Genomic DNA, 72,089 nt, shown 5'->3' on the forward strand with positions numbered 1-72,089 from the left:
CAGTTTCAGGTTAAGAACGGACCTCCGGAACAAATTACGTACGTAACCCGAGGTACCACTTTATTAATATTTTTAGTAATGAACAAGCACACTAATGCCTTGGAACTGAATTTTTGTTCCTCTCTACAGAAACTGGAATTAGCGTTTCTGACTTTTGTAAAATGTAGAAGAGGCAAAACAAGACACAAGGTTTCCCATCTTACAGGGAGACATGACTGAGAAATGAATGCCACACTAGGACCTTGGAAATATGAATTCACAGATACTAGCTAGCTGACCAGTCAAATACCTGCTGCAATCCACTGTGTAAATTTCAATTCAGAAGCATCATACCACTGTTGTTGGCATCTGTCTCGGGAGACAATGAAGTGTGCCTCCAGGGGTGAAATCAAACCACTGGAGAATCACAGCACCTGCTGCAGCTGCAGAGACCAGTAGCTCATAACTGCTGCCTCTCACATTGGTTTTGCTGCATTAGCAGCACCCTAGTGACCTCTCCAGAGCACAAGCCTGGATTGTGTGCATGGAAGTCCTGGGATGCCCAGACAACAATAACTCCCTCTTGGCCTCACTGTTGTGGTCCAAAGGATAGCAGAGCAATACATTTGGCACCAGCTTGGTTGCAAGAGTCGCCAGAAGGAGGCTTACAAAACACCATCCAACTGTCATAGCAGGGCCGTCTGTAGCATATGCACCACTGGGGTGCAAAGACCCCTGACCATTAGGTCCAGTCATGACCGACTCTGGGGTTGCGGCACTCATCTCACTCTATAGGCTGAGGGAGCCGGTGTTTGTCCGCAGACAGCTTCCAGGTCATGTGGCCAGCATGACCAAGCCGCTTCTGGTGAACCAGAACAGCACACGGAAACGCCGTTTACCTTCCCGCCAGAGCGGTCCCTATTTATCTACTTGCACTTTGACGTGCTTTCGAACTGCTAGGTTGGCAGGAGCAGGGACCGAGCAACGGGAGCTCACCCTGTCACAGGGATTCGAACCGCCGACCTTCTGATCGGCAAGTCCTAGGCTCTGTGGTTTAACCCAGAGTGCCACCCGTGTCTTGTTAATTTTGGTAGTACCTAGGTATATATGTATTTTGTTTTTCTAGCTTGATCAAAATTATTTCTTATTTCATAACAGGTAGATAGTTAAGAGCTTAAGTGGCTTCAGGGGCGGGCACCTGGCGCCCCCCCCCTGAATTCTGCGCCTGGGTGCCCCGCACCCCTTGCATCCCTGGGTAAAGACGGCCCTGTGTCATAGGGACTCCACTTTGGATATGTGTAGGGTTTACTTCTCTTCTCATGAAAGTGTCCCACAAGGTACTGTCATTTCCTCCACTCTAAGTATAAGGCTATTATTACCACTGTCTAAATTTGGGTGGTCACGCGCAAATAGAGCACATGGATACAATCAAACCCACACAGCCCCAGGATTGCATTAAAGTGACTGGTGGTGGAACACTCTGGTGGTTCAGAGAAGACTTGTCTGCAAACTGTTTGCATCTTCTCCAGTCTTTCCAGGGAGGTATTTCAGGGAGGAAAAGATTGTTTTATTGAGTTTAGTTGCTGTATTTATACATGCAATAAATTATCTTGTGTCATACACAAGACCTCCCCTTGTTACATGTTGGCCCTTGTCCCATAAAACTGTTTACTCCGTAATTTTGTCTAATGGTTTCCATAAAAATGGTTTATAACACACACAAAATCAATAAGTGCAAGAGTAATTTGTGTTCAACAATAAACCATTCTGAGAGCTAATGGATTCAATTGTCTCCTATGTACAAACAATCATATTTCTTCAGATTCTCCCACTCCCCCTGAACTGACTCCTGTATAAATTGCTTGGTAAGCTATAATTTCCACATTTTATATCTTTGACTGTGTGCTGCAAAAGTGTAGAAATTACTGACATTTAGCCATAGTATTTTGAGTTGCATTAATGAGTTACAGTGATACAAGGGTGATTTGAGGCAAAGGGATAATAAAACCAGTGCTACATTCAGACAGCACTGAATCTGGGAAATAAATATAGTCAGGTAACATACCTGATCCACTCTCCAAGAGTGGGGGCCGGGTAAGCCCCGCCCCACATAATTGACCACATAACATGACATGGCGCGTACGCGCGCACACACTGAATGGGATTTCCCCTCAACTTTGGGGGGCTCGGCCCCCTCAAATATTTTATTGGGGAGGTGAAGGAATCTCGGCCCCTAGGAGTTGGCTCCTGGTGTGTGTGTGTGTGTGTGTGCGCGCGCGCGCGTGCGTGTGTTTTTTAATTTCCCCATAACAGTGAATAGGGTAAGCACTAAATCTTTTCCTGAAGCAAGATTTGTCCCCAAACCAAACTGGGCAACCTCTGAAGCACTTTGAATTGAATCAAGATGTCCCCCCAAAGCACTGGCATCCAAACCAAATCTTGTGATCAGTGCACACGCCTAATATCCACCACATATCCTAGAATTAGCTTCTGAAATACTTCAGCGGATGAATGAATACAAGATCCATTCTGTTAAGCTGGCAGCTGAACCATTTTTATATATCAGACGCATATGCACTTTGATTACTTGCTCAATTTCATTCATGGAGGGGGGAAAGTGCTCTCTCTCATTGCTACTCTCTATAATCAAAATCTCAGTGGATGTCATAATTGATGAAAGGGTTCTCTCTGTCCAGCACTCAAGATGCATGTAACCAGGCTGGACTTATCCCAATAACAGAGATATCTCCCACTGAGGGACATGTGAGTTGTGTACCAGCTAATGGCATGAACAAAGATATTTCTACTGAAAGATTAATCATTTGTTTTAAAAGGCACGCGTCCTGCATAAGACAGAATTTAATTTAATTGGAACTCCTAAAGTACTCATAGTACAAATGCAGTAATTCCATTCCCATGCTTCACATGAGTTTCTGGTTTTCCCTTTCTATGGTTATTGTTTGATGTTAACAAAGTTGGAGAAAGGGAAATTACTTGTCACGGTAACTGCAGTCACATGTCCATTTCCTGAAGTGGCCTTGAATGAGGTCACTTGGAAGTTACCTAGAATGGAACCATTTCGGCAATGCAGACTGCAGATTGAGGGAGCAGCAATCAGGATCAGGTTTGCAGCAAGTCAGGAAAATGTTTAAAGCCCCTCCAGCTCCTGAGCCAGGGTCCTATTCTGGATTGGTACTTATAAACTGGCTGTTTGTGTCAGGCTTCAGGGAATCCTATCCCTCCCACGGTGGAATGCCAAGAAGCAGATAGACAAGAAGAGTTCTTACCAGTAGGTTATTCAATATTCACAGAGACACACACAAAGGACTGCGGTCTCTCTTAGATAATGGTGTTGCTCCAATTAAAGTCCTATCCCCTCAGTCCCTCCTATTCTACACCACCCCTGTGTCAGCTAATCTGAGCTTTCTGCCTCTGAGCTCTCTGTTCTACTACCCTCAATGCCCGTCTGGCCCTGGGAAAGGGGGGTCAGGGGTGCTTTCTAGAGAAACTGAGCTGCTTCTCTCCTGGTGCTTTCCCTGCCCTCCTGCTCCTCTCCCAATATTTCCCAGCTTTTCCCTACTGCAGCCTCTGAACTATGACCTTCTGCAAAACACTGTTCTAAATCTATACTTTCCTCTTCTTCTTGGGAAAAGTGTAGGAAGAGGGGGGGGTCCCCACCATTCCTCCTCAGTCCAGCCCCTAACACCTGTCAAAATCAGAAAACTCTTGCACTTAAGGCGAATGTTGCAAGACTAATGTGACATATACTTCGACTTGGATTTGTGCCCAAAGTCATTCAGAGAGTTCCATGACTGAACACAGAGCTTAACCTAAATCTACTAAATCTCCACTCCTTTCAGTTGCATAGTTAGATCTATGATGATGATGATTTTATTGAATTTATATACCGCCCTATACCTGGAGGTCTCAGGGCGGTTCACAGAAAAGATCAACCTAAAAACCACAATATATATATACAGTAATCAAAATAAAAATAACAACCCAATAACACCCTCCCCCAAAAAAGAGTCGCATTATAAAAGGGCATAGGATCTACTGCTACGATGTCCATCAAGAAGGCTGGGAAGAGAACAGGTCAGGGCTGAACCCTGACGAAGAATCATAGTATAGTGGAAATATCCTGCCACTCTGGAACAGCTGTTGCAATTGAGTGAATTTCCACAGGAAACTCAAGAGTACAGCAGACCCCTACAGAAAGTGGTGCTAGAAGTCACCACTGACCAAGCAATCAGTGGTAACTTCAAGGCCCACTTGGATGTGGTTTGATTTCCTTTTTAGCACAGCTTGCTACACTAGAAACATGGGTCACCTGGTGCCACAATGGTCTCAGGTGCATTGTTGATGCCTCCCGCCTGTCAAAAGGGAGCTGTATGCCAGAGGAAGAACTCTGAGGGAAGAGACTCTGTTTGCCACCAGGGGGTTATATGGTGTTGGCAGGGTGCTTCCAACAACCTGCCTTCTCTATTCTGCACCAGCTACAGTTTCTGGGTTCCTTAACCAAGGGAACCCCCCCCCCCCAGCATGTTGCAGTAATCCAGTCTTGAGGTTGCCAATGCAAAGATCACAATGGCAACATTATAATAAAGCAGTAATATCAAAGGCAGGCCTACCGGATAATCTTCAGACAAAACATTATCCACCTAAAAAGCCTTCTGGGATGAATAAATAAAAAAGGTCTTTGCTAAACTGGCAGAAGACAACCAGAGAAGGAGTCACTTCTAGCTTGGTTGGGAAAGGGTATCCATAATATGGGTTCAACCACTGAGAAAGCCCTAAAAGACTGTGCTTTACTGCTTACGGGATCAAGTGGGGGACAGGGGGAAAGGGGGCAAACTGTATTTTTCTTCCTGCTGTGAGAGATTGAAACAAGAGAGCAGCTACAGGTAGCAGTTGCTGTCAACCAGCCTAATCAGTACATTTCCATTCTTTGGCAAGCTGTGACTTGCATTTCTCCCTCTAGCAGCCAAAGCTTATTAAAAGGGGACTTGATTGCTGTGGAATCCAAGGAGCCAAAGGCAATGCAGGTAGCATTAACTGTTACTGGCTACAGAAAAATACCCAACTAGATCCAGCAATGAGTTTTAGAGAAGATGGAATGTCAGTTGTTTCATTATTTAAAGAATTCTGATCCAGTTCTTCAACCCACAAAGACTGGGGTTAGGGACTGCTTCTATCTTCAGGTGTATTATTTAAAAAAGCAGGACAGAAAAGGAAAATGGATTGGGAAGAAGGAAATAAACAAACTTAGGTCCAAGTTCTTAGTTACAAGTTTATATTTATTCATTTATTTAAAACCATTTCCATACAACATAAAATAGAAAAATATCTAAAAGCAGTGTAGAGCAAATTGAACCATTAACAGGTTATAAAAAAATGACCTGGGTGGAAAAGCCCAAGTAAAGGGGCATCAAAAGTTGCTCATCTCTCAACTATGCCTATGTAGTGGGTGTAGGGATTTTTTATTAAATGATAGTGCAGAGATATTGCTCAGAGTATGAAGCTTTTATTATACTTCAATGCAGAGATAAATTGAACAGATGTAAATGGATGTAAGACTTATTCTAAGTGCATAAAAATACTTTATGGTGGACTCGTGAGTGGATCTGGGTCATGATTTATCAGGACTGAATCAGGGGAGTCCATTTGTGAATTTCAGTTCTGCATATTCCTCCTCTATTGCTAGGTGAGAGTCATTTTGGGGACTTTCTGTGGGCAGCAGCCAGTGGGGATCCTGCTACTAGCATTTCCATCATTTGACGAGTAGAAGGGGGGTGGGGGGAGTTTCTCTGCTGTCACTCAGCAGGCAGGAGCTGATGGGAGTCTGGCAGAGGTAGGTAGGGACACACACACTTCCCAAACTGGTGCAAAGAGGGTTTGGGTTGTTCTGCCAAGCGAGCAAAATACTAATGAGTGTTGTGCATGGCAGAGCATGGCCTAGAAGGGGACTGCAGATGCTTCACTCCAATCAGAAGGGATGCATCCCATTTCACCATTTGAGGCAAAATGGGAAGCTGTCAAGTTCTGGAGTTCCTCTCTCCCTTCTGGTAGCTCAGTGATAAGAATTAATGAGCATTTGGTAGATTTATAGTCTTTTTATTGCAGCATTATGTTGCAAGCACAAACAGGCAGCCCTCCACAAGGATATCAGTTGCCTACTGTGACTCCTCCCCACTTCCACAGCAAGAAGCACACCAATGGGAAGTCTCCCTGTGTCTCCTTTGTTCTATGACATGCTCAGACCTCCGAGTTCGGGGGGAGGGAGGTGCTTCTCCCGCACTCTTGAGTGATGTATCGCCCAGCTGCTCCCTCCCTTCTGATTGCTTAGCTACTATTTTATAGCTGGGTAGCTCCTCTCTCAACTGAGCAGCTTATGTCTGCCTGTCTCTCTGCTTCTGGAAACATGGGAAGCAGGGCAGGGTGGGGGCGCAAATATTCCACTTCCTCTTCTGTTAGGAGCTGATCTCTCTGTGATTGCATTTCCCAGTCTTCTGATCCAGACCAGCCCCTGACTGAAGTGCTGCTGTGCCCTGCCACTTGTGCCTCTCCCACCACAACCTACCTGCTCCTGCAACCACCACACGCCCTGCCGCATCCACCACAGAATCTCATGTGATTTCAGGCCCCAAATTGGTGCTGCTGGCGGAGGCAGCAGGGCAGACAGGGCACTCAGCTGGGGGGGCACACATTTCTGCCGCCTGAAGCAGCAGCGTTTTCCTGTCTAATGACTGGGCCGTGATTCCAATGTTCTAATGGCATCTTGCCTGTCACAGAACCAGCTGCCTGGCAGGTAAAATGACACCAGAAGCATTATAAAAGAATGGTGAAATCCTCAGAAGAGAGGAGCCTTTAAAGGTCACTGTTCACTTTTCATTCATGTCTGACTGTTTAAGATTACTGAATTTCAATTTCAACTGAATACTAATATAGAATAATAATAATAATTATTATTATTTAGTGGTGATGCAGTTCACTAGAAAAATGAGTTCCGCATGATGTTATCTAATATTGCACAGTCTTTCACTTTGTCCAGACATTTGAAACGCTTTTAGAAATATTTGAGGCACATGCAATGTGCACAATCAGACTCTTTCAAAACGTATAATTGGTTAATGCTTGTGCTCACATGGAAAAGCAGTATTAACGTATTAACATCATACCCAAATATGACTGAATGTTCTGATAAGAGGACAAAGGGTGACTTTTTGCGAGGAATCTTTAGGTTTCTTGTTTGAAAAGAGACTAAAGAGCTGCACATGTAACAATGTCCCAACTTTGCACTGAAAAACAGCTCAATCAGAAAAGTAGTAGCAGAAGGGATGCTATAATGGGGGGGGGGGAGGTAGAATCATAGAAATGTGGTTGGAAGGGAATATTATGGTCATTTAATCCAACCCCCTGCAATGCAGGAATCTTTTGGCCAAAATGGGGCTCAAAACCATGACCTTGAGATTGAGAGTCTCATGCTCTACATGCTATGTAGTTTACTAAAAATGGACTCACAGCTGCTTCCTCTGCCTCTGAACACTTTCCAGTGATGTGTTTCTTGGTGTGTGTTTTTACATTAGGTAAAGGGTAAAGGGATCCCTGACCATTAGGTCCAGTGGTGATGGACTCTGGGGTTGTGGCGCTCATCTCACTTTATTGGCCGAGGGATCCGGCGTACAGCTTCCGGGTTCGAACCGCCGACCTTCTGATCGGCAAGCCCTAGGCTCTGTGGTTTAACCCACAGCACCACCTGCATCCCGTTTTTACATTAGGTACATATTAAAAAGTACATCAAATTATCCTCCTAAAACACAAAATGAGTCCTGGAAGCAAATTGGCACCTGGCACTTATAAAGCGCAATGCCTTGCAACAAGGCAATCTAGATATAACTAAGGCATGTGTCACCATGGGCCATGGCCGGCATCATCCAACAGATGTAGTTGGTGCACTAGTCTATAAGCTGGGCAAAGGTACACCTGGCTGCAGCCACCACCTGAGCATCCAGGTGTAAAACTGAGTCCATAAAACCTGTCAGACTGAGTTATTTCCCTCTCCTGGCTTCAGATTCTGTACCATATGAACACTTCTTTAACTTCATCTCTGAGGTTCTACATGTCCCGTGGTCCCATCGAGGCAGAAATTTGCAGCAGAAGTCCCCCAACAGGATGAGACAGACCCCCAAACAAAGGAAGGTTTGGCTTACCACATTTTAACATCTTACTATCTAAAGGGGGACATAAGACCATTTAAAGCACCATCTAAACTAAAGAGCCCCTCCCAAGGCCATTTGAAGTACCGGTAAGTCTAGGTTGCCCACTTATGGATCCCTAAACAAGAGGTACATAAAGGTAAAGGTAAAGGGACCCCTGACCCATAGGTCCAGTCGTGACCAACTCTGGGGTTGCGGCACTCATCTCGCTTTAGGAAGATGAGCGCCGGTGAGGGAGCTGGCGTACAGCTTCTGGATCATGTGGCCAGCATGACTAAGCTGCTTCTGGCAAACCAGAGCAGCACACGGAAATGCTGTTTACCTTCCCGCCGGAGTGGTACCTATTTATCTACTTGCACTTTGACGTACTTTTGAACTGCTAGGTTGGCAGGAGCAGGGACCGAGCAACAGGAGCTCACCCCATCGCAGGGATGCCAAAATTTGATTATACTGGCATATATGTAGAGATGCACATTAAAAAAATCATTGCCATCATTTAGATAGAATTACAATACTGTACATCTTGCCATTGTGGGAGAGCCTGTGATCAGGTGATCTGTGTGCCTTAAGGAAGAGGAGGGGATCCTGGATACAAACGACGAGGAAGGGAGAAGCAAGGCCTGTGTGGTTTGGACATGAATTGGCGCTGTGCCGCCTACCGGCTTGCGAATGCTGAATGAGGAAGGAGCTGAAGCATAAAGGGTTGCTGCTAATAGAAATAGTAGGGTTGGTGAGAGGGACGGATCCAGGAGGATTTGCAAAAAAGGCACATATGGAAGGTGTCTGTCTGGCTCAGGGACAGCCGTCTGGGATCCGGAGAGCTTTGAAGAGCCCCAATTGAAGAGTCCTGCGGCAGAGCTGCTGTGCGTTGCCCCCCCCCCAACGCGAAAAACCGACTGCGAGGCGCAGGCTTTGCAGGAGAGACGTTATGAGAAGCCCGGGTTCCCAAATTTGGTCCTGTTCCTGCCTCTTGGTTCCATTCCCAGTGCCCGCTACCCTCTAAAAAACCTTATTCAGAATCGCGGTTTGTACTAGGGAAGGACCACAACAAAATTCGAAACAGTAACAATTAATTGCCCATTTCTTCAAAATCCAATGTTTTAAACAAAGTGGATGAACTTGACCCCGTGGTAGCCAGCCGCTTTTCGAAGGCCGATAGTACACCTTCAGCGCCCCCTCTAGGTAATCCCAGCGTGCCCCTCCCGGCGGCACTACTGCCCACTTTGGGCACCACTGGCAGTCCGTTATATGGCAGTTCCATGCGTTCAGCGTGGAATTGTATACAATACTGTGGTGCCTCAGGTTACATACGCTTCAGGTTACAGACTCCGCTAACCCAGAAATATTACCTCGGGTTAAGAACTTTGTTTCAGGATGAGAACAGAAATTGTGCTCTGGCAGCATGGCGGCAGCGGGAGGCCCCATTAGCTAAAGTGGTGCTTCAGGTTAAGAACAGTTTCAGGTTAAGTACGGACCTCTGGAACGAATTAAGTACTTAACCCGAGGTGCCACTGTACAGTAGTTGAAAGGGCCCACCAGTGTCATCTAGTCCAACCCCCTGCGATGCAGGATTATTTATTTATTTATTTTGCCCAATGCTGGGCACAAACCCACGAGCCTGCGCGACGGAAAGAAACGGGGGTGGCTGGGCAGGTGATCCGTAGGTTAGAGCCTGCTATTGCACGCCCCTTTATCCCCACTTCAGCATGGATTCCTCCTTTGGCACGCGCTCGCTCCTCTTCCCGCAGAGACGCGGTTCGCTCCTCGGCCGGCAGGGGGCAGCCGGCAAAGCCCCTCCTTCGGCGCTGCGCCATTGAGCAGCCTAGGAGAAAAGGAAGTGCGCTGCGCCGCCTCGCGTCCTTCCCTTCCCCGGCCTCCCTCCCGTTTTGCTGGGGACGAGAATGAGAGAGAATGAGCCAGAGAGACACCCTGGTGCATCTGTTTGCTGGAGGGTAGGTGCGAGCGGGCGGGCGGGCGGGGGCTGCCGGGGGCGCGCGCGGGAGAGGGAGGAACGTGTGAACGCAGCGCCTCTGCCTTTGCAGTAGCACGAGAGAGATCCGCTCGGGGAGCAAGCGGGCCAGATCGGTTTGCTTACACAAGGCCTGCCGGGAAGGGAAAAGGCGACTGGCTGGGGGTGTTAAGGGAACTCCCGGAGGGAAGCGGGCCCGCCTGGGGAGAGACCCGAGGCAGCGTTCCGGAGAAAACCTTCCCTTCTGCTTCTCGGCTGGGCTGCGGCAGCCGCGGTGCAAATGGAGTAGGAGCAGCAACTGCTGCAGGGTGGGGTAGGCGCTGAGGCTTGCATTCCTGATCCCTCTGAAATCCGGCAGGGCTGATTTCCTGACAAAACAAGAGACGCTTTGCACAGGCACCCGGCCTGATCCAGCGCCAGAGAGGGGTGGGAAGGTAGCAAAGGAGCAGAATCTCTCGCCTTGTGTTGACTTTGGGCGGAGGAGCCTCTTCCTTCCGTATCTCTCTCTTCTCCCTCCCTCCCCCGCTTTCGCATCCTTAATTGGGAAGGCCGTGACGTCACCTTTTGGGGTTGTATTTTGCGCTTGGGGGGAAAGGGGAGGAGACAGTGGCTCTACACCGGTTGGTTTTGTGTGGGACTTAATTAAGCAACATTCTGCAATCCTGACCACAACTACTCAGAAGCAAGTTATGCTGAAGTTAGTGGGGTTCACCTCCAGACAAGCGGGATTAGGATTGTGCATACAGGTACCCTGAAGACGAAGGTGTCAATATTTGGACTATTTATGTAGGACCCCTTACTTCATGGTAGTACAGGAACAACCATTTAGGGGGAAAACTGAGCAAATTTTTCAGCGCATGCTGCTGAAAATGTCATAGAATCGTAGAGTGCGTGTGGAACCTCAGGCCTGGGGGCTGGGAGGCAAATGTGGCCCTCCTGGTCTCTATATGATTCTCCCCTCTGGATTCTCTGCAGCCCCCCCCCCCTTAAGCCACCCTGCTTCCTAACACTCATGTTTTTGCATTGTTTAAAACATGTCTTTTACCTCTGACAATGCTGCTTAGGTCACTGGATGGTAGATAAAGAGGAGTTCGAATGCATGTGTGTAGAAACTTGCCTACTGTATAAAGGGAGAATTTACATTCATTCTTTATTATTTGTGTACTGCCCTTCCTCCAAAGATCACAGGGCAGTTCACCACATAAATTCATCATTCATCAGGTTTTACATATGTGGCAAGGAATGTGGCCCTCAAGCTCAAAAATAATAATTACCTATTCCTGGGCTAGACCCAACTTTTATACCTATTCAGTTTAGTTTCTCTTCTATACTGTGGCCTGTTTATTTTGTGTTTCTAATTCTGCCAATTGATTCATGTAATGTGGTCATCTGCTACCCTCCCCCCCCCCAATTATCCTAAGGACACTTTTCTATATCCAGAGCCTCTGCTTTTCTATTCAGGAATAAAGCCCTCGTGATTCAACGGGGTTTGATGTTGTGTAAATGTGCATAGAGCTGGAATAATATAAGTTTTATGAACAAGGAAAGGCTTTTCTTCATGAGATGTTGCTCTTGAATAAGCCAGATTCCATTTATTTATTATTTATTTGTTTGTTTATTAAATTTGTATACTGTCCCTAATCTGTAGATCTCAGGGCAGTTCACAACATAAAAATACCAGATAGAAGCACAAATGTGTCTGACTTAAAAGAATTTCCATTCTCATAATTACTAGATTCATTTGGGTTCAGCTAATTGATAGGCCAAAAGGACACAAGAATGTGTTGTGTGTGGAGCTGAAGCCAAAGGAGGGGGAAGGCAATTGAAATGTTAATGTAATCTTATACATGTCTAAAATATACTGAATTCAGTGGGGCTGACTCCCAGGTAAGAATTGTAGCCTAGCAATGCAATCCCAACACCCATGTTGGTGGCTGAAGGAGGGGCGTAGAGGGGCCTATGTTATTTTTATGAAGCTTGTGAAATCCCACTCAACACTAATCACGCTTTTGGAGTGTTAACGGGGGAATCCTATTTCTCCAATACCAGGGGCCAAAAAACTTGCTTAAAGTACAATAAAAGATCCTGTTGCCCAGTAAGAATTACTAAATATTGCATGAAAAAAGCAAGTAGTTTGGAAAATGCCCTAAGAGCAGGGGTTGCATGGCTGCCGAACGCCATTGGGGCAGGAAGCTTAAAATGGTGGGGAAACTATAAATCTCTAAAAGGGAATGTAACCTTCCCCCACCACGCTCGCCTTTAGTATTTATCAAACACTTGCATGATCTGACAGAAGTAGGCAGAACAGTAAGCTGGAGAAGGATAGCATTTGCTTTTCCTCCAAGTCTTAAAAATCTGATCTTGGTTTTGAGGGAACCAATCTGCAACTTGGGGTTTGTTTATTAAATTCACACCTAGCCCTCCCTCCCTCCCGCGGTAGCCCAGGGCAGTAAAAAAAAAGTGACAAAATAAAAACGCATTAAAAGAAATTCCAATATAAATGCTGACTGGTGTTAAATAAGCAGCCCCACCCCGGGACAAAAAACCCAACAAAACAACCCTGTTTGCTTGCAGATCCTCCCCTAGGCAGATGGAATTGGCTTTGGGGTGAAACCTCTGGTTTAAGGAGCATAAATCCTGTAAAGCCTAGGAACGATTTGAACAAGGCTCACTTCCTTTCCCTTTCCCTCTGGCCCAAGAGGACAGACAGTCGAGTTGCAAAAGACCGGCGGCGTGCACAGCCCGTCCGTCCGTCCCCCTTTACCTGCAAGAGCCAAAGGTGGAGAGATAGCGCTCTAATCCGGGCAGATAACGTTTGTGAGCCTTTCCTTGCTGCGGAATCCGTGTGAACCGCACGTCTCAGCGCTCAGTATTGGGAGGGGGTAGCAGCTCCCGAAAAGTCCAACGGGCATTGCTTGCTCCCAAGTAAGCACGGGCATAGGATCTGGCCCGGATTTAGGTTTGATGAGCTACTGGGGCCCTTTATATGTCCAACTGTACTTTGACAGCAACAAATTGTCGCTGTTTTTTGTGCTGAATATATGATAATTTATGGACCTAATAGGGATATAAAGCCCTTTGCACATTACAAAATATGTATTTTATCAAAGTAATTGTTGAAATGAAATACAATTAAGAAGTATATGAATAGTGAAATACAATTAAATTTTGGGGGGCCCCCAAGAGAGTGGGGCCCTAAGCTACAGCTTGTTTTAGCACGCTGTCTCCCTCCACCAGAGCTTTTGCAAATGCATCGGGTTCCTCCCCCGCCTCCTTCCCTTCCATTGATGCGCTGGCTGCGCTGAGCGCCTCCGATCACGTGCGCAAAGCCTGATTAAAGCTTGGGCCGGCGACGTCACGCCGCCCGCGAGCCAATGGCGGCGTCTGTTTATATTGGGCCTCGTTTCGCGTTGGAAGAAGCGAGCGGGCCTGGCCGTTCGGTGCCTTGGAAGCTGCCTGTCGCTGCGTATCCCCGGCTGGGCGAGGAGGCGGAAGGAGGCGGCGGGGTGGCGAGTTCTCTGGGGCTGAGGCAGGAGGAACCGTTTGGGAGAGGGTCGTGTGGGGGCCCCTGAGCGCGGCAGGGCCGAGGCTGCTCCCTCCTGGGCTGCCTTCCTCTCCGAGGTCGATGGCAGCGCTCCTGGCCCCGCGTCCTCCTCTCTCCTCAGGCTGCCCAGGAGCGCCGGGCGGAGGCTGATCCTCTCGCCGCCGCCTTCCCCTCGAGTGTCTTCCTGGGACGAGCATGAGAAGATGAACCAGAAAGACACTTTCGTGCACCTGTTTGCTGGAGGGTAGGTGGGAATGGTCACTGGCCTTTTGCCCTTCTCCTCCTCCTCCTCCCCTTTTTCTCTCCCTCGTTCCCTTTCTATCGTTTCTTCACAACTCATACCTTCTCCCTCAGCATCCAAGTGCTGAGGGAAAACGAAACTTATTTGGTTGGGGTGACTGAGGAAATGTTAGTTCTTCTGCCCAGAATGGGCAGAACGGGATAGAGGAGACTCGTCTCGGGCGCCGGGAGACAGAACTGCTGTTTTACTGGGTTGATTTTGGCCTGCTTATTTAGATAATCTTCATGCATCACCAGTGGCGACAAAGTCAGCATTTCTAATAAATACAAGTGGGACCTGCAGGAAAATGTTGTCACGTATCTCCAGAATACAGACCTCTCTAGTGTTGGGAAGGGAGTGTTTTGGGTCAGATTACAATCTCCCTTCTCCAAAATACCTCCAATAATTTAAGGCTTTAACCATTTTCTTCTAAATTCTTTTGTCTCCCTGCTCAAGTGATTTTGACATTATGTAAGATGTGGCAACTCACCCATCGTTGTGAGGCTGCGTTTAGGATTTTAAATTTGAAAATGTGTTCATGTCCCTAGGAAGTTTTCTGGGTATGTAGAAACTGCTGGGGTGTGTTTTTTTTTTTGGGGGGGGGGTTGTTTCCAGAGTGATAGGTGTTCAGCCAAATTTGCTGTGTTGGAGGGAACTGTAATCCTAGCAGAGCAGTGACATAAAAGTAGTAGCTTTTATTTTGATAAGGGAAAGGGAGGGATCAAGCATACTTCACATTGCCTGACACAGTGTTCTTCTTTCTAGATTGGCTTCATGGCATCTTGGAATAAATTTACTGTAATACTGTTGTCTTCTACATAACTAGTAAATAGGCCAGTCATACATACCTGGAATAAACCCATTCAACTCAAGGTGGCATACTTCTGAGTAGGCATACATAGGATTATACTGTTAGGCAGCAATCCTGTGTATACATACATATCCTGGATATATATAGGAATAAGCCTCATTGAATACGTCTGCACCTTTTTTAAAGGATCCTTTCTTTTTAAGGATTAGTTTGTATCTTGCTGACATTATTTTTCAAATAAATAAAGGCTTAGTGTTTTATTGTGTACTAAAAAAGCAGATATTTAAGTTGCTTTAAAGATAGGCCTTCTTGTATCCATAAGTAACTTTAGGGGTAGAGTTCAGGAGCTAACCTACAAAAGAATCTACTGTGACTGAATCTTGAAGGCAATGGGATGAATATGTATGGTTTTATGTCAATGTGGTAGGACTTGTTAGTTGTAAATAGAAACACTAGCCTTAACTCTCTGGAAAACTGCTTTGTGTTGGGTGAATGACACTGTGCTGTGTGGTCTCAGTTTTTCCAGGCAGATCTGAGTAGCAGGAGACCAATGTTATCTCATCTACTTTCTTGGGAAACACATTTATTGTCCCTGTCCTTTTTCTGATAAGAGAAAATAGTATCTTAGCCTTCCTTTTCTGAATGGTCACAGGTTTTACTATTCATCTCTTTTATTGTGCTGCTTTTGAACAGACCAACTACAAATATTTCTTCCTATTCTGTCTCCTCCACAAATGCACATTTTTCTACACCCCTTTTGTTTTGTGTGTGGATGAAAACCAGTGTTGTATAACTAGATAATGGGTTCAGAGACACATGACACTTACTTGAAGCTAGTAATTTTCCACTTTTTTTGGAAGGTGGCTGAGCTAGAATCTGTTTTCTGATTCAAGGTCCCATGGAATTGGCCAAAGTTCATATTGTGTAGAAGATACGGTAGAGACCTTGAGATTCTTGTTCTAGGAGTAGTAGCTGAATCCCCAAACCCTGGATCGGCAGAGCTGCAAAATATGCATGTAGTCCAATGCATAGCAGAGTGAAAGTAACTCAGGGTCATCCGTCTCAACTATTTTTGTTACCTAGCTGCTGGGGAATGCTCTCTGGCATCATTTCTCGAGTGGCATGCTTCTCTCTCCCATTTTATCTTGACTACCGAATACACATAGCAGCTGTATTTCACTTGTATTGATCATTACGCTTGACTATACAGTATATATTTGAGATAGACAAAGGAGTTGATAATACCAAAACAGCAGCACCAAAGGGAAACATTGTTTTTTTCAAATCATATTGGCTTGTAAATATGTTAATTGGATAGTTTCTAACTTTGCTTGGGTGGTGCTGGTCTTTTGAAGCTTGTTTCAGGGAATTATTGGAGAAAGCTCCATTTTGCAGCGTATTCTCAGAAAACCTTACTTATTGCAAATATTTTTCTGACAACTTGTTCCCAATCTTTCTTGCAGTCACTTTCTCTCCTTTCTGCTATCCCAAGCTTTCTTGTCAAGGGAAAGGAGAAGAAGAAATGGCTGTAGGAAAGACTACCTTGTTCTTGTTCCCCCTTGCAACAACACCGACTCCCTTTCTTTTTCCTGGTGAGCCTGGGAAGCTTTCTTCCCTCACCCATTTTCTTTGCCCAAAACTTAACTTTCAGTAGCAGCAATGGCAGGGAATGTACAATAAAGGAAGGGTGGAATTTGAGCATCCATAGGTCCTAAATGACTTACAAATAGATCCCTCCCCTGGCAATAGATATCACTAAGTTAAAAGTGGTAGTTTACTAGGACTTATTTCTTCATTTGTAATATATTTATTACATTTATATTTTATTATTTATTTATTTCATAAACGCTTATTGATTGCAAAAAAACCCCTCAAAGTGGTATATCCTACCTTCCCTCTAAGGAGCTCAAGGCTGCTTTCATGGTTCCTTCTCCCCTCTTATGATTTCACAACAACCCTGTGACACAGGTTAGATTGAGAGCTTAGGTCACCAGTTGAATCTAGGTCCTTGCAGTCCTAGTCAGACACTCTTGAGCGCTACACCACACTGCCTGGTAGCATGCATGCTCTCACTGGATCATCACCTTGTTGTGGTGAGTGGGCTTGCACGTTCCTATGACCCTTGTGAGTGAAGCCATTGGGAGTCTCGTACTCTCAGCAGGGTCACCCAAGGTGGTAAGGTCAAAGGGGAGGAGCTGGACAAGGAATGATCCAAGAAGTCCTCAACTGCAGAACAGGCGGAAGATAACAAGTGGTATGTTACAACGGCTGTGAAGGTGGGTGAAGACTGCAACAGATAAGAATCTACTAGTCGTCATGATACTCATGCATAGAGCCTTACTGCGAAGACTCTGCATTGGTCATCATGCACTGATCTACATACATAAAACAAATTCATGCACAGGTGTCTTCCAAAAACCCATCCCAAACCCAAACAAGTCCCATGGCGATCGGCAAATGGTAATGGGGGCAGGACCATGAAATTTGAAAGCCTTTAGTCATGAACCACATGACACATATCCACATGGGCAGTGGATATAGATTCAGTTGCTCTGATTCAAGGAATGTGGCAGTTGAGTAGCTCGGCAGCTGTATCCCATGATTGAGCAGTCCTATTTAGGATCTACCCTGCTCACCCTGAATAGGGGGAGGGGCTAGAAAACATATCCTAAACATAGTCTGCCTCCCTTTTCCCCCGACCGCATCCAGTGAGGTCACCACCCTGTGGTCGTAAAAGACAGTTGAACTTTGGAACATGGAATATACGAACTTTGTTGGATAACACAGATAATGAACGTCTTGAACGCAGGACTGCCATCATTGCAAGAGAATTGTGACTTTTTAACATCGATATTGCAGCACTTCAAGAAACTCGAAGAGCAGGTGAGGGACAACTGAAGGAAGAAAAAGGAGGCTACAACTTCTGGAAAGGTCTACCTGAGCAAGAACTTTGAATACATGAAGTAGGCTTTGCTATCAAAAACGTTCTTTTGAAACTCTTGTCAGAAGTCCCTACTGGCATTAATGAACAACTTTCAACCCTCCGAATAAAACTTGCCAAAAACCAACAGGCTACTATTATAAGCGCTTATGCACAAACACTGGATGCCGATAAAGACATTAAAGAATTTTTTTACTCTTAGCTGGATACCATCCTATCAGAGGCGCCTGAGGTATCCTCTGGAGTGATTTTAATGCAAGAGTTGGGTGAGATTTTGATCTGTGGCCTGGGACTATTGGGAAAGAAGGAATTGGCAACAACAACCAGAATGGAGGCTTACTTTTGACTATGTGCACAATCTTGATATTACCGAAACACTCTTTCGACAAAAAATAAATTGAAAACATATGGAGGCACCCTCAATCGAAGCACTGGCACCTCTTAGACTATGTAATTGTCTGAGCTGAAGATCACCGTGATGTGCTCCTTCCCAGAGCTATGATGAGTGCTAATGATTGCTGGACAGATCACCGATTAATACATTCCATGATGGCTATCAAGATTATACCTCAACGCAGGCTTCAAGGAAGGAAACCACGGCGCAAAATGAACACTCAAGCTCTGCAAGATCCTATTAAGCGGGATTGCTTCCAAATGACTCTTAAGGACAGTCTGCTTTTGGAGTTCCCTGACGACATCAAGGAACACTGGATCAAGCTAAAAACAACCATTATTGCAGCCTGTGAAAAAACTATTGGGTACCAAACCAAGAAACACCAGGACTGGTTTGATGAGAATGATAGTAAGATTGAATGTGTTATTGACAAGAAAAGGAAGGCCTTTCAGTTCTTGCAAAGAGAGAGAAATGGTGCTGCTAAGAAAAAAACCTATGCCAACACTAAGACTGAAGTTCAAAGAAGAACCAGAGAACTAAAGAACACACGGTGGATAAAAAAGTTAGAGAGATCCAGCACTTAGCTGACACTCGTGATGTACAGAGTTTCTTTAAAGCCACAAAGACCATCTATGGGCCAATAAATCATGGCATATGCCCCCTATGCTCAACAGATGGTACCACACTTCTAAAAGGTAAAGAAGCTACAGTATTGCACTGCGCTGGAAAGAACATTACCAGCATCTCCTCTCACAAATTCCACAAATAAAAATAGGAAATGAGCTTGCAGTATCTCTAATGGGAGAGTTGTGTACAGCTGTTAACCATATGAAAAACAACAAAGCCAGTGGACCTGATGGGGTACCTGCCGAAGTCTTCAAAGTGGGCGGAATTGAACTTACACAATAACTTCACAAGCTCATCAAAAAAAATCTGGGAGAAGAGATCCCAGCAGACTTTAGGGATGCCAAAATTATTAATCTCTTTTTAAAAGGTGATAGAATCCACTGCGTCAATACATCTCTTTATTAGCTGCGGCTGGCAAAATTATTGCAAGGATCTTAGCAAACCGTCTCCTAACAATATCTGAGGCTACCCTTTCTGAATCCCAAAATGTTTTTTTTACCTTCTAGGGGGACAGTGGATATGATTTTTACTGCTCAACAGCTTCAAGAAAAATGCAGAAAGCAAAACCAACCCCCAAATATGGCGTTTATTGACCTGACTAGGGCCTTTAACACTGTAAATTTTAATGTCCTGTGGACTGTCCTCCTGAAAATTAGCTGCCCAGATAAATTTGTGAACATCCTTCAGCTCCTCCATAATATGACAGCAACAATAGCAGGTAACAATGGCTCTCAAAGTGAACCATGTACAGTGGGACAAGTATTAAACAGGGTTGTGTTATCACCCCAACTCTATTTTCATTGCCATGATTCTGCACTTTGTTGAAGGGAAACACCCCACTGGAGCGTAATGCTGGTGGCCAACAAAAGTGGTTTAAAGACTCTCTCAAGGCAAATTTTAAAAATGTAGTATAAACACAGAGAATTGGGAAGCAATGGCTTGTGAGCGCTCCAATTGGAGAACAGCCTTTACCAAAGGTGTCATGGACTTTGAAGACACTCAAACTCAGGATGCAAGGGAGAAACATGCTAAGAGGAAGGCACGCTTGGCAAATCCACACCGTGATCAACTCCCGCCCAGAAACCTATGTCCTCACTGTGAAAGGATGTGTGGATCCAGAACTGGCCTCCACGGTCACTTACGAACTCACTGTTAAAACCGTGTTCATGAAAGACAAACTTACTCGGCTACAAGTGATCACTGAAGAAGAAAGAAGGCATGTGTGCTGCTTGAGCTGTGAGTTAAATGTGTATAGGATTATACAACAAAAGTAACATTAAGAAATAGTTTGTAGTGGTCACATTGCAAAACATTTCTCTTTTCAGCACGGTGGTATTACGCAAAGGTTGAACGTTGTGATGTTGCTGTGCTCTGTATATGTAACTTCTTCTCCTTCTCAGAATAGAACTATAAACCACTTTTTCAGGTGTGGGAAGTCAAATTGAAGGCATCTTAAGCCTTAGATTTAGACTTGAGGCATATTTTCCTAGAAGGGAAACTTATGATAGAGCAGATATAATCTAAGGCAGGCCTGAGGTATATTGGCTTCAGACTTCTGGAGAAATCAAATTGTGCCCATCCACCATCGGAATACGGCTCAGTTGGTGGAACAGATTCCTCTTCTTTGCTGCAGATGTTCCACCAATATCTGTTCTAGGGGGTTGAGGGACTCTCTTCAGTAGATTTGGGCTGCTTGGGGAACTGCAGTGGAGAAGGGACAAAAGGGAAAGTCCATCATGTGACATTAGAAGTCACCCTTCATTTAAAGCAGATAGATAAAAGTGTTTATAGGACTGGAAAGCTGTGTTGTGGGGGAAGGGGACCTTTATCTTCTAAATGCCTGTCTCTCTTTTTTTTAAACTATCTTGACAACTGTAGGCTTCTTCCTGCGTTGCTGTACAAATACGGTTTTTGCCTGGGCTTTCAGCAGCTTGTATGGCTAATCATTTACTTGTGGATTTCTGAAGCTTGATGGTTGCCTGGATGTAGTAAATTTCTTACAGCCCATTACTATGGTCTGTTGCAGGAGGTTGAAAGTGAGCTTGGATGCAAGCAGTTTCTGCCAATAATGTCCAGAGCCTGACACCTGGATTGTTTCATTATTGTAGCAATATAGTACGTGTTGTGGAAAGTCTTCCTTGAGTTGGATGTGAGCAAAGAGGGACTCCTATAAGAATATTGAGTTCTGTGTTCAATTCTTCATAAATGTCAACAGTGTCTCCCCTCCCCTCTGTATATGTGCAAGTCTGCAATTAAAAAACCCCCGTCAGTATTAAGACTCAAATCCTGATACCAAATTCCATCATTTATAGTTCCTTCCTAACAATGATACGATTATTCCAACCATGAATCTGTTTTTGACTTGGTTTTGTGGCTCTCATACCACAGCTATCCAATTAAAGAAATAATGCCTCTTAAGATAGTGCTTGCCACCTGCAGGTTTTAGAAATACGCATGTTCAAAATAAAGTTTTTACAGCTCTTCTTTAGGTCTGTCTGTTGACTTTGCTTTATAGGTAACTATTACCTTAACTGTCACAATAAGATTCTTGTTAGAGTTGGACTTTCCTTCCAGGGTCATTTGAGGTTGATGAAAAACCTGATATGGTTTCTGAAAATTAGAAATGCAGTTTTGCTTAATATTGGTGTTGGCTCAAATTATTTGAGTCATTGCTAACTTCTCAGAAAAACACAGTTTGTCTTGAAAATAGTACCAAAGCTTTGACTGTTCTTACTTTACTTATATTAGGATTTTTTAAAAAATGAATGTCATTTCGAACCTTACCTTTCCTGCCAAGTATCAGCAAACTTAGTCCTCATATGTTTCACCATCTGCGTCTCTAAATGATGCACTGGTGCCATGTCTTGGGCCATTGATGTAGATAGCATTTTTTTTTAATCAACAAATTCCTCTATGAGGAGGGTTTACTTTCATAGCTCCAACCAATAATGGAATCTCCATGTTCATAACACTATGAAGTTTCAGGGCAAACAGAGTGGTTATCTCTTCCTTGATGTTCATTGTGCTAGTTGTCTGGTGGCATCTCACTGATCGCTCGCAGAAATAGCTCTCATTTCATTAAAACTTTAGCCTGATCCAGGAAAGCAACTCACATTTTTATGTCCATGTAAACTAACCAATAGATGAATACTCCTCTCATAGATCCAGCAATAGCTTGGTAGGTTTTTGTTTCATTTATGAATCACTTCCAAAAGAGCATCCTGAATCGATTCAACACATAATAACACACCTTTAAAACAATTACATTTTTTTTTATAAAAAATGATTAATATAGTTTAAAGCAACAGCGCACACATAAAATCAATTTAGTTCCAAATGTTATATGTATTTTAAAAGGTTTGTTGAAAGAGGAACATCTATAGCACATTCTGGAAAAAACATACAGAAGGCTTCTGATATCCGGTGGGAGGGAGTTCCGAAGGGTAGTTGCCACCATACTAAAGTGCTTGGAGAGGAAGCAAGGCAGTGAGTGGTACTCAGTTGGCAGATAATGTATTGAAATATTACGTAGTTGTCAATGGGTGAAAGTGCAAATATTTTGCACCAGGTCCTATAGGTGTAATTTAGATGTGTTGACATCTTAAACTGTGCACAGTAGTGGACTGGCAACCAGAATATATATATTTTGGTACCAGCAAAATGTCTGTATTTGGCCTGAAATGCCTACACTCAGCCTTGTTGCTGCATTCTGTGGTTGTTGCAGCTTCCAAACAATCTGAAAGGGAAGCCCCGCTTTCAGAAGCTCATATATTTTAGAGCTGCTTTGAGTGTTACACAAAATATGGGAAGGAGAGCTAATATAAGAGTAGTTTGTATGCTTCAACTCTACAATTCCATGATTCTGTAATTCTTTGATTTCTTTTCACTTGATACACAAAATACATAAAATGGAGGCACAGGTTGATGACTACTCTCCCTTCATTTTTGTATACTCATTAATTTTTTAAATAAACTATCTGTCCCGCTCACAGTAATTAGCCCTGAACCTGGCTGATTATTGACAGGCTAAATAATGGAGACAATGTGTATGCATACACATAGATTGTAAAGCACTCTGTAAAAGAGCTGTAAAGCAGAGAATAGGATGAAGTGCATCCAATGACTCTTTTTATGCATAAATGCATAACTGATCTTTTAAGTTTCAGCTCTGCAAACTGACCTTGAAATGTGGGAGTTAAGCTTGTTTCCTGAGATACTCTTACTCATAATGAGTTCTGTTGCCTGTTTCAAAGGTTTTGTTAGATGCAAGAAAAGGTATAAAGAACTGGGAAAGGGAACTTACTATTTTGTTTTTTCTTCATTTGGTATTGCTCAGGTTCTTTAGCTGTTCAGCTAGCACAGTTCATATATTTATCTGTGCTGGTCACTGAGCTAAGTCAAACCCAAATAATATTATTAACACTTCATGTTGTAGAGATAATGCTCTGCTAATGCAGTTAAAATAGCTTACTGCTATGTGATAACAGAAAATAGGAGCTATTGAACATTTTAAACTGACTGCTTATTAAGAGTCCAACCTGTAATAAAAAGTATTTGTGGCTGTATATGTATAGATTTTGTTTGCAGTGCTGCTGGTACCTGTTTGTCTTAATGACCTTCCTGGTTGATGCAGACAAATCACTTGTTGCTTCCTTTGCTATATTTATGGTAACAAGCTTGGTAAATAAATAGTCCAGGTAGGAAAAAAGAATCTTTCAATACAGAGTCCCCCATGTTCTGTTAAGAGTAGAAACTTTAGTCCCATTTTAGGCACCTGGCTGTCTGACTAATTCGTACAGAAATAACATTTGTTTTCTTTAAGAGCTCTGTTGAACGCTTTCAGTTTTTGTGTGCAGATCTTATTTTGGGAAACTTCATTTTAGAAAAACATGTACCTGAAGTAAAAAATGCTGGGCAGTAAACATATGTATATATGTGTAAAATATGTTTAGTTCTTTGTACCAAATGATTCCAGTTCCTTGTAGCTCAGACAGAAAGCAGTTCATTCTGTGTTGTTGAAACTAGCAGCTTCAGTTCTTCTGATACGGTCCATTCATGAGGCTGTACCACTAGAGAACGGCATCAGAAGCTGTTGTTAAACCAGATTAACCTATTTGACTACCTAGTCCAATGTTTCCCACTTTGGCTACAGTGTTTTACATTGTTCTAGATTCTCACTTCTTTAAGTATGGAACAGCCACATTAGGATGTCACACTAAACTAGTGTAACATCAGCAAGCATAGTTAAATCTCTGGTTTGTGTCCCCCCTTCACTTCATCTTCCCTAGTTTGACTGTCAAGAGGAGTGACAGCTTCCAGATTCCTCCTTCCAATCACACTGGGGAGGAGGAAGCATGAGAGCCCAAGGCTTCCTTACGCTTGTTCATGCCTAAAGTGGCATTCAAGTGTGAAGTTTTATCTAAGTAAGCAGCCTATAATTTTGATCATTAGGAGGAAATTTAATGTAACAAAACAGAATTATAAATGGAGGGTAAAAATAGGTCCCAGGCAGGGTTCAAAGGCAATTCTGAAATATTATTCTGTATAGATCACACACGTAGTTGTTCATAAAAGCACCTCATAGTCAGAACTAGTAAAATAATATTAAAAGGCTGCATGACGTGGTATCATTTACTGTAATTGAGAGAATGTCTCTTCACCAGAGGGTAAATCACATGAATGAAGTTGAAAATGCACATTGTAATTCATTTCTATTTATAAACTTGGAAGCTTACTTGATTCTACTTTGGTGTTGGTGCAAAGACAAGATAGTTGAAAGGGTTGGTAAAGTGATACATCTAGGTCACTGGCATGAAACGTAATCTAGATGAGAGTTTATTGTTGTCTTTATGCCTCAATTAACTATGCTTGACTGTTCGCTTGTAGACCTAAAGACAGACCTAATGACAAAAGCCTAGTGCTCCTGTGCTGCTCACAAGCAAGTGTTATCTCTTTAAAAATGCAGAAATTTAATCTACTTGGTTTTCATGAGGAGGCAGATTCCAATTTGAAGGACACTTGAGCAGCAAAGAGCATTTGACTGATAGCATTCTGCAACCATTAGGGGACCACAGTTTTTGCCTAGGCTCAATATCCAAGCCAAAAATTGTGGTCACCAGGTTGTTTTCCCGCCTTCTCTACCAGCTTAATTTAGATTGCCTTTACCAAGGGAGCTAGTCCCCTTTTCTTTCATGAAAAAGGGGCAGGGAGCAGAGAAAGTATGGCAGCTTTGACCACTGCTTGGCAGAGGTGCCTGTAGTGACCTCACCAAGCTGTAGTCAAAGAGCAGGATCCTTGGCCACACATTTGCCAAATAACTTCTATTTTTTTAATGAAATTTTTATTGATTTTACAAAGTTTTAATACACATAAACAAACAAACACACAAACAAACATGTATAATTTCATATCTTTTTTCCCTTAAACCTTACTTCATCGACTTCCCCATACCTCCCCTTTCTGCATCCCAATTTCCAAAATTATTTCAGCAAATCCTAACCATTTGCCAAATAACTTCTAGACTTCCTCTGATACTTAAGCTGAGGGAAGCAGCAGGCACAGCTCTTGGGATGATTCCCATCCATCTTCACAGCTTCATGCTTGGGAGGGACAGTGGTTGCTTGCCAGCAAGCTATAGAGCATTCACCATGATGGAAGGTGGCAAGTGAAAAACCAAGATGCCTATAGTTTCAATTTGGTTGGCCCTTTCAGCACCAAAGGCCTCAAGGATTAGAGCTTTCTAAATTTTAAGAATAGCATTGAACATTCCTCAAATTAAGGGTGCACATTTTATTTTTGTAGCACAATATTTGAATATGTCCACTGTGCTTTGTTGGCTTTCTATTTTTGCTTATTTTCTGGCAGTTTTTCATGTGCTGCTGTGGTGTATTTGAACATATGCCAAGTTACAGTAGTTTGTTACTAGAATAACTAGTCCAAGAAACTAAACATTTACACAGCAGACAATTTTCTGCATTCATGTGTTGTAGCCTCCACCCCTCCTTCTCTGAGATGCTCTGGCACTCCCCACTCAGCCCTGTACCACTTTTTCATTCTTAATAAGATGTACAGCTATGAGCTGGGGTGTTTTTTTTGATGGGTATTTCACTCATCTTTCTTCCTGCTGCCACCACAGATAATATTTATCTAAAGACTTCACTTTTGAGAGAGCCAAGTAAGAGACATGCAGTGTAGTGACAGTTGTTAAAGAGAAATAATAAACAAAGGTTATATGATTATTTGAGGCATATGATTTTAATTGTTATCTTATTACAGTGACATCAATTGCTATTATAATGCTTTCCCTATAGTTCTTGACTAACAAACCATGCTTCCCATCCTCCACCAACTTTCACACCCTTTCTCAGCTCCACTCTGCACTCCACTGACTCTCAAGTGTCATACCCCCAACATTGAAAACCCCTTTCAAACGTTCATCCAAACATCACTCTTCACCAGCATTCAAAAGTCTCTCTCTACCCCTCCCTAACACTATCGTAATTCTGCTAATATAGCATAGTATTGCATGCAAAATCATATAGGAAAACACTGGAACATTGTATCATGCAATTTTAAACAACTGAACTAGAAAGTCTAATTGTATATCTTGGGTAACTTAAAAGAAGGTTGAGAGAATGCAATCGACTTCAACTTGAGTTAGATCTGATAATGAATATTAGAAGCCTTAGCTATTCAGCCATATTTACAAGATTAAGCGAATGATAGAAATTAAGTACTGAATGCTTATGAAAGGAGCTGTCAACAAAGAACTTTTTTAGAAAGAATGAGTTGCAATCTTTAGTTGTTTTAGTACAGAAGCAATACTGAAATCCATATTATCAAACAATTTGCTGAGGATTTCTTACAGGAAGTGCATGTCTCTGTTAAATGTCGTACATGCATGCACTGCCTACAAAGCATAACACAAGGGCAATACTACACCAAAGCTTTGCTACTTTTGGAAGGAAGTATTCCTCTGTCAAGAGTCTTGCCACAGTTCCTGGCTATCTTATACCATCTTGTAAAATTGCTTGATTGTAGACATTCTGCATTCCTTGATGACTTACTATTTTTTTCTTCTTCTTTGCAGATGTGGGGGCACCGTAGGTGCGATTCTGACATGTCCACTAGAAGTTGTAAAAACACGGCTGCAGTCTTCCTCTGTTACACTCTACATCTCTGAAGTTCAGCTGAATACTGTGAATGGTGCCAGTGTTAATCGTGTAACTAGAGTTTCCCCAGGGCCTCTCCATTGCTTAAAGTGAGTACCAACCCTCCTTGAGTTTTCCTGTTTTTAAGTCTGCTGAAAGGTGCCCTTTTGCTATACAGTGGTACCTCTGGTTACGTACTTAATTCGCTCCGAAGGTCTGTTCTTAACCTGAAACTGTTCTTAACCTGAAGCACCACTTTAACTAATGGGGCCTCCTGCTGCTGCCGCGCCCCTGGAGCACGATTTCTATTCTGATCCTGAAGCAAAGTTCTTAACCTGAGGTACTATTTCTGGGTTAGCGGAGTCTGTAACCTGAAGCGTATGTAACCCGAGCTATCACTGTATACCCTTATGCCCCTTGAAAAGAGAAAATGATATAAGGAAAACTTCAAATAAGACATGCTGGAGATGCACTTCATCTGCTGTAGGTAGTCTTCCCTGGCTTATCCTTACTCCTCTGACCTGCAATGTGAGGTTCTGCAGGATTTTGATATTACTGTAAAAAAGTGACTGTCTTGGGTTATATGGTAAACCAGAGGACTGTACACAGTATCTTATGTTGGTTAATTTATTTGCTTTATATCCCACCCTTCTTCCCAGAGGAAGGAGCCCAGAGCAGCAGACACAGCAGTCACAAAATATATTTTTTAAATACTAAAAACAATTTTAAAACATTCTAAAAAGCAGTTTAAAACATTCTCAACCAGTTATCTCAGGGTTGCCAAGAACAATGTCTTTCAGCCATAACATGCCTAGGTAAACAGGAATGTTTTTAAATTTCTCTTGAAAGCCAATAATGAGAGAGACAGACACATCTTACTAGGGTGGGGGGCGTGTCACAGATTCCTGTCAAGGATCATCACAAAACAAGCAATAAATGACTTTTCTTCTGTTATCTTTATGGCACCTTCTTTTGAAGTTGGTTGCTTCTGAGCTTGAGTTTTCAGGTTTTAGAAAGTAAGCTCCAGGTCACGGTTTGTGCACAACCGCCCATACTTAAGACAAGGTGCAATCCTATTTGCAGACAAGAATGTGCCCTGCCAGCTGAAACCCACCATTTTGATCCATCTTTAATGGGTACCAAAAACAAAAGTGCCTGATTACTGTGCTCTGATATACTTGACATGGAAAAAAGGGGTCTTGCCTTCTCCATTTCTTCTTGCACTGATATCTGATTGTTGACAGTAATTCATACTGGATACCCTGGAATCTCTGGATGTTAGTGTTAATTATTGATCTATATTTCATTCACACTTTTGAAGGTTAAATATTTGCGGAAATGGTTGTCTTCTGGCTTGAGCAAATTTAGATTTCTTGAAGGAAACTAAGTCCTTGAAATGGAAAATAATAATAATGGCCTGCTGCACAGTCCTTTGCATTTTGGCTTCCTGTCTTGAGATACAATTGGTCTCTAGAAAGAATTCTGTAACAATATTTCGGAATTATAATTCTATCTCTTCAGTGTGACAGCTGTCTGGCCATCAACCCAGTTTGGAACATAGCATGACTGCCTCCTTCCTACATACATTCTTGGGTGTTAAGACTACCTCTTGGTAGTTCCATCACCCTCAGAGGTTGAGGGAAGGAGTAATCCAAGAGAGGGCATTTTCTGTGACAGCCCCTAAATTGTGGAATTCCTTCCCCACAGGTGAGCATCTGGCACCGTTAATGTACACTCAGGTCCCACTTATCAAACACAATGCATTGTTGATTGTTGATTAGGCGAGCATTTGCATAACAAGCTATTCCATTGCAAAGCTAGTGTCATAGTGGTGGGGACTGTGCTGTGTCCCTCCCTCCTTGGCAGGGCAATTGGTTTATTCCACCCTTTCCTTGCTTGGTGCCCTCTCTATGTTTGGGGCTGTAACTTATCAGGCAGGTGTTGTCTAAAATGTCTGGAGGGCACCAGGGGAAAAGTCTGTAATAGGCTGCAAACTGTTTCTCACCGTAGTTTAAAGAAATCTGAAGTGGTCTGGCTATCAGACAGATGAAAGATTGCTGCTGATTTGAGTTAAGGTGTGACAATGAACAACCACTGCATGAAGAACCCAAGTGTTGCTATTTTTGAAATAATATGTTTATTAATTTTTGAGAATACAGCGTTGTGTTCTTGAATTTTCTTTGCAGCTTGCAGTTGTAGGATCTATAACATGGAATGATTTGGGCATCTTTCTATATGAACTGTGAACAGTTTATGTTTCTGTAGTGCTTATGTAAGTAGGATTACAAATTTAGATCTGAGTCCAAAGGACAAAACTGTTCTGATAGAAAAGCGCAGAGAAATCATTTGGCAGAAAACCCATAAAGAAGAAGTAGATTAAAATGTATTTTCATCAGTATTTCTCAGACAGTAAGAGACTTGTACAAATTTGTTTTACAGATTTGTTTTTAGCTAATAGTTGTGTTGAACTAGGAAGTCCTACTTTGGGCATTCTGTCTTTTCAGTCCCAGCCACCTCATCCCATCTACAGCATGGATAGGTAATAATGACCTGTCTTACAGTGTCATTGTTAGAAGAGGGATCCATTGTAAGAAAAGAGGGATCCATCCTCCTGTGCTGAGAATGGGCTGATGGGTTGTCTTCAATCATGCTGCCTTTTCTAAAGTTTTCTAAAAGCATAGGCAACTGTGGGGGTACTGAGATTTCATACTTCACTCACTTTAATTATTTGTGCTTATGGGACTGAGAAATGTTAAGGAGTGGCAACTAAAGTGCCTGGAAGGCTGCTGTATTCCTCATGGGTTTCTCCCCCCCCTAGTTGTAGAATCAGGATCTGCACCCTGTGGGATACTTAATGGTGGCATGCTTGACAATTCCAACCTGAATGAAAGTTTGTCTTTTAAGATTAAGAAATGGCTTTAAACATAACAATGAATTAACTACAATTCCTGCAGTATCTTTCATGTATTGCTTGCTGTGCTGTTTGTTGTTGGTGTTGTGCAGTGACATACTCCATAGTTAAGATTGCAAAATCATACCTTACATAATGAATCTTAGATGCATTGGTATTCAGGAATCCAGCTGTGCAACATACCTCAGACCTCTCAGCGGTGATTACAAATGGCACAGTGTAATTTACAAGCAAATCCTTTTTAAAACTACATGCTTCAAACGTGACTTCTGATCTTGCACTTGGATAGAAGAATGAGGCAGAACGAGATTTTTATTCTAGTGCAGCCTGCATAAATAAACTGAATCTTTAAATCACTGTGTTGAAATGAATGTAGATACTTGGATTAGTTCAAACAGTTCCAAGTGAATGTCTCTTGCAACATTGTTTGTAGATTGCTTAGTTTTTTATGTCATTAACCTGTATTTCTGTTTGAACAAGAAGTGCTTTAAAGAAAATTTGACATTATTGGACACTTTATCTGTATTGATAAGCATAATATGGTGCATATTGCAACATGCTGATTAGATAACAAGTTTGGCTTTGAACCTAAAGTTACCTGAATTCATCCTGAATTCCTAGTGCCCTTGGAGCACTAATTTTTAAGGGTTATAATTTAAATACCCAAATGTTAAGTGCCGTGTCTTGTTCCCTGATACGTGTATTGTCTAACTCTTCTCATCCACCTTTAAACAAATTCTGTGCTGACTTCTTAGGAAATGTGATTTCTCTTTAAAGGCACTTTTTGATGTGGCCAGTTTTTATTTTTTATTTAACAAAATTTATAGGCGACTTCCCGTTTACACAGAGGTTATGTTCTGAACCCTCGCATGCATCAGTGAAATTGCGTGAAATGAGGAGCTGCCTGTCAGCTCAACAAAGCTCTGCTGTTGCACACAGAAGATTCCCCACACATCATTTGAGTTGGTCAAGGAAGCCCTGCTGTCCCTCTGACTCACCAGGAGACTCTCCCTGGAGCCTAAAGAGGATGTCCACTTCAGACTGGGAAGGGTCTGCTTGCCAGCTGGCAAAGCAGTGGGGCTTTGCTGAGACTCATCAGGTCTCTTCCCCCACTTCTGGCTTTCTGGGGCTACATGTGAACTAAATGATGGTGGGTGGGTGGGTGGGTGTGCCTGTACTGCTTGATTTTTTTAAAATTTTTTAAAAAATCCTCCAAGTAGTTTGCAGTAATAATAATAGTTAAAAACAGGTATTAAAAATAATCAAAAAATAATCATAAGAAGCAGGAGCTTGTCCTGTTCTCTGTAAAAAGGTCATTCTTCAGGGCAACCAAGGGAGACTAATTCCAATGGCCAGGCATGAGCCCAGACTAGAACACGTCTAACTAATATGTGTCATCCAAGAACAGTTGCAGCTGCCCCAGCTCTCAGCAATTGCAAGTTTAAATTATTCTTGTATCCCACCTCTAGTTAGGAGCACAGGGCAGCCAGCAACACAAAATTAAACAATTGTGCAAGAATAAAATCGCCAGGACCATTCAATCATAAAAGCACATTAAAATCAGCAGTGACATTATGTGTTGTAGTTTTAGCCCTGGTTCCCTGCATGCGAGTAATTGTAGGGTAGACTCAAGAACAGTTAAGTCAGCATTCTCAAACTGTGGACCAGGGCCACCAGTGGGCCTCAAGACCACAGTATCCTGTGGTTGGACAGATACTAACAGCAGCTGCTCTCTGCATGCACAGTGCATACACAGGAATGGTTGTTGCTTAAGGAGCGAGGCTGCAGCAATGCAGCGTGCAATGTAGGAAAAAAGAAGTGAATGGTGTGGCTGGGGGTGAGAGTGGAGGAAGAACTATGGAAGGCGGTAGTGGGGAGTACTTGCTCACCGTAGTTCAGAACTCTTTGTAGACAAGATCCCCAGTCAGACAGGGGTGGGATGATGTAATGCATGGAAGTTGTGCTGGGCTGGGATCCTGTCTACAAAGAGTCCTGCAATGAGCATGGGATTTGCTTAAAAAAAGGAAAATGTACAAAATTACAAAAGAGCCCCCAACATTTGTTTAGTTTCTATGGTGTAGAAAAGTGCTGTGTATACATATGCCTGTTTGTATATGTTTAGTGCTTCAAAATAAAATTATTTGATTCGATATAGCTTCAGTATTCCTAAATATGTAAATTATTACATGTGTGCTTCTTTTGCAGAATGATTTTACAGAAGGAAGGCCCTCGCTCACTTTTCCGGGGATTGGGTCCTAATTTGGTAGGCGTGGCTCCATCCAGGTAAAATGAACAAATGTTATCATATCTTATTTAGGATTAGGTGATGTGTAGAGTTTTCCAGAGTAATTATGTTATCACACAAATAAATCTTCTAATACTTTTCCTTCTTTTGAAGCCACTGGGCAACATTTTTGTGGGGTCAGCGGATGATTTGACTCCAGATTTTGCTGGGGGAGGCAATTCCTGCCATTTCCTTGCTATGCCTATGCTGGTGGCTGAGTGACCTGAGTTCTGGGTCCATTGGAGGATCCATGGGGATTTGAATCCAAAGCCCCTAGTGCTTGTCACCTGAATCTCCCCATTTCAGGGCTTTCCACTTGCTATCACCAGTGATCGCTTTCCACCTGTTAGGCTGCAGCTGTGATCTCTGCCATGGTGAAGCCCATCACCACTCTTCTCCTCTGCTGGTGGAGGCCAGCAGAGCAGCACCTAGCTGGCATCCTACCCCCGACTTCTCCCCAGCAGTCAGCAATACAGGGCTAGGATTACACTGTGAAACTGATGTGATTTCATTTGGAGGTCGACAACAAGTCCTAGAGGTTTTCTGTTTTTTATGCTGTACAAAATACTCAAGTGAAACAGAAGAATAGACTTAATGGAGATAATTTGTTGCTTTGTTTCTGTAGAAGACAATAAATGTATGGAATGAGCGATGGGGAAAAAATCATTAGATTGTAATGTCAAAAGTGCTGGAGGCATATGCCAAGAAACAGCTGTTCTGTGCATGAGTCACAGTGGCTGCACGCCCAGTTTTGGATGTGCACTAAGAGGCAGTGATCTGTTTCCTCTGAATTCACTCCAGTCACCTTTTGTACGAAATAAAGATTTGATTCTGGCAGGTCCAACTTTCAGCCCACTCTCACTCAGACATGATATTATTATTCTAGGTAGTTTTTTTGCTTTGTGTGCAACATACTGCTTTTTCAGTGCTGTATCATTTCCATTTTTGATATTGCTCTGCTTAAAGTTTCCATAATGCTAAATACTGTTTGCTTTTGTTCTGCTTTAAGCTGTTGCCACGTAGGCAAATAATTGTAGTTGTTTGGTAAGCAGAGGGAAGAAGGACCATTTGTATATCCTTAAAACAAAGTGTAGATTACAATAGTGGGCTAATACAGCAGTCCCAGGCATCTTGTGTAAAAAAAAATCATTATGGCTGGTTTTAATGGAATTGTGTCTACAAAATAACACTGTAAAAGCTTTTTTTTTGTCTTGTTCCTCATTCAGAAATCGCAGCTGTATCTGATTCCTTCACAGCCATTCTCTTTGCTTCTTAATATTAAAACCCTGACTTTAGGGTTGGAATTCAGCCAAAGTTAATTTCTGGCTGGTTAGTGCCTCATATAAATCACATTTATTGTGCAAAATAACAGACAATACAAACCACAGCAATATAAAAATGAAATAGGTTTCTGTCTTGATGATAGATCCTAGTATTGCAGCCTCCACTCCTTACTAAAAGTTTCTGCTGAAACAGCATTTTTCTTTTTACCTAGCCCTTTTCTATTTCATAAATATTTGGGCGTGCTGTTGTGCACAGTATTTTTTAATATTGTGGCCCATACATTTGTGTCTGTAATATGAGTGCAGCAGTAGAGCTGGAAGAGGCTTGAAGGCGAATGGTTCATTTTTCCTCACCCACCGGATGCTTTCCTTTTAAACTTGTCAATAAGAGATTATTCTGTAGACACCATCTTGCATTAATTTGCAAGGAAAGTGGGCAAAAGTAAGATGCATCACATAAGATGGGACTAGTATTCTAATAAGTTTAATGCAATAGTTTGGTGTATAGCTCCTTAAGCCATAGAAAGGTGCAGGCAGTCTTGTGTATTTTGTGTCTCAGAATTAGCCTCAGGAAATAACTTAACCTGTTTCTCTCTTTCTCCTAAAAATGTGGCTGTGGACTTTACCCAATTTTCATGCTAGGCTTGTCCATTTGCTAATGTATTCTCAGGCTTATGAATGAACATAGCACACTTTTTCCAGTCATCAACCATGGACAAATACTTTTTTGTTTCATTTAAACATCCACTAAGTAGCTTTAACAGCTTCTCTCTGTTTGAATAAGCTTGTTTCTTAACATGTATAGCATACACCATTGATTATGGATTCCATTTTGTTCATTACATCACGTAAAACAACCACTTTATCAGGTCCTTGTGAAAGGCCACATGTTTGAGGAGCTAATGATGTTAACTTAATGTTCTGTTTCATGAAGACTTAGAGGCTGTTCATATAGCAACCTCTGCTGATTGTATGTGGGGGGGGGGTTGGGTTTTTTTTGTTACAACATGCAAAATGTTACTACCATTCAAAAGTCAATGTACATCAGTTAAATTTTAGAGTATTACAGAAGTATTCCTTGGTGTGTGCTTAATTACTATTTGTACATTAAATATGTTTTAAGGGACTTCTTAGGTAATTAGAATAGCACCAATTTGAAACAAAGCTGTTAAAATAATATATATAATAAATATTGTAGAAAATTCTCTCCTGCCCCCTTGTGGCAAGATTATCTATGTTGCAAAAAGTTGATTATATGATTTTTTAAATTATTTTTTTTGCAACAAATATGTATTTACTAGGGTAGTTTGTTATCTACTTTAAACATTTAAAACTAAATATATATACTTGCCTATCAGGCACTTTAAAACATCTCAACATGAAAATGAAGTGAAGCACTAGTTTTTGTGCTGGATGTAAATAGCTTCTTCAGGAAATGGCTTGCAGCTGTTCCCTAGATGTTGTTGGACTACAACTCCCATCATCCCTGAGCTCTGGCCTTGCTAGCTAGGGGTGATGGGAGTTGTAGTTCAACAACATCTGGGGACCCACAGGTTGAGAAAGGAAGGGCTTGGACCACTTTTTTAAAAACGCTGGATTTTTTAAGAATCCTAGCTCAAGTGTTAAAGAACTTTTTACTACTTAGTTCTAATTAGTTAATTAATTAAATTTGTATACTGATCTTCATCTGTAGATCACAGGGTGGTTCACAAAATAAAAATACAAAATTGTATTCACCAGCTGTGTTAACAAGTACACTGTGTGCTCCTACTACAAGTAGCTGTTGCCTGGTCAACTTTCTTTGTCTTCAGTGACTGTGGAGAGAGAAACTGTGATAGCAGGTGATTCATAACGCTTGCTTGGGTTAACTTGCAGCTGTAAGCAAGGCCCCTTGTGGGTGTCTCTTGTTTTGATTAGAATAATATTTTTTTCTATCTTGCAGCTTTAAATGTGGCTGCATTTTGCATTTGATTTTTATTTGTAATGTTCCATTTGGCAATGTAAGATAGTTTCTAAATCTCTTCTCTTTTTTGTAAATATAAAACTGTATTGAAGCGACTTCATAATACAGTGGTACCTTGGTTGTCAAACTTAATCCATTCCAGGAGTCCGTTCGACTCCTGGAACCATTCACAAACCAAGGCACGGCTTCCGATTGGCTGCAGGAGCTTCCTGCACTCAAGCGGAAGCTGCGTCAGACATTTGGCTTCCAAAGAACGTTGAAAAACGGAACACTTACTTTGGGTTTTCTGCGTTTGGGAGCCAAAACGTACGAGTACCAACGCGTTCAAGAACCAAGGTACAAATGTATGGCAGCATCTCAGTACAGTGGTACCTCTGGTTACGAACACTCCTGGTTACGAACGCTTCAGGTTATGAGCCCCGCTAACCCAGAAGTAGCTGCTCCTGGTTGTGAACGTTTGCCCCAGGATGCGAACGGAAATCGCACGCAGCGGGAGGCCCCATTAGCGAAAGCACGCCTCAAGATAAGAGCGGTTTCAGTTTAAGAAATTAAGTTCGTAACCAGAGGCACCACTGTATTGCCCTTGCTTGGTGCTCTTGAAGAATCCAACAGAGGGTGAAACATACCAACTTGTCATAGTTCAGACCTAGCCATTTTGTAAGTCAGAACTTTTTAGGTCTGAGGGAAGGTGGTCATTGTCTTGTGATTACAGTACTATTCTAAATGGTGTATTGTTTCCACCTCACCCAGCCCTTAACAGCAGGTTCTAGTAATTCCTATGATGCATATCTAAGAGGAATTGGAAGTTCAGAGTGTGGTGAGAATGAGGATCTATGCTGGGGTCTTTCTGCAGAACATCTGAAAAAACTAGCACTGCTTCCTTTTATTGTTTTCAATGGTACATTTATATTTCAATGGAGAAAGAGACCTATCTGCTTGGCATGCACTTTCATGCAACTATCATCACTGTTACTAGTTTTACTACAAAGCTATATTCTATTGATCATATTTAACTTGTTTTCCTTTCAGAGCAATATATTTTGCTGCATACTCCAATTGCAAGGAAATGCTGAATAATATATTTGAGCCAGAATCTACCAAGGTACACATGACCTCAGCTGGAGTAGCAGGTAAGGATCTGTAAATTTGTGCTTTAATTATGTGGAAAGCCTTTTAGTGTTAGAGTGGCTATGGTGAATGGGGAACTGCAGAAATACAGGAAATGGTTGGTTCGGGGTATAGCGGCAGAATGGCTGGGCAGACTATCTTCTGGTCTTAAATGCTACGTATGAAAGTTTATGGTTTGAGAATGAATAGAGAATTTATGGTATATGAACAGACTTTCTTGCTGTCATTCCAGGTAGCTAAGTCATGTGGACTTAATTTCAAATTTGCTAAGCAAATTTTATAGGAACTAAAGAAGCCAGCAATGAGACTTCTCCTTGCCCCTTCATTTTATTTTGAAACTCCTTCCTGTGTTTAGACAACTGCTCTGACTTTCTGTGATAATATACCAGCAGATTTTGGTCACCCTCCTGTGCTTGAAATATTTAAAATTTGCTGCTGCAGTATTAGGTAATCTGCCCCCCCCTCCCTTGATAAGGCGATAGAAAGCCAGTAAATATGTTTTTCCTGTTTTGGAGGTGAATAAGCCTCTTGGGGAAAGAGGGAAATAAAAATGCAATCCAGCACAATTCTTTGCAGTACTGCTGACTTCATGAACTTTACTCCAGAGTCATTGTGCATGGTTTTAGAGCCTGTGGGTGCAGTGCTGTACCCTTTCCCCCAAGAGTAGCCCCACCTGAACCAGGGGGATTTACTGAATGTTTCAGTTCATGGCTTAAATGTAGATTCTTTTTGTGTACTTCCTCCAGCATAACAGCCATGACGTGTTTTGTAAAGTTTTTTTATTTCTGTTTCTTCAAAAGAGAAGAATGGGGCTAAAGTGGGACATAATGGTTCTTAATACTCTATGACACTTGCAGGGAATATGATAGCTTCTGCTGTGAATCTTCTCTATATAGCATACAAATATTTTTAGACACTTTCAGAGTGGCTCACAAATAGATCTGATGAAAGAAAATTATAATGGCCCAATAATTTAACCAACCCTGTAGCATAGGGTTTCTCCCCAACTGGGCACTGTGCCCCAAATATTCTTTTTTTAAAACATAAAAATGTTAGATCTAAGAAATGAATAGAAAAGAAAACTGTGTTTTTAAGATAATTGTCTGGCATGCTTAGAACTGTACTTCTAATATAGTTTATCTCTTTTTACACTCCACCGAAGGAATCCATTGGGAATGAAATGGGTTTGGTGGGAGAGGGATAACTGTGTGATTGGCTATTCTTTTGAAACTGCACCTCAATTAATTGCTTCAGAGGCTTTGTTAATATGAAAGACTATTCTGTTACCTGTGTTTTTTTTTCCTCCAGAGAAATTTCTAAAGAAATATTATTTCTCTTGACAAAAGAGCAGAGCAGAAGATAAGAAAATGGATTAGTAATCTTAAGATTATTTTTTAGTTTATGCAATGTATATTGCACACAAAAGGTTATTCAGAACTAACTAAAAGGTTCCTTATCTGTTTTTCATAAGAGATGTGCATCTTTGCCCAGTTAAATAAATGTGAAAATCTGATTTGTTGGCAGGTTTCATATCTACATACATGTCCAGTAATAATTTCTGTATTGGTATTTGAATTTTTGCTATTTAAACTCTGGGTTTACGAAACTTAAATTTTGAATCTCTTGAGACACTTAGATTTTTCTGTTTGTCATTTCAAGACCTGTACATATTTTATTCTGCTTTTAAAATGCGAAGCTGCCTCTTTTGCACTTCTGTGGCTTTGATCTTACTACTTGAAATTATTTTGCTCTTGTGCTCATGCAATACTGACGGAGCATTAACATTCAGCTTTGCAGTTATGCACCTAAACCACATGGTTGGTGAAAGAATGTCCCATGCAGATTGGCTCGGAAGGTAGCTATTTTTTTCCTCTTGAACTAGCATAGCTTTAGGATGCTAGAAATCCCATAGACTCCATTTTAAAACCTCCGCTAAAGATGCATAAAATACTGATTCATAGTGTTGGCTGTGTAGCCATATAACTAATATAAAGGGCCGTTAACATAGCTTGTGAGAAAAAATGCTAACCTTGTCACTTTTCTAATTGCTTCTTAAAACTTTCATTGAATGCACTACATTATGCTATTAACAATTGTACCCACAAAGTCTGTTTTGGCTTAAAATTCAAAGTTGCTTGAACAATTAAGAAGTATGAGGCTTTTTTCTGTCTTAGCTTCTCAAAAAAAATATATTTTATTGAAACCTTGTTTATAGATGTTTTTATTGCTTTCATATCACTAGCAATTGTAAATATATATACCATTTGATTTGAGTCACTTGACACCAAAACAGTCTCAAAACTACACACTCAAAATACTCTGTTTCGGTTGTGAACTATTTTTTAAATTAGCTTTTATTTGAAACCTTGTAGACAGTATTCCTTTTTAAATTTCTAAAAAAAAACAATCTTTCAAAGTCTGAAATGTTTAAAATTCATGCTATTCTGTACCTAGTCTTTATTTTACTTTTACTGTCTAACGAAGGAGAAGCATTTTTGTCAGACATTTTTTCACAATCCTTATTGGAGTTGCTTATCATCCTTCATTCTGGAATGTATTCGGGGTTAAGTTAGACAAGTATACAGGGCCACTTGTATTCAGCGATAGAATTGCTGCAGAACCCAGGGGACCCTTAGCCAGCCAGACTGCCATCATGCTCCCATTCCACCCTCAATATGTTGCCTAATGAGTTCAGTCAACAAAATGCCTTATTTTTTAAGCTCCATTTGCTTTGCTGAATAGAAATAGCAAAAATAAACTGTAGTCTAAGAATGTAAAGAAAGCCTAATTGGCTTTTTTCCCCTTTGCAAACTATACTTGTACAGGGAAATTAACAGAACTCCTCAAAGATATTTAGTTGCCTCAGTTACAAAAAAAGCTAGTTCCAAAATGAGTCTATCATCTCAGTCTAAAGCCTTGCATACACTCCAGTGTGCCTACAGAATGTCAGGAAGCCAGCCAGCAATAAATCACAAGGAGTACGTGAAGTTAACTATTAGCAGAAACAAAGCTTGCTCAGAGGAGCCAGGTCTAATTAGCACAGCAACTCTTCCTGGTAAATCTTGTCCCTATGAGGCAGTTTTGGGGACTGAAGATCCCCACCTTTCCGTAGTTGGTTAAGTCTCCTCCTTTCACGAGTCCTTCGCAAGCAATCTGAGACTCCACCGGCATGTCTGTCTCTGCTCTTTCCTCTTCATACCACTTTGGGTCCTGTGAGACCAGGGGGAAGGGAGCTTGTCACAGCAGAAGGGGAGACACCCTGGCTTCTTCACCAGTCTGACTCATCTCTGTCCCTTGGTCTCCATCTGCTCCTGCTTCAGATTCTGGACTTCTCTCTGCTAGACTTCCTGCTCACTAAACCCTGTTACCTCTTCAGCTTCCAACAGCACCTCCTAGTCATCACTCTTTTCTCCCTCTGACCACTCATCATCGTACCACCTGGACTCTGATATGCCTTCCTGGTTCCTCCCACCATTCCACTGTGTCCAGCCAGTCCATGACAAAGAATTACATGATTCAGTTTAGTATAATATACCCCCTTGAGTGTGTGGAAGCTGGGCATTTCATTCTACCTTGTCCTTTGAGGTGGTGTTGCGGTGAGGTAGTGCATTGTGAATTTCGGAGTTTCACACGTAATGGAGAACAATGCTACTTTGGGTGAAAGAGCAGTGATACTTTCTTTTGTGATTTTGTTGACACTATACACCCAACTGTTTGATGGAACAGTTGGAAGCTGTTGTGTTCTAAGGAGCATTCCTATTCCATCAACTACAACATGCTCTGTAATCTTTGATAACTTCAGGGCCTTTACTATTAAGTCATTTGCTGTTTTCATAGAACCAACTCATAGACAAAGTTTAAAAAGTTGTATGGAAGATCTTTTGTCAAATTACGCTTAGTCCGGCTTTCCGTTATAGCCCATTTTGAGCCAAAGAGGGAAGCTAATGGCTTAATTGAATTATATGATCTGTTCTAATTTTGTCTGTCTTCCCTTTGCTTTATACTTCCCAAAGACTCAAAATTAGCTTAATCTATAACTTCAAACATTTGTAAAATAGGTACAAGTTATTCAGTTCAGGCATGTCTCAAATTTTAAATTAAACTGGTTTCAACCTGACATTAAGGCTTGTTTTTTCTGCCCATTGTGACAAGGTTAGCATTTTTATTTGACATGTGCACATACACACCCAGCACTTTGGGCTTTTAAAAATAAGTATAGGTAAGTATTTTGCAAGCTGTTAAATGGTTAAACTGCTGCAGATGGCAGAAATTTCAGTACTCAGTGCATTTTGCAAAACTTTTTTTAAAAAAATACCTGTGGCCTGTACTACCTTTTTTCCTTTTTTATTGTTCTAAACTTTTTTAAAAAGTTAGATCTCACATTTACTAATTCACAAATCCTTCCATTGGGATTCAGTTTTGTCACATATGTCTGATGAGGTCACTGCTTGTTGTTATGATACAGAAAAGCCTGTGTCTATTTTAGGCATTTACTGTACATTTCTCCCGTGAAAAGAGTGAGATCGTGTCATCTCATGCTCCCCATCCGCAGGTCACTTCCTGCAGAAATATGGACTAACTTAAACCTCGTGAGTACTGAACTGAGCGTCTCTTGCAGCCTCTAGCGTAAGAACCACACCTTGGGTTTGTAACCACTCTTAAACAAACAATGTAAGGGGAATATTTTTATTTGAATTCCAGTTGTATACATTGTTTTAATACATCACCCAGCTATTCCTTCCAGTGCAGCCTGGGGAAAGGTGGAAAAACAGTTTTATGGACTACTGTTGCGTGTTTAGCCAAGTTGGTGAAATTACATTCCTTATTGACAATCCATAGGATTCCTACCTTTAATTTATATATTTCTATTTTATTTAGGCAAAATATTTCAGAACTGCCCTTAAATAATAGTACAGTTAACTGTATGTGTCACCACACTCTTTCCTTTCTATTTAAATTTTGTTGGCATAATATGTATTCACATGCATTTATCAATACATTATCCCTTGCAAACAAAGACAATGCAGATGCATACCTGGGATCTTAGCTGTTTTATTTTTAAGCTTGTTTTGCTCCAAAAATCTTGAGAGAGAGAGAGAGAGAGCTCCTTCTTTGGTTAGAGGTTCACATGAATTGCTTTTAGAAATAAACAGCAAACTGAAATAAGGCCTATAATTCCCATTGCATACTAGGACTTCTGAGTAAAATATAAATATATACATAGGATTGCACTGAGCAACTTCTTGTTTTGTTTCATTTTGTTTTAATGGAGCCATATAAATGGCCTTAAATATTTTGCATTGAATTCCAGTATTTAAAGATAATAATTAACTAAAGCATTATGCGTTTACACAAACAAAAGGGCTTCTTCCATTCACATAAGGGACTCTGATCCAATGGAGGCTCCTACTGGAGGATGGAGAGTTAGAAAAGGTCATTTTTGCTGATTCCCCACCCCCTAGCACCAGTCCCATGCTGTTCTGGTAGTCTCCTACCCTCTGGAGCAGATGTTCAGGGAAAAGAAGGAATTGGCAAAACAAAATCTCTTCACTTTCCTCTGATCATGGAAAATTTGGATCCAGCCCTATAGATATGCAGCTGGATTAAAGCTGAAGTCATATGTAGTCACTGTTCAAGTGCATTTTGGTATGAGACATTCCTATGAGCAGCATTTGAACCCTCATAATACCTTTTAAAATTTAGCCAAGTTTTAAACATGATCTGATGGATTGATTCAACAACTGCCAAAAGAGTAATCCCTCTTTTGTAGCATGTGCATTTGTATTTGTGAACTTACCCTCCAGCAGTTTTTTGTGTCCAAGCACCTTAGTGCTTTTAAATTTGGGATTATATATAGCTGAACATTGCTTAAGTCTTAAAAGTAAAAACGGGGCACAATCTGCCCAATGCTAAATACTCTTCTGAGTTACATTAAGTACTTTGTTATTTCCTCAGATGGAACAAGGGACATAAACATTGTCCAACATATGCAGTGTCTTGATTCTCTTCCTTTTTAGGCTTGTATAGGTTCCAAAGATGCTAAGTATAAGCATGTTTGCTTGCATTTATACCCAGGACTTGAAGTTGGGTTCATGGAATGTTGTACCCAGTCTCTTCTCTGCCTCTATTCCCCTTTAGATTACCAATTAGAAATACATTAAGGCTATAGACCTTTACACACTTACCTGGAAGTTAGCCGCCTTGTACTCAATGGAGCTTGCTTCTTAGTAGACCTGTGTTTGCATGTGCTGTAGGCAGTAAACATCACTGGCAGACAGACCATTTAGTTAACTCTCCATAAAACCATTTCATAGTGATTAATCTAGGGCAGCTAGGGCACAGTTCCTTTTGTGTCCTGTGTTATATCCCGTATGCATGGGCAATGTCTAAACCAATTCTCCAGGTTTGTTGATTTGTTTGAACACGTATGAAACAAAAAAAAACCTCCCACCATTAATGCACTTACGCAGTATTTCTGTGGCTAAAAGCTAAAGATGATGCCTGTGTTTAGGAAGAACAATGACTTGGGGGATGCAAACATTAAAAGGACCTTAACATTAGCTAGGCATATTGCCATTTAGCCAAACAATATTAATTACCAGTTCTGCTTCTGTGCAAGTAATTAAAGTGTGCTTTTTGTGACATGAAGTAAGAGAAAGTTTTGTAATGTTAACTAAACCTTAAAACAGTTAAGATCCTTTGGCAGTTCTTTTTTTAACCTTTTCATTCACATTTCCCCCCCACGTGAATACCAATAGAGATTGTCCAGGGGGGCGGGGGGAACTGGTTTGCAAACATTCCTTTTTGTGTAGTTCACTAGCAGGCTTTTCCATTCTGTTTTGAAATGTGCATGGGAGATGCACTGCACATGATGCTCCTGAACACTCACTTCTGCAAGAGGAGAGCAGGATTTGCATGGTTAGAGGAATAATTTGCTTGTCATTCCAGTTGAATAAATAGTAATAAATTGGGTACTTTGAGCACAACAAATTTCCAACCTCCCTTCTGCAGACATTTTACCTGATATGCAATGCATTATATATTATAACTGTACAGTTCTCAAAAGCTGCCCTCCTGTACTGCTTTTCTATTCTTTATGGTAGTGTAGTGTAGGAGATATTATTTGCAAGTGGCAAAACAATCACACTATTGGCTGTTAATACCGTTTAGATTTTGAGTAGCTGTCTTCCTTTCACAACTCACTTTTGTATGTTTGTACAAGTATTCCTGGGACCAACCAAAAATCCTTGCTTTTACTGCTAGTGGAACTCACTGGCACAATTAATACAACATCCTGCTAAATTATACTGTATAAACTATACTGTGTTGATGTACAGTAACGTGTCTCTGAGCTGTACAACATTAAGTAGTTAACGTGTTTTTATGATCTGATTTGTTTTATAAATTAAATTTGCAGAGAACATTTTAGACTCTTCTGGCATGCTTTAGTTTCACTGCAGTTTGCTTTTGTTTGGAGTGCATTTAAATTCAGTTAGCCTAGTCTCACTCTGGCTGTTTGAAAGGTGTCAAAAAGGGATTTGTATGAATAAATGGGCACAAATTGGGTTCTAGATGTACTTATGGCTAGTTACTAAGAAGAATAAAGAGGCTTTATTTTACTTTATTGAAATCTTGCAAAAACAAATATTGGCTACGATGGACTGGGGGAAAACAATAAAATGTCAAGATGCCTACTTTTGGTTTTTAACCATTAGCATAGCACAGGTCAGTTTGTATCAACTTGTATCTTTATTCATGTTTTAGCTTTGCTGTTTTTCATTATGTTTGCAAAACTAATCTTCCTTTTTTAATATTTATTTAGGTTTCACTGCAATCACCGCAACCAATCCAATTTGGCTAATAAAGACACGATTACAACTTGATGCAAGGTATTGAACTCTTTAAAAAAATGTAAATATTGTCCCCAATGCTATTTGATATCTTTATGAAGTTGCTGGGTGTGAGGTATCATCAGTACCTCTTATGATTTCTGTAACATCTGAATCAGTATAACCTGACAACTGTTTCAGTAGATCTGGGTTAGTTTTAGATATCATTTCAGTGTTCATAATAAAGGTGTATGTTTTCTGTAGCTTGCAAGTAGACTCATGAAATGAAATAATGAAATGGGAAACTTTACAGATATGGTGAGTGGTGTCTGCATCTGGCAAAATATAATAAAGCTCTTCTGAGTGTTGAATTTCTCCCCCCTCTTTCAGGAATCGTGGAGAAAAACGGATGAGCGCTTTTGAATGTGTGCGCAGGGTTTATCAGACAGATGGAATTAAAGGCTTTTACCGAGGAATGTCTGCGAGCTATGCAGGCATATCAGAAACTGTTATTCACTTTGTTATTTATGAGAGTATTAAGCGAAGACTTTTGGAGTATAAGTCTGCTTCTGCTATGGATGAGGAAGATGAAACTGTCAAAGAAGCATCTGACTTTGTTGGCATGATGATGGCTGCAGCTACTTCGAAAACTTGTGCTACATCCATAGCCTATCCACACGGTAAGGGAGGCTTTTGTTAAGCAAATCAGCAACCAATTTTTTTTTTTCCCCGGTCCAAGAAGATAAGTTACTTTCAATACATTCATCACATTTTGCCTTTGAGAACTGTGCACAAGTTGTCTAATATGTTGCTTTTGAGTACTGTTTTGGCTAATAATAATAAAAATAATAGTAAATTTTATTTACCCCGCCCTCTCCAGCCAAGACCGGGCTCAGGGCGGCTAACAACCAATTATAAAAACAAGTTGATTAAAATAACATTTAAAAACAAGATTGAAATACAACATTAAAACATTAAGATGCAGCCTCTTCACTGGAGGAGAAAGGAAAAAAGAAAGAGGGGGAGGGAATCAAACTGATTCTAAGCCAAAGGCCATGCGGAACAACTCTGTCTTACAGGCCCTGCGGAAAGAAATCAGATCCTGCAGGGCCCTGGTCTCATGAGACAGAGTGTTCCACCAGGCCGGAGCCAGTGTTGAAAAGGCCCTGGCTCTGGTTGAGGATAATCTAACTTCCTTAGGGCCCGGGACCTCTAGGGTGTTGACCTTATGGACCTTAAGGTCCTCCGTGGGGCATACCAGGAGAGGAGGTCCTGTGGGTACGAGGGTCCTACAACAGATGAAATAAGTAATGCATTGTAGAAGTAGGCAAGCATTGTAATCCTTCCAAGATTGTGGAAAGCTGTCCTCAAGATAAAATGTTTTCTCCTTTTTTGATGCAGAGGTTGTACGAACAAGACTACGGGAAGAAGGAACAAAGTACAGGTCTTTTTTCCAGACACTGTCTTTGCTTGTGCGAGAAGAAGGCTATAACGCCCTATACCGTGGCCTAACAACACATCTGATTAGACAGATTCCAAACACAGCTATAATGATGTCTACGTATGAAGTGGTAGTCTACTTACTGAATGGATAGCAATATTACCAGCTGTGTTCAGGAAGATGGAAGACCAAAAGCTTGCAGTGGACCATGAACTCTCAGTGTGGGTAGGTAGGAGTAAATCTATCAAGAACATGCAGCTATGGACAAAATGGAAGGCTGGTAGGCAGTCATGCTGCCTCATCATATGGCATCTTTTGCAATGTGATGATCTGAAGCTGCTCCTAAAGGATTGCCTTTAAACTCCTCATATTTCAACATTGCAATTTTCTCCTATTGTGTCAACTTTTCTAACGCTATGCAGTGAGCATCAGACACTTGGTTGTGAGCAAGGAGAGGCATAACAACGTGTGTTCTCACTGGAAAGCGTACATCTCTTTTCCGACTCGTGTTCAGTGCTGGTTTGAAATTCATTTTCTGTTACTGCACAGTAGCCAGTTTGAAGGGTATGCTTGTGTACATTTAAAGCAGATTCATAAATGCTTATCTCTTGAAACTCCACTTTTGCAGTCTGAAATAAAATGAAAGACGAAGATTCACTAAGCTTCCCACTTTACTACCTCAGGGGATCTGACAGGGATCTTAGGTTTCTTACTACAGAAAAGGTGGTCTTTATTTGTCGAGGTGAAGATGGGGGACAGGCTGTTTCGTTTTGTATCGAGTTCCAGTTGCTTTAATATCAGACCCTGGGATTTCTAGTGTCGCAGCAGTATACTGTTTTAATTGCCCTGAGTATTTTCTACCATGGAAATAGAGAAGAGCCTTAAGATCCACCTGAAATCAAATCGTCCTGTCTTCAGTTTTGTACAATTTGTGTCCATAAATCCCTTTGGAACTGAAAACACCTCTAAATGTATTAAGGATCACAGCATTGTGGAGCAAACCACCAGCAAAGAGAAATTGGCTTGGTGTGTTGGAAGGGCTTTTCGCATGCTGCTTTTAAATCCTTGAAAACCAACAAACAGTATGTGATTAAACAGCAGGATATCGGGTGCTTATGCAGCATTGTGCTCGCTTTAAACAAACTTAAGTTCATCTAGGGCTTTTACCTGAACTAACCTAATACTGCAGTAACTAGAATACCAAACTCTACTAGATTTCAGTAACACATAGGGCACACTTCGGCCATGTCCAAAATTGATTGCTAAGATTGTGGCTTAGAATGAACCAGAGAAGATAATTGAATATCTTTGGGTTTAGGCATCGCTTTTTGCTTTATTCCTTGCTTCCTCCTGAAGCACTTTGCAGAAAACCACACAAGTGGTTTTCCCCAATGTTTGGCTTTGAACATCTTAATGCTTCTTATACAGCATTCACTGCTGTATAAAAGCAGACATTTGCATGATTCACATTATCTCTGAAAAGCAACATCGCTAAAGCAGGCCATTCGAAATAATGCAGATAACCTGTTGGTTCTAACAATAAACACACCCTACATTTTTACCTTTTAACATACATCCTGTCATTACAATGTAGCTGTGTTAAATGGTAATGACACCAGGGGAGAAGATTTGTAATTTAGAGCACAACCCTGCCCAAAATCTAGTACTTTCAGAGTGCAATCTGATGCTTTTCTCCTTGGGAATAATCCTTGTTGAGTTCAATAGGACTTCTTCCCAGTTAAATCTTTATAGGATTGCACCCTAAAGCAGATAAATGTTGAGTGTGTTTATATCTCACTCACTTAAAGCAATTAAACGTAAGTGCTTCCTCTTGGCAGTCCTGTACCCTAATCTTTGTAATGCTCAGCTCATGCAAAAGTTGTAAAAAAATGTGACATTTTATTCCTCTGTGAACTGTGCATAAACAGGCATATCATGGCTTTATTTTGCTAGGCCAAATAATGCTGGAACTGTCAAATGTGTGCACAGTCCGAACAGCAGTTTCTTTTGGTTTATGTGTCCTCTGGCCTGTGGCAGAAATGTCTCAATGTAGGCTTGCAAACCGTTGGTCTGAAGATAGTCTTCAGCACTACTCCTTGCTAGAGTCACTAATGAAGAACAGTGACCTGTCAGATTTTTTCAGTAGGGAGCAAACAAGTCTACTTCTTTTCCTTAATGTTGTAAGTGATCTCATTATAGCCATTATACGCACATTACCATAAACTTGGCAAATGTAGTCATATTCCTTTAGTGATTAATATGAAAACCTATTTAAAGGAACTGTTCTTCAATAACCTCTGTTTTAAGCTAGTTTCTTCCTGCATATAAATATTTGTAGATTTTGCTGCTGACATCCATGGGTAAGAAATGGCAGATGTGCTAAAGGACAACACAAAGGCCAAAGTGTGGAATGTTAAATTGTTTAATTATAAGCCTGAGTTACTTCGGTGGTGGGGGGAGTTTTTCTGTGTTTTTGGTTTTTCTAAAAGTCAACACTTAGGTGGATTCGGGCAGCCAAGAGTTCCCCACATTGTGTAGTGATTGTGAGTGGAATTCCAATGGTAATAAATTGTCTAAACAAGTTTAGTGAACCATACTTGTTCTGAACAGTCAGATCTAGTTTACTATGTGACTTACCAAATCTGTCACAGGAATGGAAACCCTTCCAGAAGCTATTTCAATGACTTTGAAATTGCATGCAGTCACACAAAGTCAACTACATGAACCCACATTCTCTGCTCCTTCAAAACAGACCACTCTATCCCTGTATGACCACAACTACCCCTAGGTTTAATGGAGATGTTTTAGTGTCACCGTGGGAGCTTCACTTTTAATTATCACAAGTTCCATGATTTTGCCTGATAATAAGAAATGTTACCTTTCCAATTGGAAAGGTCTACATTTGTTCAATGTGGGTTGTAATAAGTTTACACTCCCCTCATATGTAATAAATTTATTACATATTACATTTATCGTATGTAACAAATTGGGAAGTGGTTATTTAATGAAGTGAACAATTTTCTCTAAACATATTTGCCATCGCCACTATACTTCACTTAACCCATGATCCTAATAGTAGCAAAATTTGAATCCGTAAGAAAGTAATTCTCTTTACTGGTTAGAGTCTCTAAGACAGTTGATGTTTCTTCCATTTAACCGTCTTAGAAATAACACTAGATTGCAGACTCTTGATATTAAAATCCTATCTTTTCAGCCTTCACATTTGGCTTCTAGCATTTCACAGGGTACTTCTTTAAATGCAGCTATTATTAAACCAATTATATGTTTTTAAACTATTGATACCTCTGGACTGTTTCCCAAAAACTGTCCATAGCTTTCCTTGTATAATTATAACAAAAACATGGTTGAAATATTGTCAGTGATCGGTCGGGTAGGAAATTAACACCATTTTAATTCAAGGAGAAATTCTTCCCGTCCTAATTGTGATTTGGCTATGTTAGTAAAATATATCTTTGATAAAGTGGAGTTCAGCCACAATGCCTTGGAAAATCAATATTTGAACTACTTCAAACACCCAATTTACACACTATAATTGAAAACTTGCTGTGAGGCTGTATGTATACAGTAGGCTTGACCAGAAGGTGGCACTATAGTACATGCCAATGCAGGAAGGATGCATCCTTGAAATAATATCTGGTGTGTCAAACTGTTTTGTGTTCTGCTCTTGAAAAATATTTAGTTGAGTGCCATACACATTGTGGGAATGAGCCATAACAGATGCTTTTAAACAAGTAAACCTGTACTTTCTAAATTTTTGTTCCTGTGTTTAAAATTCAACACAAAACAGCATTAAACCAAGGAATAAACATGCATATTGCACAGCTAGAATTGAAAGAGAAAGTTCAAAGTCAGCTTTGGTTTATAATTTTTAAAATCATTATAAATAAACTTTGTTCTTGGATATACACAAATGGTTTGAATGGTTTGAATAAAGGTTTTTGATTTACACAACAAACAAGTAACACACATGACTAATTTGTCATTATAAGGCACCAATGCAAAATACTATTTGGCTTAAAGTCTCTTTTATCAGAAAGGGATTTTCTGACAAGTGTCTTAGATTTTAATCCAGGGCTTGGAACTAGAGCCCTACTTTAGATGTGCCCAATTCATTTATTTACTTCCTTTTTTTGCAAGCTGTCTTGAAGTTCTCCTTAGTGTGAAAAGTGGTTTGCCATATGACATTGGGAAGCTGCAACCTAAGAAACATAAAGCCAAACCTGCTTGGGCATATGGAGTTGTGTATCTTGTTTGTCTGAATCCCAGCCCAATGTTAGAATGCTCCACGCCTATACTCAAATCTCAGATGTTGAATTTGTTTGTTTGTTTTCCATTCTGTTTGTTTTTATCTTAATAGTTGTATTCTTTCTGATAGCAGTATTCTTAAAGAATGATGGAGACCTACAAATTGGAGACTCTCTTTCTCAAGTTTCTTTTTACCTTCTTGAAACAAGCAGAACACTGATGTGTGCCTATGTAAATGTATTACTCTTTTAAAAATGCTGATCTGTTTCTGAAAAGACCTGAAGTTCTGTACAATTTCAGTTTTATTTCAAAAAGTCTGCATACCCTGTATATGTGAACATACCGTAATGCCCTAGGAAACCATTATTATTTACCAATATTCCAACATTCTGCTGCTCCTGTGGTTTGCTATCGTTCTTGCATACCATGTAGTTGGCTGTCAATGATGTGCTTTAAATACTTTTGTATTTATATTATATCGACAACTTTTTGTTTGGACTGCTCAAAACTTCAAAAATAAAATGTGTTTATTCAAATCTGTTAGCCTTGCATGAGGTCCCCCCTCCCTTTTGTAATGGAATACTGGCCAAAAATATATCCTCCATGCCCTACTTTTCTGTTTATTTGCCTTATACAGACTGCTTAATGAGTTTCAGTTGGTGGGGGGGATTCAGCAAAGGCTGAAACACTAAAGGGGAATTTTATATTAATATTTTTGTACCTCACTTATCTGGTCATAGAGCACCCAAAGCACCTTACAACAAAACAAAACAAAACAAGTCTCTCATTACAAAAAAAAATACACATTTTAAAAGAAGACAATTTAAAAGTGGTAGTCAAAAACAGTCTAAAAACAGTGACACTGAAAGTGTTGAAATAAAAGAAACATATTCAGTTTGTCTAAAATACAGTGAAGAGGGAATTGGGTGAACTTCCATTAGGACAATATTCCAGATCAGGCTGACAAGATGAAAAGCATAAAATTTAATACAAGATTAATATAGGGGGAAAACCATGGTTTCAATATTTTATTTCTTTATTTTTAAATGGAATATTACAATAGGAATAGTTTGTAAAGTTTTGCATTGTGTGGAAAAAGTGGGCAAAAGTAGTAGGAAGTCAAAGGAGAGTGCCTGAACTTATATGCAATGAAGTTTTATTAGTGAGGCATCTAGTGCCTTGCTTGTCTTGCAAGCTGTGCAACTGCAACTCCTACTAAATCCCCATGGAACTGTTCAACCGACCTTGGGAGCGGGGGTTAAAGTTTGCCAATATTCATTAAGAGAAACTGCTACTTTGCCCTTGGAGGATATCACACTTACTGATTTGGGGCCATTTATCCATTTTAGCAAGGTCATTAAGTGTTTTTAATGATTTATCCCAAAATAATAATAATCCAGTTAGATCAGTCTCAGGCCAGAAACTGGGGGTCGAGAAGTCTCTGGCTCAAATGTCACCTTGGCTATGAATTCACTAGGTAAGCCGCTACCTTGTTTCCATCACACAAGCACACACACCTCTGTGCAATTAATTTTATTTACAGGAGAGTTTTTAAACCCAACACTCAAGGGGAAATACCATGGTGGTATAGAGTACAATAATTAAAGCATTGCAAAAGAATAAGGTGCAAAAGAAATGGCCAACTCTGAATCAGTCTCATTCCCTAATAATATTTGATGAAACGAGAAACGTTTTCAGCCGGTGGTAAAATATCAGAATCGTTGTTGACTGCTGATTCCATTGAGAACAGTGTTCCAAAGTACTGGCACCACTATGCCAAAAGCTTTAGTTTGGATATAAACTAAATGACTATGACATAATGGGACAATTGAGAAGGCTTCTCCGGATGATCGAAGTGATTTAGTCAGTGTATAAGTGGCCTGGCATTATGCTGAGAATACAATACTGACCTACCTTAGTGATATCGGTGTCCTGATTAGAATACTATTTATGAAAAGTGACTTTTTAAAACTCCATAAATAAATGCTAAGTAGCTTGGGATGTTAAATAGGTGAAAGATTCAAGGAAAAATGGATACGGTCAGCTACAGCAGCTGAGTGCAATACTCCCTAATATTTTATATAGAAGTTCCTTCCTTAAGGGATTAGTGATGATGATGACTACTTGGAATCTGTTCCACAAGCAAGAGGCAAGCCCCAGCAGATGTAGCATCTCTGTACTAGCGACAAAACATCAAACCAAGGGAACAAGTGACATAAACATCTGGGCAAATTCAGCGGCAGGGCAAACCAGGCTGCATCTCCCATCAGTGACCTAACAACTCTCAGGTAAACTGACATAATGGGTGTGCAAGTAGAAGACCAGCAGGGCTGTGGTGTTGCATAGAAAGCCACATGTATGACTGCCTGCTTGACAGAAGTCATGGGTGCAATGAGTTTCCAGCCCACGGTGAACGAATACATTTCCTTGAGGCCAAGGCAGGTGATCTGGAGAGAGGCAGAGAGCTTGTGGAATCTGCCAGAGTTGGCTCAGGGGCAGCGATGGAGATAAAGATCAGGCCAGGAAGGTCCATCACCTTGCCTTGGGTACTGAGGGTCAAAAGCCAGTGTATTATGGAGAAGCCCTGATTAGATCACCTAACTTCTTAATAACTAAGAGCATCTGCGTTGAATGTGAAGGTCTTAGGTTCAATTACTGATGTCTCCGGGACATGGGTGGCACTGTGGGTTAAACCACAGAGCCTAGGACTTGCTGATCAGAAGGTCGGTGGTTTGAATCCCTGCGACGGGGTGAGCTCCAGTTGCTCGGTCCCTGCTCCTGCCCACCTAGCAGTTCGAAAGCACGTCAAAATGCAAGTAGATAAATAGGTACCGCTCTGGCGGGAAGGTAAAAGGTGTTTTGGTGCGCTGCTCTGCTTCGCCAGAAGTGGCTTAGTCATGCTGGCCACATGACCCGGAAGCTGTACGCCGGCTCCCTCGGCCAATAAAGTGAGATGAGTGCCGCAACCCCAGAGTCGGTCACGACTGGACCTAATGGTCAGGGGTCCCTTTACCTTTACTGATGTCTCCAGGAAGGGCTGGGAAAAGCTTGTCTGAAAACCGGGAGAATTTCTGCCAGTCAAAGTAGACAATACAAAGCCAGATGGTCCAATGGTCTGACTCAGTATAGGGCAGGTTCCTATTTTCCGGTTATAGATAACATTTTCCTCCTCCAGGGCAGGCTGTTGATCAGAGACACTGCGTGGGTTAAACACCCTCCATCTCTAGTTCCACTGTTGCAGTAAAAATGGGGCACCATCTTCCTTCTCCGAGCTGTTTTTTTTACAACAACAACAACAACAACAACAACAATAATAATAATTGTCAGGGTTGCTTCCAGATCCTAGCTCACAGAGGATCACGCCAGCCAGCGATCATTAAATAAAAGTCTTTATTGAGTTACAGTCTCCATTCTCAAGCTGCTGCGCGCAACTCTACGTCTTATGCTTAGATCGGCGAAGCTCCGTCTGAGTCTCCGCCCCTTGTGCACCAACTTAATATCCTAGCCCTGCTCCACCTTTTCCGCCTGACAGTTCTCCTCTGGGTCCCTCTGCCCCCCGGGGTCTCTTCCTTCCGGGATTCTTCTGACGCTGACCCCCCGGACCCTTCTGTCTCCTTGCGCCGGGCTTTAGGACCTGGCTCCCTTTCCGGGCTGCCTACTGCGCCACCTTCCTGTGCATTTGAACTTGGCGCGCGCGCCCAACCTTCCACTTTCCGTCTAACCGTCTCTTCGCTCCCCGATGGAGGTGTGGCCACTCCTGACTCGTGCCCTCCCTCCTGTTGTGAGCTGCCAGCGCTTGATCCCTGGCGCCCTTCCTCATCCCTGCTCTCTGGCGGTGACGCTGGTCCCGATTTCCAACTGCTCCCCTCTGAGTCCCCTCTGGCTCTATCTTCCTGGGGTGTCCCCCTAGTCTCCCCCCTTGCCCTGGCCACTGGTGCTCCTTTTTGTGAATCTTCTGATTCACTGGAAAGACTCGGAGATCTCGGGTCGTCGTCATCACTCATCTTTTCTTCTGCCTCCTCCCCCTCGCTCTCTGTTTCCTCCCTTTCCCTCGCCTCTGCTCCTGAACCCCTGACATCCATCCCCCCCTCGAAGCCCCCTCTTCCCCCCTCCCCGCCTTCCGGTGCTGGAGCTGGGTGCTGCCGTGTCAAGGGAACGAATGTCGGGTACAGTTCGCTTCCCGTGGCGGGCCTCCATTTGAAGTCTTCCGGTTCTTCCTCCCTGCTCTTGTCGACGACGGTCACCTCTGCCTCCATCTCTGTGCCGCCGTGCTCGAAACCCTGGTCGTCCCCGAAAACGTCCATGTCCGTCTCTCCCTCGCTTCCTTCTGGAGGCGTTGCTCGTCCTGGACCCTCCAGCCACTTCCTGCGCCACTGCTCCTCTGGTCGATCATCCCACCAATACGAGGGTTCTGAAGCAGATCCCGAGGGCGACCCCTCCGGGGAACTGGCGTCTCGTGTTGGTTCCTCCTCCGAGTCGAACCCCCGGAACGTGCTGGCTGAAAGCGTGGGCGTGAAAAGCCAGTCGTCGAAAAAGTCCGCTGGCATTGGCCTATGCGGGAAGAGGGCATGAAACTCTTCCTTGAGCAGAGGTTCGTCTAAAGCGTAGCCCGGCACCCAGCTGTTGGCACTGGCCGGGGTGCCCTCCTTAGCGAGAAGGTATTCTACCCCCTCTTCCCCCCATCTGGAGTCCAAAATCTCCGTGACTTCGTTGATGCGCACCTCCTGTGCCACTCCCCGTTGCCCGGTTCCCTCTCGGAGCGGACTCGGCGCCGTTCCTGGTTCCTGAAATCTGTGAGGTGCCTTGTAGGGAGTGAGCACCGATCTGTGGAACACCGGATGCATCCTGGAACCCTCCGGAAGTGCCAGCCTGAAAGCCACCGGGTTGACCTGTTCTTCGACTTGGTAGGGCCCCAGTTGCTTATGCCCTAGTTTCTTCTTGGCCAACGACCTGGCCGGCACTGCGTGGGCTGCTAACCAGACCCAGTCTCCCACATGGATCTCTTCGCCAACCCTTCTGTGTTTGTCTGCCTGCACCTTGTATGCGTGTTTGGCCAGCTCCAGGTGCCGCCGCAGCTGATCGTGGACCTCCTGCAACTCCGACGCGAACGCATCTGCTGTCTGCGGCTCCCCCTCCACCATTCTTTCCAGTCCCGGGAAGGTTCTGGGGTGCCTCCCATTGTTGGCGAAGAACGGCGTGACCCCCGTGGACACGTGCTTCGTGTTGTTGTAGGCGAACTCGGCGAGCGACAGGTAATCCACCCACGTCGCAGGCTGTTGATTCGCATAGCATCTCAGGTACTGCTGCATGATGGCATTGACCCGCTCCGCTTGCCCGTTGGTCTGCGGGTGTCTCGCCGACGCCAGGTTGATCTTGACGTTTAGGAAGCCCATCAGCTTCTGCCAGAAATTCGAGATGAACTGCCGCCCGTGGTCGGACAGAATAGACCGTGGCAGACCGTGAACCTTGAACACGTGGTCTATGAACAGTTTGGCGGTTTGTTCCGCCGTGGCCACCTTTGCACATGGGACGAAATGTGCCATCTTGGAGAACAAGTCCACCACCACCAGCACAGCCGTCTTGCCCCTCGAGCTGGGCAGATCCGTGACGAAATCCAGGGCGACTCTCTCCCATGGTTCGACCGGAGTTTGCAGCGGTTCCAACAGTCCGGCCGGCGGTCTGTGCACTGGTTTGGCCCTCTGGCAGGTGTCGCACCTCGCCACGTAGTCCGCGACCTCCCCTCTCATTCCGGGCCACCAGAAATCCCTGGCGACTAATTCCACCGTCTTCTCCTTGCCAAAGTGCCCGGCAGTGGGCGCGTCGTGCAGCTGATGCAGTACCTTGGCGCGAAGTTCGTCTCCCGGCACGTAGATGGCCCCTTTACGGATGAGCAATCCATCTCTCAGCTGGAACCCATCGGTCGCCGCCGTGCCCCTTTGCATCTCTGCCATCTTAGCTTGCGAGAAGGAGTCATTCTGCAACGCTCGTCGCACCGCCTCCAGGTCCACTGTCGCCGCAGCGCACGCCCACACTGTTGGTGCGAAGATGTGCATGGCGGCCGCTGGCGTGGCGTCCTCCAGATACTGTGGCTTACGGGAGAGCGCGTCCGCCATGATGTTGGTGTCCCCCGGGACATACTCTATTCGGAAGTCGAAGTTCGCAAAGAACTCAGCCCAACGTATCTGCCTCTGGTTCAGGAACTGTGCCGTGCGCCAGTGCTCCAGATTCTTGTGGTCCGTGCATACCTGCACCGTGTGCTTGGCGCCGATCAGGAAGTGCCTCCACGCTTTGAATGCTGCATGAATGGCCAGCAACTCCCTGTCCCAGATGGTGTAGTTCTGTTCGGACTTGCTGAGCTTCCTGGAGTAAAACGCTCCCGGCCTCCAAACCCCCTGCGGGTCCTTCTGCAGCAGGACGGCTCCGACGGCCCTGTCTGAGGCGTCTGTTTCAACCCTCATCGGCCTGCTGGGGTTGACATGAAGCAGCTGTTCTTCCGACGCGAAGAGACGCTTGAGTGCCTGAAAGGACTGCTCCGCCTGCGCTGTCCAGATGAACTTCTTTTTCTTGGAGCTGAGCGTGTCCGTGATGGCCGCTGTCTGCATAGCAAAGCCTTTGATAAACTTGCGATAGAAGTTCGCGAAGCCGACAAACCGTTGGACCTCCTTCCGGTTGCGTGGGCTTTTCCAATCCAACACCGCTCGAACCTTGGTGCTGTCCATGGCGAGCCCCTTGTCAGACAACTTGTAGCCCAGGAAATCCACCTCCGTTACGTCGAATTGGCACTTCTCAAGCTTGGCGTACAGCCTATGTTGCTGCAGCCTGCTCAGCACTTCCCTGACGTGTCTGTCATGCTCCTGCTGCGATTCCGAAAAGATCAGGATGTCATCCAAGAAACAGACGCATGTCTTGTAGAGGAGCCCCGCCAACACGTGATGCATGAAAGCTTGAAAAACGTGGGAGCCATTTTGTAATCCAAAAGGCATAACTCTATATTCGTAGGTGCCCAGGGGTGTGAACATGGCTGTCTTCCACTCATCTCCTTCCCGCATGCGAATGAGGTTGTACGCCCCTCGCAGGTCCAACTTGGTGAACACGCTGCCCTTGCGTACTTTTGCGAGGAGGTCGTCGATTCGGGGCATGGGGAAGTCCGATGGCTTGGTCACACTGTTCAAAATGCGGTAGTCCACCACGAGTCTTTTTTGGGGCGTGTCTCGCTTCTTAACAAAGAATACCGGACTGCCCCCCGCTGCCCTGGACTCTCGGATGAAACCGCGCTCCAAATTATGATCTATGAACTCTTTGAGTTCCTGCAGTTCGTCCTCAGACATGGAATACAGCTTCCCTTTGGGCAGCGCCGCCCCCGGCAGCAGGTCAATCTTGCAGTCATATGGTCTGTGGGGGGGTAGCCTGTCTGCCTCCTTCTCGCAGAAAACCTCCAAAAATTCTGCGTACTTGTGGGGAATCGCTTGCAGCGTGCCTAGCAGCAGCTGTGACTCCTCTTGCTCCCCTTCCTGCCGGGGCATGATGCAGTGTTCAGCACAAAAGGAAGAGCCGAAGGTCAGCTGCCTCTGGTACCAAGCCAGCGTCGGGCTGTGCTTGTCCAGCCAACTCATGCCCAATACAATAGGCGTGTCCGACAGTTGAGTGACGTTGAAGCTGATGATTTCCTTGTGATTTCCAAGCCGCAGCACCATAGGTGGCGTCTGCTTCACCACTTGCCCCCCTAGCAGCTCCCTGCCATCCACCGTGACAAGGGGCAGCGTGGCAGGCAGCAACTGTATAGCGTGCCGGTCGACAAAGTCCTGCCCTATGAAGTCTGCATTGCTTCCCGAGTCGACGGTGATTGGCACGTCCATGGTGATTCCATTGGGTAGCTGGAGCGATGCGGTGAGCCTCACTACTGGCTTGGGCGGGAGGGGGTCCATGGGCGGTAAATTCCCTGGGGACTGCTTCACTGACACGTCTGGCTGGGCCCCAGTGCCTCTTCCTCCAGCCAGACATCGTCGTTTCCCTGCTGCGGTTCTCCTTGCTGCGTTGCTGCAGTCACCATTGCCGAAGCTGCAGTGTGCTTGTGGAGCCTCCGGGGACACTCTTTCGCCATATGCCCTGGATCCTCGCAGATATAACACTTCCTGTTCCCTCTAGGAGGCTTCGCTTTCACTGCTGCCGGTGCTAGGGCTCTGGCTGCTGACTGAGCCCTTGCACTCCCAACCTCCATCGGTTCCACCCCTCCCCCTGTTGGAGGCGTGGATTGCGCACGCGCTGCTTCTCTGGGAAGGAAGGAGGAGCCCCTGGCTGGTTCGCGCCCGCTGCGCCCTTCTTCCCTGCTCCACGGACGTTCTTCCAGCCGCACCCCCACCGCCAGCGCCCTCTGAACGATCTCCTGCGTGGTCCGGGGTCTCTCCCCCCTCGCAATCTCATCTTTAACCGAGCTGTGCAAGCCCTCCCAAAAAAGGTCTCTGACAGGAGCCGAATCTCTGTCCCATTCCAGGGCACTGACCAAAGCGAAAAAGCGGGCATGGTACTGCCTTACGCTGGCTCTCCCTTGCCTTAGTCCATGCACCTCCTTCCGGGCAAGATCCACGTCAATGCTTGATAAAAAACACCCATCCATCGCTTTAATAAAGGCGTCCGCATTTTGGAGCGCAGGATCCTTATCTCTCCACAAATTGCGCAGCCATGCTTTTGCGTCTCCATGCAAATGGGACATGATGAACCCCACTTTCTCTTGTTCATCTCTAAAGTCTTTGTGCAGTAGTTGCAGTGCACACATTACGTCTGCTCTAAAGTTGGGGTACTGTTGCAAATTCCCATCGAAGTGAGAGACCAGACCGCCTGTGCGTCTCCCCAACCCAATCCCCTCTGATTTGGGTGTCTGTTGCCCTTGCTTCGTAAGCACGTCCAACCTGACCTGGAGATCCCTGTAGGCGGCAGCTGCGTCCTCCTCTCTCTTCCTGGATGCCAGCGCCTCGGCATTCAGTCGTGACACTGCTTCTCTCAGTTCCGCTATTTGCTGTTCGGCCGTCATAGCGTCTGCCGTTCGTGAGCTCTCTAGTAGGCACCCGCTTTCTCTCCTCTCCGCGAGGCCGTGGATGCCCACAATTTGATGAGACGGAGCTTACTGTCAGGGTTGCTTCCAGATCCTAGCTCACAGAGGATCACGCCAGCCAGCGATCATTAAATAAAAGTCTTTATTGAGTTACAGTCTCCATTCTCAAGCTGCTGCGCGCAACTCTACGTCTTATGCTTAGATCGGCGAAGCTCCGTCTGAGTCTCCGCCCCTTGTGCACCAACTTAATATCCTAGCCCTGCTCCACCTTTTCCGCCTGACAGTTCTCCTCTGGGTCCCTCTGCCCCCCGGGGTCTCTTCCTTCCGGGATTCTTCTGACGCTGACCCCCCGGACCCTTCTGTCTCCTTGCGCCGGGCTTCAGGACCTGGCTCCCTTTCCGGGCTGCCTACTGCGCCACCTTCCTGTGCATTTGAACTTGGCACGCGCGCCCAACCTTCCACTTTCCGTCTAACCGTCTCTTCGCTCCCCGATGGAGGTGTGGCCACTCCTGACTCGTGCCCTCCCTCCTGTTGTGAGCTGCCAGCGCTTGATCCCTGGCGCCCTTCCTCATCCCTGCTCTCTGGCGGTGACGCTGGTCCCGATTTCCAACTGCTCCCCTCTGAGTCCCCTCTGGCTCTATCTTCCTGGGGTGTCCCCCTAGTCTCCCCCCTTGCCCTGGCCACTGGTGCTCCTTTTTGTGAATCTTCTGATTCACTGGAAAGACTCGGAGATCTCGGGTCGTCGTCATCACTCATCTTTTCTTCTGCCTCCTCCCCCTCGCTCTCTGTTTCCTCCCTTTCCCTCGCCTCTGCTCCTGAACCCCTGACAATAATAATAATTTATTTATACCCCGCCTATCTGGCTGGGTTTCCCCAGCCACTCTGGGCGGCTTCCAACAAAACACTAAAATACAATAAACTATTAAACATTAAAAGCTTTCCTAAACAGAAGAAGAAGAAGAAGAGTTTGGATTTGATATCCCGCCTTTCACTCCCCTTCAGGAGTCTCAAAGCGGCTAACATTCTCCTTTCCCTTCCTCCCCCACAACAAACACTCTGTGAGGTGAGTGGGGCTGGGAGACTTCACAGAAGTGTGACTGGCCCAAGGTCACCCAGCAGCTGCATGTGGAGGAGCGGAGACACGAACCCGGTTTCCCAGATTACGTGACTACCGCTCTTAACCACTACACCACACTGGCTCTCTAAACAGGGCTGCCTACAGATGTCTTCTAAAAGTTTGGTAGTTATTTTTCTCTTAGACATCTGATGGGAGGGAGTTCCACAGGGTGGGTGCCACTACCGAGAAGGCCCTCTGCCTGGTTCCCTGTACCTTGGCTTCTCATAGTGAGGGAACTGCTAGAAGGCCCTCAGCGCTGGACCTCAGTGTCTGGACCGAACAAAACACACCAGTGAATCCACTCTTGGAACATCCACTGAGAAGGAAGGATGAGAGTTACACTGGAGATCTGAAACAGAGGGAAAGAGTTGTTCAAATTAAGGAAATGCATCCAATTAGAGAACAGGTGTGAGGAGAAGCAACAGTAAAGGCAGGCTGTGGACACGGCACAGTTGTAGAGCACATGCTTTTCATGTAGAAGGGTGCCAGGTTCACTCCCCAGCCTTTCCACGTTGGGCTGGAACAGATCCCTTCTTGAAACCATGGAGAGATACTGCCAGTCAGTGTGGGCCTTACTGAGCTCGAGGGACCAATGGTCTGAATCAAGGTATGGCAGCTTTCTATGAACCAGAGTTGAGGAACCTGTGGACCTTCAGATACTGCCCAGTCTACAAATCCCCAGCATCATTGCACAGGGATTATAGGAGTTGTGGTCTAGCAATAAGTGGAGGGTCACAGATTCCCCATTTCTGCTACAGTGGTGCCCCGCAAGACGAATGCCTCGCAAGATGGAAAACTCGCTAGACGAAAGAGTTTTCCGTTTTGGAGGTGCTTCGCAAAACGAATCTCCTATGGGCTTGCTTTGCAAGACGAAAATGTCTTGCGAGTTCCTGCGGGTTTTTTACCTCCCCCCCTTTTTTCTAAGCTGCTAAGCCGCTTATCAGCTGATCTGATAAACCGATAAGCCGCTAATAGCGCTAATCCGCTAATCCGTCAATGGGCTTGCTTTGCAAGACGAAAAAACCGCTAGACGAAGAGAATCACAGAACGGATTCTTTTCGTCTTGCAAGGCACCACTGTATAAGGCACCATCCATGGCCTATTCTTTCTTGCTCATCCTTCCTATAACCTGTTTGTACCTTGCCAAGAATCCTGACACAGCATTCAATTTTGTTTATCAGGAAGGGTTCAATTTCCATGGAGAAGCAATGCATTTGTTACTTCAATAGATACCTTAATGTTGTTGGCCAAGTGCCTCGGCCTTTTTTTAAAAAAGACCCCATCCTATAAAATCTTTTATAGGGAACAGTCGGTCCATGGGGCTCACTTTCCAATTTGGAGCATGGGTTATTTTCTTCTTGTCCAATTCACAAGCTATCTAATTCTTAACTAAACACAGCTTTGCACTAGTCTACTTTCCTGAAGGGAGTTTGCTTTGATGGATGTTCAAGTTAAATATAATTAATTTTTTTAAAGAAACATTCACCGTCTGGTAAAAGCAGTTGTGTATGTTTTGTTCCCGTGGAAGTAAATTTTCATGACAATTTTGCTCAGCTATTTTCACAGGTATTGGCATAAACCACAAATCCGTCATTCCCCAAGGTCTCTCTCTCTTCGAAGCCTGCTTAAAAATGTGTAATAATAAAAGGTTGTAAGGGATTTCTTTCCTAGTAGAAATGCTTCCAAGCCTTTTCGGTGATTGAATGACTCACAAGTTGCTTAGGGGATTTCCAGGCAGATAGATACTGGATATGCTTGAAGGCCTGGGACCGTGGCTCAAATTACTCACAACAAAAATGATATATTATGATTACCAAGGAGGTTAGGTAGGCTGCAAGATGACAGCCATCTCATTTTGCTGTAAGGGTGGTCTGAAATCTTGACATCCTTCCAGGGAATGGATTAAAAATTTAAGTGCCATTTTTAGCACTAACAAAATATTGGACATGTGTAAAAATATTGAACTTTTAACTCGAGAAAGGAAAATAGTGATTCAGTGGCCGGGCTTGTATATTCCATGCAAACAGAATATGATTTTCCCCTACAGCATATCAGGTGCTGTAGGAAAACTACATAAAGGAATTATCTAATCCTATTATTCAACCCATCCAGTTGTATTCAAGCCAAAAACCTCCATTCAAGATTGCAAATGGCAATGCACACCCTAGATCTGCTACATGCATGTATTACATCTGAATACATGAAACTCTTGTATTAGGGCCCAGCTACATGTTACATTAATTGCATGGATTGTGGCCACATCAGGGGCCACATCTATCATCTATCTATCTTTCTCCCAGGTCTTGCAGTCCCCAATTACCATTGAGTCCACAGCACACAGGGAGGTAAGGTTTAACCTTTCCCTTTCCAGCCCTGCTGCAATTAATGATTGGGAAAAATGGAGATATAGGCTAATTGTGGCATGGGGGCACTTTCCATTGTGATCACCATTGGGGAGGGAATGGTTAAACCTCTCTTCACCACCAGCTGTGGTTTGAAATGCTTCTCTGTTGCTAGAGAACAGCAGCAAGGGAGTGTGGTATTGTGTTCATTCATGTTCTGCTTTTGAGCTTCCTAGGAGCATCTCTTTGGCCACTGTGGGGAAAAGAAAATTTGGGGCTCGATAAGCCTTTGGTATGATCCAGTAGGGCTGGTCTTATGTTCCTATGGCTTCAAGGAGACTAAATATATGGTATTGAGTAAAGGGAATTAAAAATCATGCAGAAGCTGAATAATAAAGAGAGGCAAATCAGTAGTGAAATAGTGCCGTAAAAACTGCTGTGTGTATTTTTGCTCTGTTTATTCAAGAGGAGCAAATGGGGAAAGAACACAGTTTCATTCTAGTGGGATTCAAATGGTTCAGTGCGTAGCCTAGGGCTGTTACCAAAGCAGAATCTTTGTGACAATGGTGTGTGACAGTTTCTTTGCCTATGATAAAAAGAGAAGATGATAGGGCTAATGTTGGATAGGGCTAATGGCATTCTGTTCTCACAGTGGCCAGCCAGCCAGATGCCTGTGGGAAGCCTGCAAGCTGGGCATGAGGGCAGTAACACTCTGCCCACCTGTGATTCCCAGCAACTGGTTTTTTGGCAGAGGAGGCAGAACACATCAATCATGGCTAGTAGCCATGGATAGCTTTGTTCTCCATGGATTTGTCTAATCCTTTTTTAAAGATATCCAAGCTGATGGCTGCCTCCAGTGGGAGCAAGTTCCATAGTTTAACTGTGCATTGCATTCAGGTAGGTAGCCATGTTGGTCTGAGGCAGTCGAAATAAATATAAAAATTAAAAAATTGTCCAATAGCACCTTAGAGACCAACTAAGTTTGTTCTGGGTATGAGCTTTCGTGTGCATGCACACTTCTTCAGATACACATGTGCACTGCATGAAGAAGTACTTTTTTAAAAATCCACCCTGAATCTTCCAAAATCCAGCTTCATTGCAGTGAACCATACTGGTTGCTGTCGGTTCTTGCATTGGAAATGTAAGCAACAAAATTGTAAATAACTTTCAGGAATAAATGTTTGCCAAGACCCACTTTTGCGGCCATACCATATTTGTTGTCGTTTAGTCGTGTCCGACGTTTTCGTGACTCCATGGACCAGAGCACTCCAGGCACTTCTGTCTTCCTCTGCCTCTTACAGTTTGGTCAAACTCATGTTAGTAGCTTCAAGAACACTGTCCAACCATCTCGTCCTCTGTCGTCCCCTTCTCCTTGTGCCCTCAATCTTTCCCAACATCAGGGTCTTTTCCAGGGAGTCTTCTCTTCTCATGAGGTAGCCAAAGTATTGGAGCCTCAGCTTCAGGATCTGTCCTTCCAGTGAGCACTCAGGGCTGATTTCCTTAAGAATGGATAGGTTTGATCTTCTTGCAGTCCATGGGACTCTCAAGAGTCTCCTCCAGCACCATAATTCAAAAGCATCAATTCTTCGGCGATCAGCCTTCTTTATGGTCCAGCTCTCACTTCCATACATCACCACTGGGAAAACAATAGCTTTAACTATACGGACCTTTGTTGGCAATGTGATGTCTCTGCTTTTTAAGATGCTGTCTAGGTTTGTCACTGCTTTTCTCCGAAGAAGCAGGCGTCTTTTAATTTCGTGACTGCTGTCACCATCTGCAGAATTGGCCAATTTCAATTTCTTCAGCACCGGTAGTTGGTGCATAAATTTGGATTAAGGGTAAAGGTAAAGGGACCCCTGACCATCAGGTCCAGTCATGGCCGACTCTGGGGTTGCGGCGCTCATCTCGCTTTATTGGCCGAGGGAGCCGGCGTACAGCTTCCGGGTCACGTGACCAGCATGACTAAGCCACTTCTGGCGAACCAGAGCAGCGCACGGAAACGCCGTTTACCTTCCCGCCGGAGCGATACCTATTTATCTACTTGCACTTTGACGTGCTTTTGAACTGCTAGGTTGGCAGGAGCGGGGACCAAGCAATGGGAGCTCACCCTGTCGCAGGGATTCGAACTGCCTTCTGATCGGCAAGTCCTAGGCTCTGTAGTTTAACCTACAGTGCCACCCACGTCCCTAAATTTGGATTACTGTGATGTTAAAAGGTCTGCCTTGGATTCGTATCGAGATCATTCTGTCATTTTTGAGATTGCATCCCAGTACAACTTTCGCCACTCTTTTGTTGACTATGAGGGCCACTCCATTTCTTTTACGGGTTTCTTGCCCACAGTAGTAGATATGATGGTCATCCGAACTGAATTCGCCCATTCCCGTCCATTTTAGTTCACTGATGCCCAGGATGTCAATATTTATTCTTGCCATCTCATTTTTGACCACATCCAACTTACCTAGGTTCATGGTTCTTACATTCCAGGTTCCTATGCAATATTTTTCTTTACAGCATTGGACTTTCCTTTCGCTTCCAGGCATATCCGCAACTGAGCGTCCTTTTGGCTTTGGCTCAACCGCTTCATCAGCTCTGAATCTACTTGTACTTGTCCTCCGTTCTTCCCCAGTAGCATGTTGGACGCCTTCCGACCTGAGAGGCTCATCTTCCAGCGTCATAACTTTTATATGCCTGTTGTCTTTGTCCATGGAGTTTTCTTGGCAGGGATACTGGAGTGGCTTGCCGGTTCCTGCTCCAGGTGGATCACGTTTGGTCAAAACTCTCCACTATGACCTGTCCATTTTGGGTGGGCCTGCACGGCATAGCTCATAGCTTCTCTGAGTTATTCAAGCCCCTTCGCCACGGCAAGGCAGTGATCCATGAAGGGGACAACCAGTGTTAACCACCTTCATATCAAGAGGCTGTTATATAGATTCAAACCTAAATTGTTTCACTGAAACTTAGATGCAAGCAGGTGTGAGCAAGGTTTGTGCTCCGGCCCAGTCAAAAGTCTGAAGACATCTGATACAGCTTTGCTACAGAAGCCATGTGGGCTTCTCTCTTAAAAGCTGCTTAGCTAGAACAGTGTTTCCCAACCGGTGTTCCGCGGCACACTAGTGTGCCGCAAGACGTTGCCTGGTGTGCCGTGGGAGGGAGGCGGGCGAGTCGGGCGGCGAGAGGCGGGGCGGCGGCGGCGAGGAGCATAGGCGCCGACTCCATGGGGCCTGAGGGGGCCCGAGCCCCCTCAAAACTTCGAGGCAGCCAACCAAGCTCTCGCCCAGCCCGCAGATCCCACCCCTCTCCCGATGACGGACGCGCCTAGCCACCATTAGGAGAGGGGAGCATTCCGCCGAGTTGGTCGCCGAAAGCGCGCTCTGGGAAAGAGGAGATAAGCCCAAGGGCGCGAGGTGAGGGGAGAGCCGAGGAGGGCACGCAAGTTTCACACGGGCCGATAGAAATTGTGTGAACGAAGGGGAACCGAGCAAGGCTGGACGTGACGAGAAAGAAGCACGCCTGGTGTTTGGAAGAGGGATGCTAGCCTAACCATTACCTTCTATGCTGTTACTATGTATTTTTTTTTTTTTACATAAGTAAAAAGTGACCTTTCCCCATCTGGCATGGTGGTGTGCCTCGAGATTTTTTTCATGAAACAAGTGTGCCTTTGCCCAAAAAAGGTTGGGAAACACTGTAGAAGATCTCCTAAGAGCCATCTGCTTGATGCTTGTTGGAGAAAGGATATGTTGTAGATCTGACTGTTGCTGGTTTTCTTCTCAAACCTGTCTCCCATAAAGTAGCAGCAACATGAATAAAAATTAAGAGCAAGTTCCCAATGCATGGAGGGGGACAATCCTATGTAAAATGACTGACACGATCATATAAAGCTGCCTTAGACTAAGTCTGATCAATTGTACCCATAAGGAGTTGAAAGGGCTGGCTCAAGACACTATTATGCCAGGGGATTAGCAAATGACTTGCCTGTCAGGGTAGATAGTACCCAAGGCCAGTTGAGTTATTCTGGTACCCGAGTCAGAAAATCCCATTGAAACCTCTCTCCCACACTGGCAATAAAACACAACAATAATTAATAGCAACTTGCTGCCCTACTATGACACCCCAAATCAGTTGCCTGAGGCAGCCGCCACCTCACTCTGCCTAATGATATCCAGCGCTGAGAAACAGACTTGCCTGAAGCCTCCCAGAAAGGTCCTGGCTGCCAACTGCTGCGTATGGCAGGTATAGTTTTCAGTCAGTCTACACTGCTTCCAGCTATGCTGTCACAGGTAAATGCCAGTCATCTTCAGGTGAATGGCACATGGTGAAGTAAGTCTGGAATATATATTATTGCGATAAGCTTTTTGAGGTCTCAATGAAGCATGCCAAGAGCCAATCCAGGTCGATTTCAGTGCATTTCGTTGGATGTGTGCCATCTATTTCCTATCAGTGGCCTCCAGAAGATTTTGTCTCTGTGGTAAGGAAGTACACAAACTACAGTATTTTGCTGCAATCCCTGCTCCATTAAATCAATGGGAGCTTTGCCATTGATTTCAAGAGGACTACACTGCCTGTTAATTTACGTGCTGTCTATCCAAAGAGATTCACTTTTTTCTGCTTCAGTAAATTGCCTCGCAGTTGACTTACTTCAGAATTAACTTGTCATATACTAATGTAAGTTATGCCACTGAAATGGATTGATCACCTGATCTCTTTTGCATTTTGATGTCGTGGTGGAAACAAACGGTTTGCTCATCGTTGCTAAAAGTGAAGAAATTAAAGTAGGTGAGTATATTTTTGCACAATTGAGAAGAGCTAGAGAAAGTGAAATACCTCCCCCCCCCTAATATTCCTTGGCCACGATTACTCTTTGCTGTGCTCACTGAAAATATAGCATACAGTGGTACCTCAGGTTACATATGCTTCAGGTTACATACGCTTCAGGTTACAGACTCCGCTAACCTAGAAATAGTACCTTGGGTTAAGAACTTTGCTTTAGGATGAGAACAGAAATCGTGCTCCGGCAGCGCAGCGGCAGCGGGAGGCCCCCATTAGCTAAAGCGGTGCTTCAGGTTAAGAACAGGTCAATTACAGACCTCTGGAACGAATTAAGTACTTAACCAGAGGTACCACTGTACTTAGAACAAAGATAAGTTAAGAAAGGACTGTGTGTTCTTTAAGTTGTTTCGTTGCTGTTGTTGTTTTAAAAAATCAGTGCATATTTTCTTTCTTTTTCCTGCCCCCTGCTATCCTAGCTCATCGTGGAGTGAATGATGCAAATTCTACCTCTGGCAAAATTGTGACATGGTTCAAGCACAAAAATAATCCTCTCATTGGGAAAGTGCATCTATTCTATATAAAAAGAAACAGACTTTTATGTAATACCATTAAAAATGGTTTCTACCCTAATGCTTAACATTTCTCAGCAGAATAAGTGTGGGACAGAGGCAAAAGGCCACATTTCATGGCTCTTTACGTAGCTACATTTTCTTCTGTGCTTCCTCATGGATGTGTCAGGTTGTTCAGTCAGTAGGAGAATAACTGAAGTAAAAATGCCAGTTTAGGCAGTAACCTAAGTCTAAAATAAAATGTACCAACCATTCATTAAAGTGATTTCTCATCTTTTGTGAAAGATGTTTTTCAAGTCAGGTGAACTGGAACAAAGGGGTCGTCCAGTGAAATGCAGACAGTATAAGACACGGGTACATGCCTCCAGCTTCAGTCCCATGCACACTTTTTTAAAAAAGTTTTATTTATTTATTAATTAATGTTCTTATTTACATTGGTAAACATTATCATACTACATTACAAGGCTTATTATAATATAATTTTCAGCATGTATACAAAGTTTACTGGTATATACAAAGTTTATATGCCTAAAGAAAAAAACTAAGGACAAAAAACTATTCTAAAATCATATATGTACCAACAATTTGGGCTTCCTGTCTATCTCGTTGTATATTCCTTTTTTTACAAATGAATGTACTCTTATTATTGTATATTTCTTTACATTTTATCTAATACATTCCTATATCAATATGTATCCTTGGTCTTATTTCTCAACTCAGTCTCTCTCCAATTCTCTCTCGAATGCTAGCATAGATAGAGAGCCTTTACTGTATTTTTGAACATGTATCTTATATCTATCCCACATTTCCATAAATGTTTGTTTTGAATTGCCTCTCAGGCTATTTGTCAACTGCGCCATTTCAGCAAATTCTTGTACAGTGGTACTTCGGATTACATACTCTTCAGGTTACATACGCTTCAGGTTACAGGGTCTGCTAACCCAGAAATAGTGCTTCAGGTTAAGAACTTTGCTTTAGGATGAGAACAGAAATCGGGCTCCGGTGGTGCGGCAGCAGCAGGAGGCCCCATTAGCTAAAGTGGTGCTTCAGGTTAAGAACAGTTTCAGGTTAAGTATGGACCTTCAGAATGAATTAAGTACTTAACCCAAGGTACCACTGTAGCTTGTTATGCCAATCCGTTACTGTCGGGACGTCTTCCTTCCACCCCTTTGCCCCTAAAAAAACACACGTTTGGAATAACTTTTTTAAAAAGACCAGAGGCATTTCTGTTATGTATTGTTGGCAGGGACATCCCGAATGCCTTTAGGGAGGTATTTTTATATGCAATGGCTGCAGCTCAGACTTTGGTCCCATGCACACTTTCCTAGGGAGGAGCCCCAATGTGCAAAATGGCGTAGACAGACATAGGAGCAGAGTCCACAGAGTTGTGAGTGATTTGGGAGTTTTGTTTTGGATGGTGCAGGATCTCAGACATCTTGCAATGAGGCACAGTTATGGCAATAGCGGTTGTCCACAATATGTCTGTGCCAGTAGTAGGCTGATGAAAGTTATTTCAGAGCTGGAGTCCAGATCTGCCATGCGTCAATGCTAATGCCGTGAGCAGGACAGCTGTTTTCCAGATACACCTCAGTGGATTTTTTTTTAAAAAATGGCTCTCTTCTAATCCAAAAAAAGATGTCTACAGTATGTGTTGATGTGCAGATATCTCCCCACTTATGCAAGGGCTACATTCCAGGGTACGTGAAATCACCTATAGTGGGGAACATCATCTAAAAAGCCTGTAAAGACCCTTTAAACCTCTGGAAACCCTTGAAAAAAACAACTGTACTGGCATGAATGATGGCAATTGTGGCTCACCGCTGGAGGACAATGTGGAAACAATGACAAGCAGGGAGGGGAGGTATCCCGGTACCCCAAAGTGCTTGGGATTGCTAGTTATTTTCCCATTTTTTACACTCTTTTTGCAGTTCTCCCACTCTTTTCTGGCTGTTTCTCATCTTTTTGAGCCTTTTTGCAGTTTAAATGGATTAAATGGAAACCCAGCCAGATGGGCGGGGTATAAATAATAAATTGTTGTTGGTGGTGGTTTTGTTATTTAATTATTTCCCAGTGCCATCCATATATACATAGTTGCATGTGAATTGAACACATGTAGGTGGGGAAGGTGCCTTGACAGCAATCCCAAAGTAGCATTTTCAAACACCACAAATGCCTCATCAAACTTGTTTCAGGAAGCCAAGCAGAAATCATTTCCACTCTATTTTGGTTTCCCCCCAGTTGAGCTTATTTATTTATTTATTTTGCTTTTGAGTTGATAGGAGGAGACTCTTCATAAGCGTATAACAAAAATTATGGCTGTGATGTGCCATTCAAAATTTGCATAGTAATAATGATGGCATCTCTTTGGGTGTTGCTTGCAGAATTGCAATGAATTATTTGAAAACAATTTGAATAATCAGCCAACTATTTTATCTGATAGTTATCAAATAGCACAGATGGCTAAGCTTTTATGCACCCATAGCAATTAACTCAGATTGTCTCTGCTGTACATCTCATCAAATTTGCTGGCTGCTTTGAATGACATGCAGACTTCTTCAAAAGCTGCGCTTAAAAAGGTGGGGGGGGGCTTATTTGGTTTTGTGTTTGTTAAACAGGGACTACAATGCAATTAAACTATAAACATATTATTCACTTTCAGTTTGAGCAGATTCCAGTCGTGATTCTCACTTCTGAGAATACCTGGCTTAGCATCATCCCCCTGTCTGTGTGATGCAAAAGCATGCACTATTGTTAAGTATTGTATGACTTGTTTCCTCTTCATGTGACATCATGTTATAAATACAATTATGTGTTTGATGTGGCCAGGCAGGAAGTCTAGTTCAGTGCTGGGGTAGAACACCTATAAGCTTAACATTTGTCCGTATGAGGCTCCAATACTTTGGCCACCTCACGAGAAGAGAAGACTCCCTAGAAAAGACCCTGATGCTGGGAAAGATGGAGGGCACAAGGAGAAGGGGATGACAGAGGACAAGATGGCTGGATAGTGTTCTCGAAGCTACCAGCATGAGTTTGACCAAACTGCGGGAGGCAGTGGAAGACAGGAGTGCCTGGCGTGCTCTGGTCCATGAGCTCACGAAGAGTCAGACACGACTAAACGGCTAAACAACAACAACAAATTGATGCATTAAAACACATCCAAGGAGAAGCCTTGTGGAGAATCAGTATGGTTTCAGCAATCAAAGTCTTTTCTTGGAAACCTTGAAGGAGTCTTTGAAAGTGTTAGGGAACGTGTGCATTTGTGGAATCCACTAGCCGCCATGTACTGCCAAAAATCTAGACCCTCACTAAGGGCTACTGAGCAAACTTAGCCATCATGGGATGATAGCCTTCTTATGAGTTGGTCACTGCCTTAAGAATGGGAAGCAGAGGGTAGGACTGAATGTTGTCACAATGGATAGAGCACACTTGTAGTGGTCAGTGTATTGGACTTGGCTATGAAGCACATTGCATATCCTTGGGCCAACCACCACCTCTCAGCATAACCTACTTCATAGGATTGGTTCCTTGAGGAGGAAATGGGGATGGGGAGAACTATGTACATCATCTTGGGGGAAAGATAGGATATTTAAGCATGCAAGTAAATAAAGAAGCAAGCTATTGATGAGTTTTCCTTTTACAAGTCATAGCCTTTTATTATGTAACACAAATTATCTGCAGCTAAAAACATAGATCTTAGTTTTCATACCTCTCTGTGCAATATGATGCTGTGCTCTAATGCGGTTGTAAGTTTAACCTTCAAGTCCACTAAGGAATTTAATAGTTCAATTAACTCGTCCAAATGTGAGAGTTGTGATTGGTAGTCTGCTGTCTCTGAAGACCAGCACCCAACACTGTGCATATATAACAAATGTCCAGCCAGTTGATCATTATATGCTGTAGTTAGAAATTAGTTTACGCTTTTCAGAAATATGTCTTTCAAAGATCAGGGAAGGCATGGATGTGTGTGGGTTCCACTCAGATTACATTCCAATGCTAAGAGGTATCTCATGAAAGCCACTTCAGGACATCCCTGGGGTCATAGGCTGCTTTGGATCTCCCTCCATGCAGGTGGAGAAAGACTGAAATCTTCTCTAGGACAGGGGAATCCAACTTTTTGAGGTCTTTTTTCCACCACTGCTCCAACTTCTGAAGCTTCTGAACTTCTGAGCACCAACATTATAGAGGCAAAGTGGGGGTGATCCAGTGAAAGGCATGGATCTGAAGGATCC

The 72,089-nt window shown here is 43.2% G+C and overlaps 1 protein-coding gene across 2 annotated transcripts; it reads left to right on the plus strand.

Moving 5' to 3' along the window:
• The first annotated feature begins 9,987 nt into the window (after positions 1-9,987).
• On the plus strand, positions 9,988-50,552 carry SLC25A36 (solute carrier family 25 member 36). 2 transcript variants are annotated; one of them, XM_082221930.1, is made up of 7 exons: positions 9,988-10,147; positions 26,851-27,021; positions 32,028-32,105; positions 36,382-36,482; positions 44,303-44,369; positions 44,700-44,989; positions 45,711-50,552. In XM_082221930.1, exons 1-7 carry the CDS (start codon positions 10,107-10,109, stop codon positions 45,902-45,904), a joined length of 942 nt encoding a protein of 313 aa, XP_082078056.1. In that variant the 5' UTR covers positions 9,988-10,106; the 3' UTR covers positions 45,905-50,552. The 2 variants fall into 2 exon arrangements, with proteins under 2 accessions (XP_082078056.1, XP_082078057.1); XM_082221931.1 differs by lacking the exon at positions 9,988-10,147 and adding an exon at positions 13,540-13,952.
• Positions 50,553-72,089: the final 21,537 nt, after the last annotated feature.

This window comes from Podarcis vaucheri, assembly GCF_965113315.1.
Source record: "Podarcis vaucheri genome assembly, chromosome: 5".
Lineage (NCBI taxonomy): Eukaryota > Metazoa > Chordata > Lepidosauria > Squamata > Lacertidae > Podarcis > Podarcis vaucheri.

Excerpts from the sequence above, each read along its gene's own strand:
- SLC25A36 (XM_082221930.1), top strand. The coding sequence starts at position 10,107 with ATGAGCCAGAGAGACACCCTGGTGCATCTGTTTGCTGGAGG. Across the intron at positions 27,022-32,027 it reads GGGCCTCTCCATTGCTTAAA|AATGATTTTACAGAAGGAAG; the intron begins GTGAGTACCAAC and ends CTTCTTTTGCAG. Across the intron at positions 36,483-44,302 it reads GACCTCAGCTGGAGTAGCAG|GTTTCACTGCAATCACCGCA; the intron begins GTAAGGATCTGT and ends ATATTTATTTAG.